Source organism: Triticum urartu, chromosome 3 (genome assembly GCF_003073215.2).
Source record: "Triticum urartu cultivar G1812 chromosome 3, Tu2.1, whole genome shotgun sequence".
NCBI lineage: Eukaryota > Viridiplantae > Streptophyta > Magnoliopsida > Poales > Poaceae > Triticum > Triticum urartu.
The window spans coordinates 252,267,078-252,339,166 of record NC_053024.1 but is presented as its reverse complement, the minus strand read 5'-3'; positions in this window follow the sequence as shown (position 1 = coordinate 252,339,166).

The following is a 72,089-nucleotide window of genomic DNA, read 5'->3' as shown; positions in this document are numbered from 1 at the left end:
ACAATGTGTCAAGTTGCAGGTGGAGCGGCTTTTACACCCGCAATGCACGACATGTATTAGGTGTATGCTTCCAGAGGCAGCGGAGATGATTACTTGGGCACTTCTGAGTATTGAGACCGGCGCTCTTCATGTTTCCCGGCATGCCTCGTGTTCACAGAGGCCCGCACTCCAGGGAAGACTATAGGAAAAGATCATGGAGGGCTGCCTGACCCAATACAAATTGGTTTGGTGCGTAGTCACATGGAAACCCTGGTGTGCGCCACCAGAAGCCCCAGAATAAAGTGCTAAAGGGTTTTTCCTAGTCCACAAAGGTGAACAGTTGCCTTCCAAGTTCTCAAGGTGGGTCCCGAAGAAATCCAGGAAAAAGAGTCCTCAAGAAGTTCGAGCCAAATGTCAAAGCAAGTCCATGAAGTCTGCGGCCAGTCAATCATGTGCGTGAGCAATCAAGACGAAATTCCAGAAGTCCAAGAAGAAAATTCAAGAAAAAATCCGAACAGTCCAAGAAGCAATCAAGCGGTCCCAAGCAGTAAGGAACCCACTGGAAGGAAGGCGGGAGGTAATTGTTCACCACCCCTCAATATGCATGAAGAAAAATCGCCAAGCCATTGTCCCAAAACCATTTACCCTAAACTTGTCACACACAAGTCCCTGGGTTCATGGGGCGTGTGCAGTGGGCATGTCGAGCTGTGGGGCTCTCAATATGATGATGGGCTAGAGTATGAATTTCTGTTGCCTCTCGGAAGCATCCCGAAACACGGCTTCTCCGTACACATACACTGAAGCTATTTAAGTTGTTGAGTTGCAATCGTCAAGGTCTTTCAACGGTTCCCAATGGCAAGTCCATCGGTAGCCTTCTCGGATTTCATGCCTATAGCTGGTGTATAACAGGAAAGCCAACATAAAAAACTTTTTTGCTTTGTTTTGTTTGGTGCTTCTTTTTGTGTCTCTCCAATATCTTTGCAGCCATGGTGAGACCCTTCATGATGTCGTGGGACACATCCCAGCGTCAAACATCTACATCAACCTACAACATTCATTTGGGGTGCAGCAATACCGATGCATCCATGACAACACCGGCGACACCCCGGCAACCAATCTTCTACACCGACATGCACAATGGGCGCTGGAAGGTGACATCTATGCACTCGTGAAGGTGGCGTCGATTTGTCTCCGCAGGTCCGTCTCCAATACCAATGAAGCATGGGGGCAACGTCAACCCCTCAATCATTCGTAAGGCTGATGGCATCCCAGCGCACCACCAGAATTGTCACACCATGGATGGTGTGGCAATTCGCTCAACAAACAGGAGCTATCGACGGTCTACCGATGCCTCGCCTACATCAAGATAAGGAGATCTTGGGAGCAGTGCAACGCGCCAGTGCGGCCAGCGTGAATCTGTGAAACCCTCCAATCAAGTCGGCTAGCGCCATAGCAGTTAGACGGTCGCGGTGAGATTGGTAAATTTTTTGTTTTTGTTTTCAGGACAAGGCATGATATTTCGCCATAGAACGAAGACGAGATAGGGTTGCCTTGTTGACCGGCATCGTGCAGGTTATATAATCCAACGAGCTCTCTAATGAACACGTGTGGATGAACATACCTACACTAAGACACATTGTTACCAATCAATCATCTTCGGAATGGCGCACACATTGTCACGTCCGAACTGGCTCTTCAAGCTGCATATGAATCATGCACCAAGAAGAGAGAAAACAAATTATTCACTTAGTCAAGTTCGACTTGCTCCACACTCAAACCTGACTCGGTGAGGGGTCATTTGTTCGATGAGTTTTTCTGCATTATTGCATAAAATAACTTTTACCTTTTTTTATGAGTTTTGATGCAGGCTATATCCATGCAAAGGGAAGTTAAAATACAAAGACAAGAAAAATTAGCATGGCAAGTTGCGCACGTACTTGCACATGCACATGCATAAGTTATGGTGCAACGCATATGTGTGCATGCATGTACTCAGCCACATACACGGTGCTAGCTTATATAGATACGTACTTATGTATTTGTATACCGGCAAGCTCGCGTATGTACACATACCCGAATACCCGATGTACCTAGCTAATCATGCGTAAATGTACGTGTTTTTCTTTTGATGTTTAAATAGACAGGTAGTTGGACTCGCTACTATGCCGGTACCTGGCACGTACAAGGTCAGCTGCGTTACAGTGCATACGTATAGGGTGGCTAGTAGGATTGCCCGCTTCGGATGGATTTGATTTCCATGCATATACCTGGAAGAAGCAAGAAGCTAGCGTACTCTTGCACGACACGACTTGTATCAAAAGGAAAGGTGACCGCAAAAGCAAATTTAAAGATGCCAACTCGCCGAGCAAGAGCCCACATACAGCTAATCGGATGAGATTGCCTCTGAGATATTTATACATGTTGCCTTGTATAATCAGCCAACCACCTATATAAAGGCACGAGGTCACGCCCTGAAGGGGAGGCTGAGGCACAAAGCATCAGGAGAAGAGAAGCCACATAGTGGATGCGCCTGCGGCAGCGGTGGCACGCAAGGCAGCAAAGATGCGGCGATGACGGCAACGACGACGCAGAGGCACACACTCGATGGCAGCGATAAGCGCGTCTGTAATGAATTGCCTCTGACTGGAGTCTGACTGCCCACAAGCAAACCGGCGCCTGCCGGGATGGAGAACAGGGAGCAGAGCAAGCCCCGCTAATTTATTGGACTTCTTGTCTTCCATCTAACAGGTGTAACAGCATTCCAAGGAGGCACCCATGCAACAAAGCCACACATCTCAGGCACCCAACAAATACCACGGCCAAGAGGAGACGCGCCGCAAGGGCAGCGTCCAGGAGACGGATGATAACCAGTCCGGAGGAGACACCTAGGCGGTGACGACGACACGTACGGGCAGGACGCACCCGTGGCCTAACCAAAGGACGTGAAGGTTTGGTGCGAGATGTTGTTGCCGCCCTCTCTCTCGCTTTGGCACTCGCCTTGCACTCGAGGAAGAAGAGGACTAGAGGAGGAAGAAGGACACACAGACACAAGGACTTTCCCAGCGCACGAACGCGTCTCGAGCACGTATTCGATTTTCTTTAAGCACAATACTCAACACCCGGCTACATGGCTTACAACACAACTCTCAGTTTCAACCATCACGCGATCTACGGGATTTATACCCGGGCTGGCGCATGCACACACTCAGCCCACCCCGCCCCACGCGCATGACCTGCATGCCCGGCCGCATGCACCCACGACGCGCTCACCACGGCCGCTTCCAACACATTGCTAACCACCTAGCTAGATCACATGGCTGTACCACTATGCCCCACACACACCCTCTGGCACGCACACACACACCCGAGCCCGCCACGGTCGGACCCGACGCGGCCACCACACGCAAGCACGCGCATCGCGCCTGACCCGTCCGAGCCGTGGCTTATTTGCCCAACACTTCACCTCCTAAGCCACGGCGTTGCCGCACGACCTGCCGATACGAGCCCTGCCTCGTCGGCGTCGTCTCGGCGCCATGGACTCCTCCGCTGCGTCTCCAGCACAAGCGCCTCCACGGTTGTCATGCCGAGCTGCCACGACCTCTGCGCCACCACGCAGGTCCTTCGCGACCTCCTCGTCTCCGCGACCGCCGTGCCCTTTGCGCGCACTCCCCACGTCCCTGCGCTCCCGGCCCGCGCTCCCGCCGCGCACGTACGCGATCTGCGCAATCAGGTCCAGCGCCTTGACGCAGTCCACTCCTGCGGTCCCGACGCGTCCAGTGCGCACCCATAACACACACCGGTCGCGCCTGGCTCGCCGCCGCGGCTTATTCGCCACGCTCCGCACGCCTCCAGCTCGCGCCATGATCGCGCTCCGACGCGATCAACGCGGCCGATCCGGCGTGTCCAGGAGCTCAGTCTTCTCTCCGCCGAGCCACGCCGCGCCACCGCAGCCTCTGTGCAACCATGCAGTACCTTCGCAATTTTCTCGCCGTGCCGCCGAGGCCTCCACGCTCGTCGCACATATGACGTCACAACGCGCCGCCTCAGTGTCCGCCACCGGCTCACCGCTTGCTGCCTCTGTGTCTGCCACGACGGCCGCAATGCCGCGCATCTCCTCAGGTCGACACACAGCCTAGAGCTCCATTGCGCAGCTGCCGGCGAACGCTGCCGTCACCGGCACGCCTCTGGCACGCCGAACCACGCCAAGACGAACTAGCTCTTGATACCAAATGTTGTTGCCGCCCTCTCTCTCGCCTTGGCACTCGCCTTGCACTCGAGGAAGAAGAGGACTAGAGGAGGAAGAAGGACACACAGACACAAGGACTTTCCCAGCGCATGAACGCCCCTTGAGCACGTACTCGATTTTCTTTGAGCACAAAACTCAACACCCGGCTATATGGCTTACAACACAACTCTCAGTTTCAACCATCACACGGTCTACGGGATTTATACCCGGGCTGGCGCATGCACACACTCAGCCCACCCCGCCCCACGGGCACGACCTGCATGCCCGGCCGCATGCACCCACGACGCGCTCACCGCGGCCACTTCCAACGCATTGCTAACCACCTAGCTAGATCACATGGTTGTACCACTACGCCACACACACACCCTCGGGCACGCACACACACACACACACACCCGAGCCCGCCACGGTCGGACCTGACGTGGCCACCACACGCAAGCACTTGCACCGCTCCTGACCCGTCCGAGCCGTGGCTTATTTGCCCAACACGAGACGCTCGCGGCAGCACCGTGCCGGAGGTGTCGCCGACCGCACCGGTATGCATGGAAGTTGAAATGCGCCCGTGACAGTAGTGACGCGGCCACCATGTTGGCGGTGGCGGCAGCACGTTGCCGATGATCCAACGTTTCCCACGACGAGCAAGTGCCCGACAAGACGAAGAACGAGGAGAAAGCGTCGCTGACTAGTTTCTTTTGCTACCCATATCCTTCATCTATCTTGTGTTACAGGAGGTAAGCAATAGAGGAGAGAAACGAGAGAAGACGAAGGCCAGCCGGGCGAGACGTGCCCACGGCGGCGACGTGTACGGCGACCAGGCATCCACCACATCCAGCCATCATGCACTCAACAAATACCACAGCGGAGGTAGAAGTGATGGAGAGCAAGCACCGGCTGGGTTGAAGACGAGGTCGCCATGTACCCGGTGGCAACGGACGGCGAGTCGAGACCTCATGTATGTACCAGAAGACGCGGCATGGCGGCAACGTCGAGAACAACATGAAGGTCGCGCCCACGGCGGCGGCACGCTCGCTAGGCAACAGCGGCAGTGCATGCGCCAAGAAGGATCCGCGGAGGCCCGATACATACATCTATATCTCTTTTGTGTATGCAGGGAGCAAGCACACATCTCACACAGCCGCCTGCAACACCCAGCAAGACTCACGGACGGAGAACCTCACGCAAGAACACAACTTGCGAGGGAGACAGAAGGCATGCAACGCACCAAGAAGAGCACCTCGCTTAGGCGACAAGAGAAGGATCCCGCGCCCCTGGTGGCAGCGTCGAGGAGATCAGAGGGCACGCCCATGCAGCGGCACGTGCGCCAAGGGAACACGGCGACGACACCCTCACACAGAAGCAGAGCAGTGGCGGGTAGATGAACACGCCCATGGGAGGATTTCCGGCGATGCAATAATCTTGTTCTTGTTCTATGTGTGTAGGTCATCACACACCTAGATGCAGCGGACGAAGTAGTGACCGATGTGGCGCTCTCACACATGGGCGCACACTCACCCGTGGACGCACATAGCAAGGAGGAGGCGTTGAGCCTGCTGGGAGGCCTACCGCGATCTACTTCGTCAAGCCGACGCCATGGAGGACGGAGGCGTGCAGCTCGCCTGGACGATGCCCTCGACTTCATCATGAAGCCGGCGCCATCGAGGATGGTGGCATGGAGCTCGTCAAGACGACGCCCATCACCAACATCATCAACCCGGTGCTGCGGAGGATCGTGGCGTGAAGCTCACGGGGATGCTGCCGTGTGCCGCGGAGGATGGCAACTCGAAGTTTGCTAGGACGACACTCGTTGTCTTCTTCATCAAACTAGTGTTATGGAGGACGGATGCCTGGAGCTAGCGAGGATGCCACCACCGTGCCATGATGGATGGCGACACCGAGTTCGCTAGGACAACGTCCATTGCCAGCATCATCAAGCTGGTGCCGCGATGGATGGAGGCGTGGAGGTCGCGGGACGACACCACCACGTCTACCTCATCAAGACGGAGCCCGTGACCTAGATCCCATGAAGATGACACGTGCCCCTGGTGCTGCCCACAACACGGAGCCCGCGATATGAAGTAGATGGTGTTACGCGATGACACATCTTCACCGACCCTTACCACGATCCCTGCGATGTGTTTTCTTTGTCTTGGCGGACCATCGAATATGGCGTCTAGCTGATACGAGGTGCACTCTTCATGGCGTACAGGTCTCGGCGTACAGACAGTGTGCTCCTTGTCTTAGCAGACCACCGAATACGACGTCTAGCTAGGACGGGGCATCAACCACGCCCTTCCATGATGTCATGTTTCTTCGGCACCGTGATGCTTTGCCCTTGTCTTGGTGGACCACCGAATACGGCATCCAGACGAGACGAGGTGCACCCTTCATTGCATCAGGTCTCGTTTGTCGTATGGGTGGTGTGATCCTTGTCTTAGCAGACCATCGAATATGGTGTCTAGCTGAGACGAGGCATCAACCACACCCCTCCATGATGTCACTTTTCTCCGGCCTTGTGGCATGATCCTTGTTTTGGCAGACCACCAAATACGGAGTCTAGCCAAGACGAGGCATGCACCATGTCCCTCTAAGACGTTACCTCTCACGGCCTCGTGAGGCGGAGTCTTTGTCTCCGCAGACTGCCGTAACCTCGGCGTCTAGTCGAGACGAGACGCCAATGTAACACCCCGGATGTAACTTTCCCAATTTGTACTCCAACTCTTGCCGTTTCCGGCGTTAAGTTAATTTATTTTCTCGGGTTCGGGTCCTTGTATCCGTGTGTTGTTGTCTTTGTCATGCATCTCATATCATGTCATCATGTGCATTGCATTTGCATACGTGTTCGTCTCATGCATTCAAGCATTTTCCCCGTTGTCCGTTTTGCATTCCGGCGCTTCGTTCTCCTCCGGTGGTCAATTATAGCTTTCTTTCGTGTGTGGGGATTAAACATTTCCGGATTGGACCGAGACTTGCCAAGCGGCCTTGGTTTACTACCGGTAGACCGCGTGTCAAGTTTCGTACCATTTGGACTTCGTTTGATACTCCAACGGTTAACCGAGGGACCGAAAAGGCCTCGTGTGTGTTGCAGCCCAACACCCCTCCAATTTGGCCCAAACCCCACCTAACTCTGCTCCATCATCTAGAGCGTTCGATCACGATCGCGTGGCCCAAAACCGCACCTCATTTGGACTCTCGTAGCTCCCTCTATGCCTATTTAAAGACCCCTCCATTTTCTTCTTCTTCTTCCCCCCGAAACCCTAGATCTCATCATCGCGCCCGCCGGACATTTTTCCCTGCCGACGGACGTGTCCGCCCCGCCGCCTCCAGCCACCCACGCCCCGCCACGTGGCACCCGGCCACCGCCGCCGCTGCGGCCCGCCCAGGCCCGAGGCGGGCCCTCTCCCGCGCCTCACCGGGCCGCCCCACGCGCCGCCGCCCTTCGCCTCGCCCGCCGCGTGCGCCGGCCGCCGCCGCCCCGCCCGCCGTCCGCCGCCGCCGCCCCGCCCGCCGTCCGCCACCGCCGCCTCGCCCGCGGGTCCCCGCCGCCGCCGGGCAGCGCGCCGCCCTGAGCCGGCCAGCTCCTCTGCCTCCTCCCGGCCTCGCCTCCCGTACGGATCCGGCCGCCCCCGGCCATCTTTTCCCTCTCTGACGAACTCCGGCGAAGACTCCGGCGAGGGAACCGGACGACCTCGTTTTGCATGCAGATCTGAGATCCGTGAACAGTAAACCCTAGAGGTTGATTTTTTGTCTAAGTCCCGAAATTGCAGATCCATGTGCCCTTTTTCCTAGCCCCGTAACTTTGCATCCGTAGCTCCGATTCATGCATATAGCATATCAAAATGTTCATCTTAGAGAGTTCATCATTTCATTCATATCATCATTTTCATTTGATTTCATCTTGATGCCCGAAATGCTGTTAGAAGAGGGCTACTTGAGTTAATTGTCAGATCTGCTACTCCATTTAGGTTTGTCATTTTTGCCATGATTAATGTGTGCATGATATGCCCTGATGCTCTACATGTGTTTTGTTAAGGGTTTTGTCATCTTTTCAGAGGTGCAACCCATGTATTTTTGTGATGTGTGTGGTGACTTGTGCAAGCTTGCAAAGTGGTGCACTTGCTAATTCTGTTTTCAAGGACTTAGTAATTTCACTAAGTCCTGGAGCTGTTTACCTCATGATGCCATATGTTCATGTTGTTTCCTAGTGATCCGTGCCTCTTTTGAGGATGATCAGTAAGGATGTTTTGTTAATATTGTAGTACTCTATGCATCCATATCTTTGTTTGCAATTATGGGGCACCCTAGCTTGAGTCAACCGAGCTCTACTTTTGCTACTTTGTGAATCTGGGCAGATTGTCAACTTGTTTGTGATTTTGCCGATGATGTTGTAGTTGATCCGTGCATGCTATTTATTGTTCTTGTCATGTCTAGCTTGCATTTTGTGCCTTCTTGATGGGTGTATGCTTGTCTTTCCATGACTTGCACCGTAGTGAGTGCATCGAGCTCGCAAACATGCCTACTTGAGTTATATTTCAGCATGTGCCAGTTTTCACTAAGTCTGAAAACTGATTATGTTTTTGCCATGTTCACATGCTTGCAATTGTATTTTCTGATCCCTTTTGGCTCAAGGTCACTAAGGGATTTTTGTTAAGCTCTTTGAGTAGCTCCATGCTATGCTTTACTTTGCCATGTTCAGGTCCTGTAGCATGTAGTTTTGGTGCTCCGAAGAGTGCTACCTGATCTGAAATTCCAGACAAGTGTTAATTTCACTAAGTCTGAAATATGTTTGTCATATGCATTTTTGCCATGCTTGTTTGAACCTGTTAATGGATGATTTGGCCGTAGCTCAGTGCTAGAATTTTGTTAAGCATCTTGTGTGCATCCCTGCCATGTATTTTGTTGTCATGTTTGAGTGCTGTAGCATGTTCATCTCATTGCATTTAGATGGCTACTTGCTATAAATCGCAGACCGGTGTCATTTTTGAATCGCTTGCCATTTCCAAACCGTAACTCCGATTCTGGTGTTCTTTATATCGTTTTCAAGCGTTTTCATCTCATCTTTCCAGTGTCACACTTGGATTTCCAAGTTGAGTCCAGGTTCATGCATTTCCTGTCATATCTTGCATTTCGCATCCCGCATCGCATCCCGCATAGCATACCATCTTTGCATTGCGTTGTTTGAGTTTGCACGTGGTTGATTGTATCCTTGTTGCTTGTTTGTCTTGTTTGGGTAGAGCCGGGGGACGAGTTCGCTAACGAGGAGCCCGTTGAGTTTGTTTTCGAGGATCCAGTCAACTCTGACAACTGTGCAGGCAAGATGATCATACTCTCGAAATCACTACTATCTTTGCTATGCTAGTTTGCTCGCTCTTTTGCTATGCCATTGCTACGATGCCTACCACTTGCTTTCAAGCCTCCCAAATTGCCATGTCAAACCTCTAACCCACCATGTCCTAGCAAACCGTTGATTGGCTATGTTACCGCTTTGCTCAGCCCCTCTTATAGCGTTGCTAGTTGCAGGTGAAGATTGGAGCCCGTTCCTTGTCGGAACATTTATTTACTTGTTGGGATATCGTTATATTGCTATGTTATCTTAATGCTTCTATACACTTGGTAAAGGGTGGAAGGCTCGGCCTCTCGCCTAGTGTTTTGTTCCACTCTTGCCGCCCTAGTTTCCGTCATATCGGTGTTATGTTCCCGGATTTTGCGTTCCTTACGCGGTTGGGTTATAATGGGAACCCCTTGATAGTTCGCCTTGATTAAAGCTTTTCCAGCAATGCCCAACATTGGTTTTACCATTTGCCACCTAGCCTTTTCTTTCCCTTGGGTTCTGCAGACTCAAGGGTCATCTTATTTTAACCCCCCTGGGCCAGTGCTCCTCTGAGTGTTGGTCCACCTGTCAGCTACCGGTGGCCACCAGGGGCAACTCTGGGCTGGCCTACCCGTACCTAGGATAATCTGAGTGTGCCCTGAGAAAGAGATATGTGCAGCTCCTATCAGGATTTGTCGGCACATTCGGGCGGTGTTGCTGGTCTTGTTTTAACCTGTCGAAGTGTCTTGAATTACCGAGACACCGAGTCTGACCGGAACGTCTTGGGAGGAGTTCTATTCCTTCATTGACCGTGAGAGCTTGTCATGGGCTAAGTTGGGACTCCCATGCAGGGATTTGAACTTTCGAGGCAGATGGGAATTTATTAATGTCCGGTTGTAGATAACTTGAACCTTAATTAATTAAAATGAATCAACTGAGTGTGTAACCGTGATGGCATCCTCTCGGCAGAGTCTGGGAAGTGGACACGGTGTTGGAGTAATGGTTGCACAGGTTGCTCTCTAGTTTCTCGCTCGCGCTTTGCCTCCTCTTCTCGCTCTCTTTTGTGAATAAGTTAGCCACCATACTTGCTAGTCGCTTGCTGCAGCTCCACATAATTACCTTGCCATACCTATAAGCTTAAATAGTCTTGATCGTGAGGGTGCGAGATTGTTGAGTCCCTGTGGCTCACAGTTTACTATTACACCAGATGCAGGGCCTGATGATTCCGCTCCAGGAGACGCGTATGAGCTCAAGTGGGTGTTCGACGAAGACTCTCAACGTTACTATGTTTCCTTTCCCGATGATCAGTAGTGGTGCCCAGTTGGGGGTGAACGGGACCGTTGTCGCATGTTAGGTTCTCTTTTATTTTGGCACCGTAGTCGGGCCATGAGTGTTTGGATGATGTAATGTTATTTATGTACTTGATTGACGTGGCGAGTGTAAGCCAACTATGTTATCTCCCCTTTATTATTCATATTACATGGGATGTTGTGAAGATTGCCTAACTTGCGACATATGCCTTCAATGCGATTATGCCTCTAAGTCGTGCCTCGACACGTGGGAGATATAGTCGCATCGAGGGTGTTACAGCCAACCACATCGGCCATGCCGATGCGAGTGTGCGTTAGTTTTACACTGACAACAGTCTCCACAGAAGAATACTCACGCGAGGCGAACCCCTTGCATACCTCGACCAAGCCTCTACATAGTCAAGAAGTCCGAGCCAAGCAGGATCCATGCTCCCCCAACACCGACTACATCAACGCTGTCAAGACCGACGAGGCGCGACGGCGAGGGCGGACGTGTCTAGCACAAAGCCATGTTTTAAGCGGCATGCGTACCGACGAGGACACGGGCTTTGCTGTTGCCCACACCTACACCCATCATCATCGTACGCATGGAGAATGTGAAGCAAAGACGATGAATACGACCACACAGCTTAATCGGAGGTATCTCGTGGAGCAACCCGCGGGATTAATTAATCAGGAGCCTTCCGAGGCCCCGAGAACCAGGGGACCACGCAACGCTAGTCAGGCAGGCCGCGCTAGTAGGCCACGGACCGCATATCGGGAATTGTATTTGTTATCCTTGAGATTAATAAAATACTGTTCCCATCTCTTTGTTTTCTTTGTGTACGATGGTACACTGGCACGCCCACATTTTCTTTTCCCTGGCGCATGAGAGAAATCAAACTCCTTATCTTCCCTTCTCACGGAGTGCGTTTAAGATTTTTCTTGTGTCAAACAATGTAATTATCTGTTAAATATATGATGATAATAACAATAATATATAATAACATATAAAATAATATAAATATATATAATATAGTTAGAAGGGAAACATAAGCTGGACTTGGCGTTCCTATTCTTATATAGAAATATAGAATAGACCTTTGCGTTTTCTTCAAAAATATACATAAGTTGGGCTGCGGATGTTTAAGAGAAAATAAAACCTAGGATGGGAGAGCCATAGGCCGGTCGATACATGACTGCCCTCAAATAAATTACAAACCGGCATGCCGTGGGTTGCGCATGTTAAAAGGGAAGCCTAGACTGGGCAGCCCACAACCCAGCTGATACTTGCTGGCCCATTGATAATAAATGATACCTGCCAGCTCCCAGATGACTAGTTTCGTTGTAAATTAATCTCCTTTAGTAACTACATTGACAAACCCATGAGCCCCAACGTCAGCATAGCATTAGGAGGAAGTATTTTTTTCAATGAGGCACTTGCTTGCGTATGGCCATGGACATGGTGGGTCCCGACTGTCCTCCTCTCCACATACAGTCCTCTTGAAATTCCTCTTGTTTCTTGAGTATGTCACAACGGCAGAAAACGGTGCCGCGGCAAGCGCACAAAGGCGGAGGATAACGTTCAGGCCCCGGATGAGAATGCACGGGAGACGGGAAAGACGTCCTACAGTAGTGGTAGATGTCGTGCCTAATTTCTAGTGATAGTTGCTACCTCTTGAGCACTGCGTTGGTTTTCCCTTGAAGAGGAAAGGGTGATGCAGTAAAGTAGCATAAGTATTTCTCTCAGTTTTTGAGAACCAAGGTATCAATCCAGTAAAAGATCACGCTCGAGTCCCACGCACCTACACAAACAAATAAGAACCTCGCAACCAACGCGATAAAGGGGTTGTCAATCCCTTCACGGTCACTTACGAGAGTGAGATCTGATAGATATGATAAGATAGTATTTTTGGTATTTTTATGATAAAGAGAAATAAAGATGCAAAGTAAAATAAATGGCAATAGAAATAGCTAACTGTTGGAAGATTAATATGATGGAAGATAGACCCGGGGGCCATAGGTTTCACTAGTGGCTTCTCTCAAGAGCATAAGTATTACGGTGGGTAAACAAATTACTGTCGAGCAATTGATAGAATCGAGCATAGTTATGAGAATATCTAGGTATAATCATGTATATAGGCATCACGTCCGTGACAAGTAGACTGAAACGATTCTGCATCTACTACTATTACTCCACACATCAACCGCTATCCAGCATGCATCTAGAGTATTAATTTCATAAGAGCAGAGTAATGTTTTAAGTAAGATGACATGATGTAGAGGGATAAACTCATGCAATATGATATAAACCCCATCTTTTTACCCTCGATGGCAACAATACAATACGTGTCGTTTCCCTTTCTTTCACTGGGATCGAGCGCCGCAAGATTGAACCCAAAGCTAAGCACTTCTCCCATTGCAAGAAAGATCAATCTAGTAGGCCAAACCAAACTGATAATTCGAAGAGACTTGCCAAGATAACCAATCATACATAAAAGATTTCAGAGAAGAATCAAATATTGTTCATAGATAATCTTGATCTTAAACCCACAATTTATTGGATCTCGACAAACACACCGCAAAAAGAGTTACATCAAATAGATCTCCAAGAAGATCAAGGAGAACATTGTATTGAGATCCAAAGAGAGAGAAGAAGCCATCTATCTAATAACTATGGACCCGAAGGTCTGTGGTAAACTACTCACACATCATCGCAGAGGCTATGGTGCTGATGTAGAAGCCCTCCGTGATCGATTCCCCCTTCGGCTGAGCTCGAAAAAGGCCCCAAGATGGGATCTCTTGGGTACAGAAGGTTGCGGCAGTGGAAATAGAGTTTTGTGGTGCTCCTGGATGTTTTCGGGGTATATGGACATATATAGGAGGAAGAAGTAGGTCGGCGGAGCCACGAGGGGCCCACGAGGGTGGGGGCGCGCCTCCCTACCTCGTGGCCTCCTTGTTGATTTCTTCACATCCACTCCAAGTCCTCTGGATCACGTTTGCTCCAAAAATAACTCTCCTGATGGTTTCATTCCGTTTGATTCCATTTGATATTCCTTTTCTGCGAAACACTAAAATAGGTAAAAACAACAATTTGCACTGGGCCTTGGGTTAGTAGGTTAGTCCCAAAAATAATATAAAAGTGTATAAATAAGCCCATTAACATCCAAAAAAGATAATAAAATAGCATGGAACAATAAAAAATTATAGATACGTTGGAGACGTATCAGCTTGCCTCCCCGCCTTGACCATTGGATCCCGCCATGGAGGATCCCACCATGGATAATCCCTTAGAGTATTCTAATAAATTTCCAATCATGGAGCAAAAACTATATGGCCAAAAGATATAAGTGAAGCACATAGAGTATTCTAATAAATTTCCAATCATGAGACTCTCTCTCAAAAGTTGTGTACAACAAGGATGATTGTGGTAAACTAAAAAGCAAAGACTCAAATCATACAAGACGCTCCAAGCAAAACACATATCATGTGGTGAATAAAAATATAGCTCCAAGTAAAGTTACCGATAGACGAAGACTAAAGAGGGGATGCCTTCCAGGGCATCCCACTTTTTGGTGTCCTTGAATTTTACCTTGGGGTTCCATGGGAATACCCAAGCTTAGGCTCTTGCCACTCCTTGTTCCATAATCCATCAAATCTTTACCTAAAACTTGAAAACTTCACAACACAAAACTTAAATAGAAAATCTCGTGAGCTCCATTAGCGAAAAAAAACAAAACACCACTCCAAGGTACTGTAATGAACTCATTCTTGATTTATATTGGTGTTAAAACTACTGTATTCCAACTTATCTATGGTTTATAAAATCTTCTACTAGCCATAGATTCATCAAAATAAGTAAACAACACACGAAAAAACAGAATCTGTCAAAAACACAACAGTCTGTAGTAATCTGTAGCTAAAGAAAAATTCTGGAACCCCAAAAATTCTAAAATAAATTGCTGGACGTGAGGAATTTATAGATTAATCATCTTCAAAAGGAATTAACTAAATATCACTTTCCAAATAAAAATGTCAGCAATTCTCGTGAGCGCTAAAGTTTCTGTTTTTTACAGCAAGATCAAAAAGACTTTCCCCAAGTCTTCCCAACGGTTCTACTTGTCACAAACACTAATTAACACAAAAACACAACCAAAACAGAGGCTAGATAAATTATTTATTACTAAACAGGAGAAAAAAGCAAGGAATAAAAATAAAATTGGGTTGCCTCCCAACAAGCGCTATCGTTTAACGCCCCTAGCTAGGCATAAAAGCGAAGATAGATCTAGGTATTGCCATCTTTGGTAGGCAATCCATAAGTGGCTTTTATAATAGATTCATATGGTAATTTAATTTTCTTTCTAGGAAAGTGTTCCATGCCTTTCCTTAACAGAAATTGGAATCTAATATTCCCTTCCTTCATATCAATAATTGCACCAATCGTTCTAAGGAAAGGTCTACCAAGAATAATAGGACATGAAGGATTGCAATCTATATCAATAACAATGAAATCTACGGGCACATAATTCCTATTTGCAACAATAATAACATCATTAATTCTTCCCATAGGTTTCTTAATAGTGTAATCCGCAAGGTGCAAGTTTAAATAACAATCATCAAATTCACGGAATCCTAGCAAATCACATAACGTTTTTGGAATCATGGAAACACTAGCACCCAAATCACACAAAGCGTAACACTCATGATCTTTAATTTTAATTTTAATTGTAGGTTCCCACTCATCATAAATGTTTCTAGGGATAGAAACTTGCAACTCAAGTTTTTCTTCATAAGATTGCATCAAAGCATCAAAGATATGTTCAGTAAAAGCTTTATTTTGACTATAGGAATGAGGAGAATTTAGCATGGATTGCAACAAGGAAATACAATCTATCAAAGAGAAATTATCATAATTAAATTCCTTTAAATCCAAAATAGTGGGTTCATTGATATCTAAAGTTTTGACCTCTTCAATCCCACTTTTACCAATTTTTGCATCAAGATCTAAAAACTCCGAATTTTTGGAACGCCTTCTAGGTAAAGGTGGCTCATCTTCAGTACCATCATTATCAAGATTCATATTGCAAAACAAAGATTTAATAGGGGACACATCAATCACTTTTAGATCTTCATCCTTATTATCATGAAAACTAGAAGAACACGCTTTCACAAAGCAATCTTTCTTAGCATGCATCCTAGCGGTTCTTTCTTTGCACTCATCAATGGAAATTCTCATGGCTTTGAGAGACTCATTGATATAATGCTTAGGTGTAATAGATCTAAGTTTTAAAGAATCAACATCAAGAGAAATTCTATCCACGTTCCTAGCCAATTCATCAATCTTAAGCAATTTTTCTTCAATCAAAGCATTGAAACTCTTTTGCAAAGTAATAAATTCTTTAATACTAGATTCAAAATCAGAGGGCATATTATTATAATTTCCATAAGAATTGTTGTAGGAGTTACGATAATTATTAGAGGAATTACTAGGAAATGGCCTAGAATTAAAATTACCTCTATACGCGTTGTTACCAAAATTGTTCCTACCAACAAAATTCACATCCATAGATTCATTATTATTCTCAATCAAAGTGGACAAAGGAATATCATTAGGATCAGTAGGAGCACTCTTATTAGCAAACAATTTCATAAGTTCATCCATCTTTCCACTCAAAACATCAATCTCTTCAATTGCATGCACCTTTTTACTAGTAGATCTTTCAGTGTGCCATTGAGAATAATTAACCATAATATTCTATAGGAGTTTGGTAGCTTCTCCTAAAGTGATTTCCATAAAAGTGCCTCCCGCGGCCGAATCTAAAAGATTTCTAGAAGCAAAGTTAAATCCGGCATAACATTTTTGTATAATCATCCAAAGATTCAAACCATGAGTAGGGTAATTACGTATCATTAATTTCATCCTCTCCCAAGCTTGTGCAACATGTTCATGATCAAGTTGCTGAAAATTCATAATATCGTTTCTAAGAGAGATTATCTTAGTGGGAGGAAAATACTTAGATATAAAAGCATCTTTGCACTTATTCCATGAATCAATACTATTTTAAGGCAAAGACGAAAACCAAGCTTTAGCACGATCCCTAAGCGAAAACGGAAATAGCTTAAGCTTAACAATATCATTATCCACATCTTTCTTCTTTTGCATATCACACAAATCAACAAAGTTTTTTAGATGGGTAGCAACATCTTCACTAGGAAGGCCGTCGAATGGATCTTTCATGACAAGATTCAACAAAGCAGCATTAATTTCACAAGATTCAGCATCGCTAAGAGGAGCAATCGGAGTGCGAAGAAAATCATTATTGTTGGTATTGGCAAAGTCACACAATTTAGTATTGTCTTGAGCCATCGTGACAAGCAAGCAATCGAACACATAAGCAAACAAGAAACATGCAAAAAGGCAAATAGAAAAAGAGAAGGGGAACGGAAAAAGAGGGCGAATAAAACGGCAAGGGTGAAGTGGGGGAGAGGAAAATGAGAGACAAATGGCAAATAATGTAATGCGAGGGATAAGAGTTTGTGATGGGTACTTGGTATGTCTTGTCTTGTGCGTAGACTCTCCGGCAACGGTGCCAGTAATGGCTCATTGTCGGGAGTTAAATCTTGACTTGACTTGGCGTGAATCTCCCCGGCAACGGCGCCAGAAATCCTTCTTGCTACCTCTTGAGCACTGTGTTGGTTTTCCCTTGAAGAGGAAAGGGTGATGCAGTAAAGTAGCGTAAGTATTTCCCTTGGTTTTTGAGAACCAAGGTATCAATCCAGTAGGAGATCACGCTCGAGTCCCACATACCTACACAAACAAATAAGAACCTCTCAACCAACACGATAATGGGGTTGTCAATCCCTTCGCGGTCACTTACGAGAGTGAGATCTGATAGATATGATAAGATAATATTTTTGGTATTTTTATGATAAAGAGAAATAAAGATGCAAAGTAAAATAAACGGCAATGGAAATAGCTAAGTGTTGGAAGATTAATATGATGGAAGATAGACCCGCCAGCCATAGGTTTCACTAGTGGCTTCTCTCAAGAGCATAAGTATTACGGTGGGTAAACGAATTACTGTCGAGCAATTGATAGAATTGAGCATAGTTATGAGAATATCTAGGTATGATCATGTATATAGGCATCACGTTCGTGACAAGTAGACCGAAACGATTCTGCATCTACTACTATTACTCCACACATCGACCGCTATCCAACATGCATCTAGAGTATTAAGTTCATAAGAACATAGTAATGCTTTAAGTAAGATGACATGATGTAGAGGGATAAACTCATGCAATATGATATAAACCCCATCTTTTTACCCTCGATGGCAACAATACAATACGTGTCATTTCACTTTTTGTCACTGGGATCGAGCACCGTAAGATTGAACCCAAAGCTAAGCACTTCTCCCATTGCAAGAAAGATCAATCTAGTAGGCCAAACCAAATTGATAATTCGAAGAGACTTGCAAAGATAAACCAATCATACATAAAATAATTCAGAGGAGATTCAAATATTGTTCATAGATAAACTTGATCATAAACCCACAATTCATCGGATCTCGACAAACACACTGCAAAATAAGATTACATCGAATATATCTCCAAGAAGATCGAGGAGAACTTTGTATTGAGATCCAAAGAAAGAGAAGAAGCCATCTAGCTAATAACTATGGACCCGAAGGTTTGAAGTAAACCTCTCACACATCACCGGAGAGGCCATGGAGTTGATGTAGAGGCCCTCCGTGATCAATGCCCCCCTCCGACGGAGCTCCAGAAAAGGCCCCAAGATGGGATCTCTCGGGTACAGAAGGTTGTGGCAGTGGAATTAGGTTTTCGTGGTGCTCCTGGATGTTTGGGTGGTACGTGGATATATATAAGAGGAAGAAGTACGTGAGTGGAGACAACGAGGGGCCACGAGGGTGGAGGGCACGCCTAGGGGGGTAGGCGCGCCCCCTGCCTCGTGGCCTCCTCGATTGTTTATTGACACTCCACTCAAGTCTCCTGGGATCACGTTTGTTGAGAAAATCACGTTCCCGAAGGTTCATTCCGTTGGACTTCCATTTGATATTCCTTTTCGACGAAATCTAAAATCGACAAAAAAACAGCAATTTGGGTTGGGCCTCCGGTTGTAGGTTTAGTCCCAAAAAATGATATAAAAGTGTAAAATAAAGCCCATTAACATCCAAAATAGATAATATAATAGCATGGAGCAATCAAAAATTATAGATACGTTGGAGACGTATCAAGCATCCCCAAGCTTTTCCTGCTCGTCCTCGAGTAGGTAAATGATACAAAAGAACAATTTTTGATGTGGAATGCTTTCTAACATATTTCTCAATGTAATTTTTCTTTATTGTGTCATGAATGTTCAGATCCATAAGATTCAAGACAAAAGTTTAATATTCACATAAAAATAATAATGCTTCAAGCATACTAACTAAGCAATTATGTCTTCTCAAAATAACATGGCCAAAGAAAGTTATCCCTACAAAATCATATAGTCTGGCTATGCTCTATCTTCACCACACAAAATATTTAAATCATGTACAACCCCGATGACAAGCCAAGCAATTGTTTCATACTTTTGATGTTCTCAAACTTTTTCAATCTTCACGCAATACATGAGCGTGAGCCATGGATATAGCACTATTTGTGGAATAGAATGGTGGTTGTGGAGAAGACAAAAAAGGAGAAGATAGTCTCACATCAACTAGGCGCATCAACGGGATATGGAGATGCGCATCAATAGATATCAATGTGAGTGAGTAGGGATTGCCATGCAACGGATGCACTAGAGCTATAAGTGTATGAAATCTCAACAAAAGAACTAAGTGGGTGTGCATCCAACTTGCTTGCTCATGAAGACCTAGGGCATTTTGAGGAAGCCCATCATTGGAATATACAAGCCAAGTTCTATAATGAAAAATTCCCACTAGTATATGAAAGTGATAGGAGACTCTCTATCATGAAGATCATGGTGCTACTTTGAAGCACAAGTGTGGAAAAAGGATAGTAACATTGTCCCTTCTCTCTTTTTCTCTCTTTTTTTTTCTTTGGGCCTTCGTTTTTTTGGCCTCTTTTCCCTTTTTTTTAATTTTTTTCCGGAGTCTCATCCCGACTTTTGGGAGAATCATAGTCTCCATCATCCTTTCCTCACTTGGGACAATGCTCTAATAATGATGATCATCACACTTTATTTACTTACAACTCAAAAATTACAACTCGATACTTAGAACAAAATATGACTCTATGTGAATGCCTCCTGCGGTGTACCGGGATGTGCAATGATGCATGAGTGACATGTATGAAGAATTATGAATGGTGGCTTTGCCACAAATACGATGTCAACTACATGATCATGCAAGCAATATGACAATGATGAAGCGTGTCATAATAACGAAACAATGGAAAGTTGCATGGCAATATATCTCGGAATGGCTATGGAAATACCATAATAGGTAGGTATGGTGGCTGTTTTGAGGAAGATATATGGTGGGTTTATGGTACCGGCGAAAGTTGCGCGATACTAGAGAGGCTAGCAATGGTGGAAGGGTGAGAGTGCATATAATCCATGGACTCAACATTAGTCATAAAGAACTCACATACTTATTGCAAAAATCTATTAGTTATCAAAACAAAGTATTACGCGCATGCTCCTAGGGGGATAGAATGGTAGGAAAAGACCATCGCTCATCCCCGACCGCCACTCATAAGGAAGACAATCAATAAATAAATCATGCTCCGACTTCATCACATAACGGTTCACCATACATGCATGCTACGGGAATCACAAACTTTAACACAAGTATTTCTCAAATTCACAACTACTCAACTAGCATGACTCTAATATCACCATCTCCATATCTCAAAACAATTATCAAGTATCAAACTTCTCATAGTATTCAATGCACTTCTATGAAAGTTTTTATATTATTCCTAAAAGCAAATTTCCATGTTGTTCTAAAGGATTCTCAAAATATTGTAAGTGAAGCATGAGAGATCAATTATTTCTATAAAATAAAACCACCGCCGTGCTCTAAAAGGTATAAGTGAAGCACTAGAGCAAAAACTATATGGCTCAAAAGATATAAGTGAAGCACATAGAGTATTCTAATAAATTTCCAATCATGAGACTCTCTCTCAAAAGTTGTGTACAACAAGGATGATTGTGGTAAACTAAAAAGCAAAGACTCAAATCATACAAGACGCTCCAAGCAAAACACATATCATGTGGTGAATAAAAATATAGCTCCAAGTAAAGTTACCGATAGACGAAGACTAAAGAGGGGATGCCTTCCAGGGCATCCCACTTTTTGGTGTCCTTGAATTTTACCTTGGGGTTCCATGGGAATACCCAAGCTTAGGCTCTTGCCACTCCTTGTTCCATAATCCATCAAATCTTTACCTAAAACTTGAAAACTTCACAACACAAAACTTAAATAGAAAATCTCGTGAGCTCCATTAGCGAAAAAAAACAAAACACCACTCCAAGGTACTGTAATGAACTCATTCTTGATTTATATTGGTGTTAAAACTACTGTATTCCAACTTATCTATGGTTTATAAAATCTTCTACTAGCCATAGATTCATCAAAATAAGTAAACAACACACGAAAAAACAGAATCTGTCAAAAACACAACAGTCTGTAGTAATCTGTAGCTAAAGAAAAATTCTGGAACCCCAAAAATTCTAAAATAAATTGCTGGACGTGAGGAATTTATAGATTAATCATCTTCAAAAGGAATTAACTAAATATCACTTTCCAAATAAAAATGTCAGCAATTCTCGTGAGCGCTAAAGTTTCTGTTTTTTACAGCAAGATCAAAAAGACTTTCCCCAAGTCTTCCCAACGGTTCTACTTGTCACAAACACTAATTAACACAAAAACACAACCAAAACAGAGGCTAGATAAATTATTTATTACTAAACAGGAGAAAAAAGCAAGGAATAAAAATAAAATTGGGTTGCCTCCCAACAAGCGCTATCGTTTAACGCCCCTAGCTAGGCATAAAAGCGAAGATAGATCTAGGTATTGCCATCTTTGGTAGGCAATCCATAAGTGGCTTTTATAATAGATTCATATGGTAATTTAATTTTCTTTCTAGGAAAGTGTTCCATGCCTTTCCTTAACAGAAATTGGAATCTAATATTCCCTTCCTTCATATCAATAATTGCACCAATCGTTCTAAGGAAAGGTCTACCAAGAATAATAGGACATGAAGGATTGCAATCTATATCAATAACAATGAAATCTACGGGCACATAATTCCTATTTGCAACAATAATAACATCATTAATTCTTCCCATAGGTTTCTTAATAGTGTAATCCGCAAGGTGCAAGTTTAAATAACAATCATCAAATTCACGGAATCCTAGCAAATCACATAACGTTTTTGGAATCATGGAAACACTAGCACCCAAATCACACAAAGCGTAACACTCATGATCTTTAATTTTAATTTTAATTGTAGGTTCCCACTCATCATAAATGTTTCTAGGGATAGAAACTTGCAACTCAAGTTTTTCTTCATAAGATTGCATCAAAGCATCAAAGATATGTTCAGTAAAAGCTTTATTTTGACTATAGGAATGAGGAGAATTTAGCATGGATTGCAACAAGGAAATACAATCTATCAAAGAGAAATTATCATAATTAAATTCCTTTAAATCCAAAATAGTGGGTTCATTGATATCTAAAGTTTTGACCTCTTCAATCCCACTTTTACCAATTTTTGCATCAAGATCTAAAAACTCCGAATTTTTGGAACGCCTTCTAGGTAAAGGTGGCTCATCTTCAGTACCATCATTATCAAGATTCATATTGCAAAACAAAGATTTAATAGGGGACACATCAATCACTTTTAGATCTTCATCCTTATTATCATGAAAACTAGAAGAACACGCTTTCACAAAGCAATCTTTCTTAGCATGCATCCTAGCGGTTCTTTCTTTGCACTCATCAATGGAAATTCTCATGGCTTTGAGAGACTCATTGATATAATGCTTAGGTGTAATAGATCTAAGTTTTAAAGAATCAACATCAAGAGAAATTCTATCCACGTTCCTAGCCAATTCATCAATCTTAAGCAATTTTTCTTCAATCAAAGCATTGAAACTCTTTTGCAAAGTAATAAATTCTTTAATACTAGATTCAAAATCAGAGGGCATATTATTATAATTTCCATAAGAATTGTTGTAGGAGTTACGATAATTATTAGAGGAATTACTAGGAAATGGCCTAGAATTAAAATTACCTCTATACGCGTTGTTACCAAAATTGTTCCTACCAACAAAATTCACATCCATAGATTCATTATTATTCTCAATCAAAGTGGACAAAGGAATATCATTAGGATCAGTAGGAGCACTCTTATTAGCAAACAATTTCATAAGTTCATCCATCTTTCCACTCAAAACATCAATCTCTTCAATTGCATGCACCTTTTTACTAGTAGATCTTTCAGTGTGCCATTGAGAATAATTAACCATAATATTCTATAGGAGTTTGGTAGCTTCTCCTAAAGTGATTTCCATAAAAGTGCCTCCCGCGGCCGAATCTAAAAGATTTCTAGAAGCAAAGTTAAATCCGGCATAACATTTTTGTATAATCATCCAAAGATTCAAACCATGAGTAGGGTAATTACGTATCATTAATTTCATCCTCTCCCAAGCTTGTGCAACATGTTCATGATCAAGTTGCTGAAAATTCATAATATCGTTTCTAAGAGAGATTATCTTAGTGGGAGGAAAATACTTAGATATAAAAGCATCTTTGCACTTATTCCATGAATCAATACTATTTTAAGGCAAAGACGAAAACCAAGCTTTAGCACGATCCCTAAGCGAAAACGGAAATAGCTTAAGCTTAACAATATCATTATCCACATCTTTCTTCTTTTGCATATCACACAAATCAACAAAGTTTTTTAGATGGGTAGCAACATCTTCACTAGGAAGGCCGTCGAATGGATCTTTCATGACAAGATTCAACAAAGCAGCATTAATTTCACAAGATTCAGCATCGCTAAGAGGAGCAATCGGAGTGCGAAGAAAATCATTATTGTTGGTATTGGCAAAGTCACACAATTTAGTATTGTCTTGAGCCATCGTGACAAGCAAGCAATCGAACACATAAGCAAACAAGAAACATGCAAAAAGGCAAATAGAAAAAGAGAAGGGGAACGGAAAAAGAGGGCGAATAAAACGGCAAGGGTGAAGTGGGGGAGAGGAAAATGAGAGACAAATGGCAAATAATGTAATGCGAGGGATAAGAGTTTGTGATGGGTACTTGGTATGTCTTGTCTTGTGCGTAGACTCTCCGGCAACGGTGCCAGTAATGGCTCATTGTCGGGAGTTAAATCTTGACTTGACTTGGCGTGAATCTCCCCGGCAACGGCGCCAGAAATCCTTCTTGCTACCTCTTGAGCACTGTGTTGGTTTTCCCTTGAAGAGGAAAGGGTGATGCAGTAAAGTAGCGTAAGTATTTCCCTTGGTTTTTGAGAACCAAGGTATCAATCCAGTAGGAGATCACGCTCGAGTCCCACATACCTACACAAACAAATAAGAACCTCTCAACCAACACGATAATGGGGTTGTCAATCCCTTCGCGGTCACTTACGAGAGTGAGATCTGATAGATATGATAAGATAATATTTTTGGTATTTTTATGATAAAGAGAAATAAAGATGCAAAGTAAAATAAACGGCAATGGAAATAGCTAAGTGTTGGAAGATTAATATGATGGAAGATAGACCCGCCAGCCATAGGTTTCACTAGTGGCTTCTCTCAAGAGCATAAGTATTACGGTGGGTAAACGAATTACTGTCGAGCAATTGATAGAATTGAGCATAGTTATGAGAATATCTAGGTATGATCATGTATATAGGCATCACGTTCGTGACAAGTAGACCGAAACGATTCTGCATCTACTACTATTACTCCACACATCGACCGCTATCCAGCATGCATCTAGAGTATTAAGTTCATAAGAACAGAGTAATGCTTTAAGTAAGATGACATGATGTAGAGGGATAAACTCATGCAATATGATATAAACCCCATCTTTTTACCCTCGATGGCAACAATACAATACGTGTCATTTCACTTTTTGTCACTGGGATCGAGCACCGTAAGATTGAACCCAAAGCTAAGCACTTCTCCCATTGCAAGAAAGATCAATCTAGTAGGCCAAACCAAATTGATAATTCGAAGAGACTTGCAAAGATAAACCAATCATACATAAAATAATTCAGAGGAGATTCAAATATTGTTCATAGATAAACTTGATCATAAACCCACAATTCATCGGATCTCGACAAACACACTGCAAAATAAGATTACATCGAATATATCTCCAAGAAGATCGAGGAGAACTTTGTATTGAGATCCAAAGAAAGAGAAGAAGCCATCTAGCTAATAACTATGGACCCGAAGGTTTGAAGTAAACCTCTCACACATCACCGGAGAGGCCATGGAGTTGATGTAGAGGCCCTCCGTGATCAATGCCCCCCTCCGACGGAGCTCCAGAAAAGGCCCCAAGATGGGATCTCTCGGGTACAGAAGGTTGTGGCAGTGGAATTAGGTTTTCGTGGTGCTCCTGGATGTTTGGGTGGTACGTGGATATATATAGGAGGAAGAAGTACGTGAGTGGAGCAACGAGGGGCCCACGAGGGTGGAGGGCCGCGCCGCTTGCTGTTGGTCCACCTGGCGCCGTTCCCCACACCGCTTGCCTGCTGCCGCACCGCCGCCGCGCCGCCCTCCGCCGCATCAGCTACTCGCCGCCTCTCCTCGCCGCTCCCTGCGCCTCGCCCTGCCTCGCCGGAGAGCCGCCGTCGCCGAACTGCCGGTCTCGAAACGCCGTTGCGGTTTTTTTCACAAACCGGTAAAACCCCGCCCGGTCCGATCCGGTTTTATATTAATCGGTTTAAACAAAACAAAAAAACCCTAGACTAGATCTGTTTTTTTAGGTTTATTAAACAGCGAACGTCCACTGTTTAGACCTTATAAGTGACGCGTTCGCCTTTTAGTCTTTTTCTTTTTTTTTATTTTCGGCCAGGGACCTATTGTGAATACTTTATTTACAGAATAGTCCCTGTTCTTCAAACAAGCACATCTTTTTACTCGTTAGTCCAAATTCAACGAAACCAACGCCACTTCTTCGTTATGATCTTCTCTATCCAGTAATCCAACCCATACATGTTTTTGAAAAGTTTAAAATTTGAATTGGATCAGATTTGAATTCAAACTTTGTTTGATCATAACTTGAGTTCCGTAGCTCCGTTTGAGTTGATTCTTTTTGCAAATCGAAGCTCTTGACCTAAACATTCTAATAAGGCCAAATTCACATAATTTTGGTACTGTTAGAAATTGTTTTATGTTGCAAGAGTTATTTTCTTGGTTGTGAATGTTTTCCGAATTGTCTTCTTCGTTCTTTCTGATCTTTTGAGTGATTGCTTATGTGTGGTTACTATTGCTTGCTTACGATAGATTGACCGGAGTGTGATGAGTAGATCTATCAAGAGTTTTGAGTGCGAATCATCTTCATCAACATTGCAGGCAAGTTCACACTTTGATCATATCCCCTTTCATACCCAGTTTTTATTGCATTAGATCAATCTTCACACATTGCATGATTAGGATCTAACTAAATTGTGGGATGGGATATAGATGAGGTAGTACCTATTACCTGTTTATTATCAAACCTTTGGGAGTTACTTCTATGTTTGCTTATTATGCCATGCTATGCTAGTAGACGTGGATTGGGTGAGTGAAATCCATGACAGATGTGAGATTGTTAATTAAGGGTTTATCTAAGGTGGCAACCTAACACACATCTGGGTGGATTGAGGCACCTGGGGTTTCCAGGACTTGCCTGTTTTCTTTTGGACCGCCACCCAGGCTCAAAGGGATCATGAGATTATTCATACTAGAAACTTCCGTGTGCAGCCACAAGCTATTATGGGCTCTAGCATAGTTGACTAAGTCGTGTGAGCTCTTACAGTGGTAGACTAGCAGATGTAGGGGTTGTAGGTGGTACGGTCTACCCATCGTAAGGTGCAAACGCTTCTTAAAGACTATGTCTCGGTCATCCGTTTCTCAAACACCATGTAGTGCGAGAAACCAAACGGAGCCGATCGAGTCTTGTGGGGAAAAGTGCGCAAACCTCTGCAGAGTGTATAAACTAATCATGATTAGCCGTGTCCCCGGTTATGGACATCTTGAGTATCTAGTTCTTGGATTATCCTGTTGATCTCATCACGTTACTTTAAATGAATATTGTTGGGTTTAATGATGTTACTTAATTGGGATTGAGAATGCTGTCAACCATTCTCAATGTTCAACAACCACCATGATAGTTAAATAAATTTATTCCTTTGCAGTAGGGAAAAATTGGCTTTACGCAAAAACCTTATAACCATAGAGCTTTTCCACCAGCCAAATATGCATGTAGTGATAGTCTTTATTCATCATTCTCTATGGTGTGAATTTGCCAGTACATTCAGTGTACTGACCCGTTTCGGGCTGCAACGTCTCATGTTGCAGGTTTCTTACGACGAGTAAGTGATACGTTAGGGTTACGATTTCTACACTCAACTTTGCCGTTGGTGTTGATGGGAACCCACAACCTTGTTGCTTCCGCTATATGGATTGAGGTAATAGTATTTACGTTACTCTATACATGTGATTTACCTCTGTTATAAATCCTTCGAGTACTGTGTGTGTCAGCATACCGATCCAGGGATGACACTTAAGCACAGAGACTTGATCCATTCGGGTCGGGTCGCTACAAGATGGTATCAGAGCACATGTTGACTGTAGGACGTGACCCTAGAAACTGGCAAGCCCATAGCAAAGACTTTTCTTTACAACTTTCCCTTTCAAAAAGATCTTTTACCTCTCTTCTCTTCTGAGCTTATTCAAAAAATTCTTTTTTTAGTGAGACCATACCCCTTTTCCCTTTTGACCATGAAGATTCGACTGATGAGACCACTCCAAGAAGTACAGATATCGTACAATTAAGACCAATCGGAGTGAAGATGATTTTACCATACATTATGATATTGGAAACTACAACGGTTGAAGACTCCGAAGACTAGGAGAATTGAAGGCTCTGAAGAATTCCCAGATTTGTATGACCTAGGAAGGCTACCCTTATGGAACTTGGCAGACTATGGAAGTTGTCAATACCAGAGATCAAGGTGTATCAGAGAAAGACCAAGCATGGAGAGTTAAAAACTTAAAGTTTTGTCAAGAAACCCTAAGGCAGGAGATATCAAATGTGGAGAGATAGCTCATGGAAATGCAAGAGCAGAAACACGGTTATCTGTGATGTCATCACCCGCTAATGCTATTGTCACCGTGCTGAGTTAAGGATGCATGTCTTCAGAATGGATTTGATGGAAGAAGGCTGATGGAGCACCTATCATACGATGAAGTTTTAACCTTAGCCGGTGTATCACCAGGATCTGGAGTAGTACATCAAGAAGTTTAAAATGGAGCTCCAGGAAGTCGTATTAGACAAGGAAGTATTTCATGAGGAACTCAGGATCCTGAAGATGAGAGTAGCCAAGCTGGAGGAGCTACAACCTCGAGATACCGAAGAATTGTCAGGAACTGAAGGACAGTATGACCATGGTTCATGTGAAGGATGTTGAAACCAAAAGTTTGAAATGCAACTCCGGAATATTAAAGGATGTCACGAGAGATTTCACGTCAACAGAGAGGATCTGGCAGAAGAAATTGAGAAGGACAAACATGATCGGAAGAAGCCATTGGAGGCATGAACAAGACTTGAAGAGTTTTGGCGATGTTGACCTTTAGAAGACCAAACCCCTGTTATATACCTACGTTAGATGCGATGTTTGTGAGTTGTCATTTGTTTGATGTTTTCGACAGCCACAATAAAACCTGTCTTTTCAAAACTTTTGTTTGTATTGTGTGCATCCCTCTCTATCTCTCTTATCTCACTCCAAACCCATGGACCCAATAGAGGATGAATGGAGATGAGCTTTTTGGACCGATGAGTCCGTTGGAGACAGACCGATGGATTCAGAACATGGAGGATCACATGGAGAATAGCCCTATAGTTGGACATGATATGACCCAGCATGCTCTTCTGTGCTTTGAAAGAGGTGTTGCTACTTGGTGGAGGATGTACCAAACCATGAATGGATGGCAAGGAGTAACCACTTGGAAAGAATTTAAGTTGACTTTGCCAAAGTCTCGGTTTGTGTCCCAGAAGTTGAAACCTTATGGAAAGTTTAGAAGAACCTGTGATGAAGGAAGATGTGGAGGACACACCCAAAGAAGAGCCAATTAAACCCTGCACCAAGTCATGCTATTCATGTGGAGAAGAAGGACACATCTCCCAGAATTGTTTGAATGGGGATTTAGTAGAATTCCCGACAGAGGAAGTAGAGTATGACCCACAGGAAATAGAAGCCCTGACTGGAATGGAAAAGTCCAGGAAGAGAAACCGATTGGATTTCCAGGAAGGACCTGAGTCATATCACCTGTTACAGGTGCAAGGAGTCAGGGCACTACCTCAACAATTTCCCAAAAAGGAAACCTAGAGACTTGTCAGAAGTAATATGTTTTAGTTGTAATGGAGCAGGGCACTTTGCCAGAGAATGCCCCAAGGAGAAGGAAACTTGTGCTAGATAGTTGAGTTTGCAACAAAAGAAATGGAGTAGTAGAAGTGAGAACATTTTTCTTTTATATTGAGGTGTTGAGTTGAGACATGTAATGGAGAAGCGAGAGATTGTAATCATTTGAGAATGAATGAAGTAGCATCGTTGGTACTGATATGGATTCTATGAGTTGTTACCCTATGAAGAAGAATTTTGACCATTTTTGAGGATATGAGAAATATGGTCTATGGAAGATTTGTGCATTTTAAGGGTGGTAGTACCTTGTAAGAACCCTTGACCCCTGGGAAAGAAAAGGCTACTCCACTAAGTGGATTTCGGACAAAATGAATACGAGTTTTGTCTCGATATGTGTGATACCCCAAGAGTATGTGGGATGGAGTTGGAGACCGTCAGTTGTTTGGACCAAATGTGATCAAGGAGTCAGATGAGAATGTTAAGTTGATTCGAGATAGACTGAAGGTAGCTCAGTCCAGGCAAAAGAGTTATGTAGACTCAAAAACTCAAGGAGGTAGTCTATGAAATTGGAGATAGAGCATGTCTTCGTGTGACCCCTCTGCGAGGAGTTAAACGAATTGGAGTTAAGGTAAAGTTAGCCCCGAGATTTGTAGGACCATACCGAGTTTTGGAGCGTATGAGAGAAGTGGCCTACAAGTTGGAATTACCCGAAGGACTATCAGGAGTTCAGGATGTGTTTCACGGTTCCCAGTTGAAGAAGTGCCATGCAGAGATGGCCAATACTCCCCTGTAAGGACGCTTGACCCTGGAAAGGATAATGATGTTCCACGAAGTGGAATATGGACTTCATAAGTATAAGTTTTTATCCCGGTATGAGGGATATCCCACGAGGATGAAGAGATAAATTACTATTGGATATAAAGGAGGTGTGATGTCGGAAATATGGATCAATGGAAACTCCATGATGAGTCTGAGTAATCATGTCCTAGTTTGGTGCCAATAGAAGGAAGGAAGACAATACAATTGGATGGATTTAAGAATACTAGGAAGTTGGAAGTTAGAATAATGATCAGTTGCCCGATGATAAGTTCAAGGACTACAAGTGATGAGATGGGCCATAACCCACATACCCCAGGACCTGCCAAGAAGCAAGCACATTCTTGCTGAAGGAAAAACCCTGGAAGTGGATATACCTTTGTCGACAGACGATTTTATAGGAGTTTACGCAAAAACCTAAGAGTTGTGAAGGAACGATAGATGTTTGTCTGGCTTGCAGAATCAATGGATATATCCGAACTTGGTTCGTCGACAAAAGAAATTCTGCAATGCTTGTGAGGATGACCGAGTGTTAGAATGCGAGATTCGCTAAACCATATACAAGGTAATGATTTGGGTGCGGGATGGATTGATCACCATACCGACTTACTCTTATTGTTCGCCTTGCTATATGGGATGGTAAATCTGAGTGACTTTACCTATAGTAGAGAGACGATGATATTAAACCTTGTTTAAACCTTAGAATGGTATAGCAATTTTTTCCCTTGTACAAGGCAGCTTTTTCCAACCGTAGGTTATACGGTGAGGATCAACCCAGACCCATTTCCTGCAGGAGAAACCATAAATTGTTGACCACCATGAGATATCGATAGTTGTTTAGTTTTGGCGCCCGACCCGTCAGCTAAGAAGATCCAATCTCGGAATAACCTTACCAAGAGGAAAGGACAGAAGAATTGAGGAAAAGGTTATGCCACTACCGGAAGAGCCAGAGAAGGAATTTTCCGAGGATCTGAGAAGACCGACCCTGTCAAGAATAAGGATGGAGTATATGAGTATTGATGGGACCGTAACGATGTTTCTAAGGGTGGTAGCACCACAGACCCCGGAGACGATTGATGGATTTTGAGAAGACCCCGAACCTAACCTATTTCTTTCTAGCCTCTCCGAATCTCGAGGACGAGATTCATTTTAAGGGTGGTAGGTTTGTAACATCCCAAAATTCTAAATTTTGGAATGTTATAATAAATAGATAGATTTGATTGATTGTTTGATTGATTGTCTGAAAGTGAGTGAATTCGAAACTTTTGAAAGTTAAATGAGAGGGAATAAAAGGACTTTCCCAAACTTTCATATTTGCTTTTTGATCTCCGTGAATTCAAATTCTTTTCAAATACAAAACCCTTGAGTGAAGATGATATGACTTCTTCCATTTAAAAGTGAAAAGGGTGTTTGAAAAATATTTGAATTCCATTGGGAAATATTTCTGAATCTGGAACTTTATGCAACTCAATGATTTTCATGAGAGAATATAAAATGACTTCTTCAAATTATATGAAATATGAGTTGGGAGTTTCAAAGAATTAAATTCAAAGTTCTTTTGAATTTATTTTCAATTTGGAGTTATTTGAGTTTCATTCAAATTATTTTTATCCAAAAATAAAATATATGGAAATTAGGGTAACATGATTCCCTACAACAGAAAATTGGAGAGAAATAAAATTTGAAATCATTTTGATATTTTTTTTAAAATGATTTTTGTTGGTTTTTAATAGACCAGTAGCACTCTTTGATTTATCTGAATTTGTGTGTATTTTATTTAATGCTAGGAAAATGTTCACCGTGTAGAAAATATTTTTCTGAAAATTTTGATATATTATATGCCTATATAATATTTTCTTTATTTTTTGTTTTTATGATTATGTTTATCTGGAAAATGATAAAAAAAATACTTCCCTCCGCCGAACTGGGCCGGCCCAGCACCAGGCCAAGGCCCAGCCCAGCCGCACCGCCTCCCTCCACCCAAGCGGGAGACCGCCGCCGCCACGACTGCCGCCGCCGACCTCGGCATCCGTGCCAAGGTCGGGCACCGTTGCCCCCTCGCCCAAGGCGCTCCGCCCCGCACCAATAAATAGGCCGCCGCCGCAGCCTCTCTCTCCATGCCCGCCCCGCGCCGCATCTCAGGCCGCCGCCACCGCATCACGCCGCCCGCGCCGCCGGAGCTCGCCGCTACTGCTGCCTCGCCTGCGTCGTTCCCCACCACCGCTCGCCTGCTTCGCCGCACCACCCCGCCGACCGCGCCGCCGCTCGCCGCTGCCCGCGCCGCCCTCCGCCGCATCAGCCGCTCGCCGCCTCCCCTCGCTGCTCCCTGCGCCTCGCCTTGCCTCGCCGGAGAGCCGCCATCGCCGAACTGCCGTTGCGGTTTTTTTTCACGAACCGGTAAAACCCCGCCCGGTCCGATCCGGTTTTATATTAAGATCGGTTTAAACAAAACAAAAAAACCCTAGACTAGATCTGTTTTTTAAGTTTTATTAAACAGCGAACGTCCACTGTTTAGACCTTATAAGCGAGCGTTCGCCTTTTAGTCTTTTTCTTTTTCTGTAATTTCGGCCAGGGACCTAGTTGTGAATACTTTGTTTACAGAATAGTCCCTGTACTTCAAATGACTATAACTTTTTACTCGTTAGTCCAAATCCAACGAAACCAACGCCCACGTCTTTGTTATGATCCCCTCTATCCATTAATCCAACTCAAACATGTTTTTGAAAAGTTTAAAATTTGAATTAGAGCAGATTTGAATTCAAACTTCGTTTGATCATAACTTGAGTTTCGTAGCTCCGTTTGAGTTGATTCTTTTTGCAAATCGAAGCGCTTGACCTAAACATTCTAATAAGGCCAAACTCATATAATTTTGGTACTGTTAGAAATTGTTTTTATGTTGCAAGAGTTATTTGCTTGGTTTCGATGTTTTCCGAATTGTCTTCTTCGTTCTTTCTGATCTTTTGAGTGATTGCTTATGTGTGGTTACTATTGCTTGCTTACGATAGATTGACAGGAGTGTGACGAGTAGATCTATCAAGAGTTTTGAGTGCGAATCATCTTCATCAACATTGCAGGCAAGTTCACACTTTGATCATATCCCCTTTCATACCCAGTTTTTATTGCATTAGATCAATCTTCACACATTGCATGATTAGGATCTAACTAAATTGTGGGATGGGATATAGATGAGGTAGTACCTATTACCTGTTTATTATCAAACCTTTGGGAGTTACTTCTATGTTTGCTTATTATGCCATGCTATGCTAGTAGACGTGGATTGGGTGAGTGAAATCCATGACAGATGTGAGATTGTTAATTAAGGGTTTATCTAAGGTGGCAACCTAACACACATCTGGGTGGATTGAGGCACCTGGGGTTTCCAGGACTTGCCTGTTTTCTTTTGGACCGCCACCCAGGCTCAAAGGGATCATGAGATTATTCATACTAGAAACTTCCGTGTGCAGCCACAAGCTATTATGGGCTCTAGCATAGTTGACTAAGTCGTGTGAGCTCTTACAGTGGTAGACTAGCAGATGTAGGGGTTGTAGGTGGTACGGTCTACCCATCGTAAGGTGCAAACGCTTCTTAAAGACTATGTCTCGGTCATCCGTTTCTCAAACACCATGTAGTGCGAGAAATCAAACGGAGGCGATCGAGTCTTGTGGGGAAAAGTGCGCAAACCTCTGCAGAGTGTATAAACTAATCATGATTAGCCGTGTCCCCGGTTATGGACATCTTGAGTATCTAGTTCTTGGATTATCCTGTTGATCTCATCACGTTACTTTAAATGAATATTGTTGGGTTTAATGATGTTACTTAATTGGGATTGAGAATGCTGTCAACCATTCTCAATGTTCAACAACCACCATGATAGTTAAATAAATTTATTCCTTTGTAGTAGGGAAAAATTGGCTTTACGCAAAAACCTTATAACCATAGAGCTTTTCCACCAGCCAAATATGCATGTAGTGATAGTTTTTATTCATCATTCTCTATGGTGTGGGACATCTTGAGTATCTAGTTCTTGGATTATCCTGTTGATCTCATCACGTTACTTTAAATGAATATTGTTGGGTTTAATGATGTTACTTAATTGGGATTGAGAATGCTGTCAACCATTCTCAATGTTCAACAACCACCATGATAGTTAAATAAATTTATTCCTTTGCAGTAGGGAAAAATTGGCTTTACGCAAAAACCTTATAACCATAGAGCTTTTCCACCAGCCAAATATGCATGTAGTGATAGTCTTTATTCATCATTCTCTATGGTGTGAATTTGCCAGTACATTCAGTGTACTGACCCGTTTCGGGCTGCAACGTCTCATGTTGCAGGTTTCTTACGACGAGTAAGTGATACGTTAGGGTTACGATTTCTACACTCAACTTTGCCGTTGGTGTTGATGGGAACCCACAACCTTGTTGCTTCCGCTATATGGATTGAGGTAATAGTATTTACGTTACTCTATACATGTGATTTACCTCTGTTATAAATCCTTCGAGTACTGTGTGTGTCAGCATACCGATCCAGGGATGACACTTAAGCACAGAGACTTGATCCATTCGGGTGGGTCACTACATCCCCCAAGCTTGGCAGTTGCCAAGGGGAGTGCCCATACCCATGTGATTATGTCTCCTTTGTTGGTGAAGAAGTTGATGATGATGATGGATAGTCGCACATCGAGCGTAGGAGGTCTTCTAACTTGCGGATAATGCCTTTGAGTGCAATGATATGCTCCTTCAACAAAATATTTTCACGTGTGAGATACTTATTTTGTATACGAGCTAACTCAATCATCTTGAAAGCTTCGATCTCAGTTGGGGTAAGAAGATTGTGATCAAGTTGAAGGATGTCTTCTGTTGCCGGAACTTGGTCCTCCATGGCCTTCTTGATCCCTTCATCCTTGTTGATCTCCATGGGTTCTTCTCTCTTCAGCTATATCTTCATTATCCAAGCATCGTTGCCCTCATGGTTGGAGGAGGAGGGAGACAACATAATGCCTGGCCTTGACAACCCTGACAGAAAACGGCTCGAAACAAAGACAGGAGATTTTTGCGTGATACGAGAGTCAAAACCTTCGGGAGATTATATAATGAAATTTTACCGACCAAAATACATAACGTGTAAGAAAACGGAGTCCGGAAAGCGCACGAGGTGCCCACGAGGTAGGGGGCGCGCCCAGTAGGGTAGGGCGCGCCCTCCACCCTCGTGGAGGCCTCGTGTCCTTCCCGATCTGCTTCTTATTTTTCTATTTTTCTAAATATTCCAAAACAGAGAAATATTGCCTTAAAAATTGTTTTGGAGTCGGTTTACTTACCGTACCACATACCTATTCCTTTTCGGAGTCTGAAACGTTCCGAAAAGTGTCTCTTATGTATTCCTCCGGGGTTACGGTTTCAATAACATTGGTTTCAACATTTATGGGATTACCTAAGATATAATGTTTGATTCTTTGACCGTTCACCACCTTCGGATTTGTGCCTTCGAAGTTGTTGATTTTTATGGCACCGGAACGATAGACTTCCTCGATAACGTAAGGACCTTCCCATTTAGAGAGAAGTTTTCCTGCAAAAAAACTTAAACGAGAGTGTATAGCAATACATAATCACCTACATTAAACTCACGCTTTTGTATTCTTTTGTCATGCCATCTTTTAAATTTTTCTTTAAATAATTTGGCACTTTCGTAGGCTTGGGTTCTCCATTCATCAAGTGAGCTAATATCAAATAACCTCTTCTCACCGGCAAGTTTAAAATCATAATTGAGCTCTTTAATAGCCCAGTATGCCTTGTGTTCTAGTTCGAGAGGTAAGTGACATGCTTTTCCATAAACCATTTTATACGGAGACATACCCATAGGATTTCTATATGCAGTTCTATAGGCCCATAATGCATCATCAAGTTTCTTGGACCAATTCTTTCTAGACCTATTAACAGTCTTTTGCAAAATTAATTTGAGTTCTCTATTACTCAATTCTACTTGACCACTAGACTGTGGGTGATAAGGAGATGCAATTCTATGATTAACATCATATTTAGCAAGCATTTTACGGAAAGCACCATGAATAAAATGTGAACCACCATTAGTCATTAAATATCTAGGGACTCCAAATCTTGGAAAAATAACTTCTTTAAGCATTTTAATAGAAGTGTTATGATCAGCACTACTAGTTGGAATAGCTTCTACCCACTTAGTAACGTAATCAACAGCAACTAAAATATGTGTATATCCATTAGAGGCAGGAAAAGGTCCCATGTAGTCAAAGCCCCAAACATCAAATTGTTCAATAACAAGTGAATAATTCATAGGCATTTCTTGACGTCTACTAATATTACCAATTCTTTGACATTCATCACAAGATAAGACAAACTTATGGGCATCCTTGAAGAGAGTAGGCCAATAAAAACCAGATTGCAATACCTTATGTGCAGTTCTATCTCCAGCATGGTGTCCTCCATAAGCTTCGGAGTGACACTTGCGTAGGATCTGTTCCTATTCATGATCAGGTACACAACGTCTAATAACACCATCTACTCCTTCTTTATAAAGATGTGGGTCATCCCAAAAGTAATGTCTCAAATCATAGAAGAACTTTTTCTTTTGTTGGTATGTGAAAGTAGGTGGTACGAATTTGGCAACAATATAATTAGCATAATCAACATACCATGGAGTCGTATGAGAAGCATTTATGACATTTAATTGCTCATAAGGAAAGCTATCATCAATAGGTAGTGGGTCATCAAGCACATTTTCTAACCTAGACAAGCTGTCTGCAACGGGGTTCTCAGCTCCCTTTCTGTCAACAATATGTAAGTCAAATTCTTGTAGCAAGAGAACCCATCTAATAAGTCTAGGTTTAGCATCTTTGTTTTCCATAAGATATTTAATAGCAGCATGATCAGTGTGAATAGTTATTTTAGAATCAACAATATAAGGTCTGAACTTATCACAAGCAAATACAACTGCTAAGAATTCTTTTTCAGTAGTAGCATAATTTATTTGAGCATTGTCTAGGGTTTTACTAGCATATTGAATAACGTTTAATTTCTTATCAACTCTTTGCCCTAGAACAGCACCTACAGCATAATCACTACCATCACACTTCAAAAGGTAAATTCCAATCAGGTGGCTAAACAATAGGTGTAGAGATCAATGCTTTCTTAAGTATTTCAAATGCTTCTACACAATCATCATCAAAGACAAATGGTATATCTTTTTATAATAAATTAGTCAGGGGCCGAGAAATTTTTGAGAAGTCCTTAATGAACCTCCTATAAAATCCGGCGTGACCAAGGAAACTTCTTATACCTTTGATGTCCTTGGGACATGGCATCTTTTCAATAGCATCAACCTTAGCTTTGTCAACTTCAATACCTCTTTCAGAAACTTTATGCCCCAAGACAATACCTTCATTAACCATAAAGTGGCACTTTTCCCAATTCAAGACAAGATTAGTTTCTTCACATCTCTGCAAAACTCGGTCAAGGTTGCTTAAGCAATCATCAAAAGAAGATCCATAGACGGAAAAGTCGTCCATGAAAACCTCACAAATCTTTTCACAAAAATCAGAGAATATAGCATTCATGCATATTTGAAAGGTAGCAGGTGCATTACATAAACCAAAAGGCATACATCTATAAGCAAAAGTACCAAAAGGGCAATTAAAAGTAGTCTTTGATTGATCCTTGGCTGACATAGGTATTTGAGAGAAACCAGAATAACCATCTAGAAAGCAAAAATGTGTATGTTTGGATAATCTTTCTAGCATTTGATCGATAAAAGGTAAGGGGTAATGATCCTTTTTAGTGGCCTTATTTAATTTACGGAAATCAATTACCATCATATAACCTGTAATAATTCTTTGAGGAATCAATTCATCTTTATCATTAGGAACGACAGTAATACCTCCCTTCTTAGGGACACAACGGATAGGACTTACCCACTGACTATCAGCAACGGGATAGATTATACCTGCCTCAAGGAGCTTTAGTATTTTCTTTCTTACCACTTCTTTCATTTTAGGATTCAGCCGTCGTTGATGATCACGAACTGGTTTAGCATCTTCTTCCAAATTTATTTTATGTTGACATAGAGTGGGACTAATGCCCTTAAGATCATCAAGAGTATACCCAATAGCAGCACGGTGCTTCTTCAGAGTTTTCAATAATCTCTCTTCCTCATGATCTGAAAGGTTAGCACTAATAATAACAGGATATATCTTTTTCTCATCAAGATAAGCATATTTAAGAGTATCAGGCAATGGTTTAAGCTCAAACACGGGATCACCCTTTGGTGGAGGAGGATCCCCTAGGATTTCAACAGGAAAATTGTGTTTCGGAATAGGTTCTTGTTTAAAGAATACTTCATCTATTTCCCTTCTTTCATTCATAAACATATCATTTTCATGGTCTAGCAAATATTGTTCTAAGGGATCACTAGGAGGTACGACAATAGAAGCAAGACCAATAATTTCATCCTTACTAGGTAATTCTTCTTCACGGTGTTGTCTACTAAATTTAGAGAAATTAAATTCATGAGACATATCATCTAAACCAATAGTAACAACATCCTTTTTGCAATCTATCTTAGCATTAACAGTGTTTAAGGGTCTACCAACTATAATGGGACAAAATCTATCTTGTGGGGAACCAAGAACAAGACAATCAGCAGGATATTTAGTTTTCCCACACAAGACTTCAACATCTCTAACAATTCCCATTGGTGATATAGTATCTCTATTGGCAAGTTTAATTGTGACATCAATATCTTCTAACTCAACAGGTGCAATATCATGCATAATTTCTCTATATAGGTCAATAGGTATTGCACTAGCACTGGCACCCATATCACATAAGCCATGATAACAATGATCTCCTATTTTAACAAAAATAATAGGCATGCCTACCACAGGTCTATGTTTATCTTTAGCACAAGGTTTAGCAATTCTAGTAGTTTCATTACAGAAATAAATAACATGCCCATCAATATTATCAGCCAAAAGATCTTTAACAATAGCAATATTAGGGTCAACTTTAACTTGCTCAGGAGGTGTATATGTTCTAATATTGCTTTTACGAACCACAGTTGAAGCTTTAGCATGATCCTTTATCCTAACAGGGAAAGGTGGTTTCTCATCATAAGAAGTAGGAACAATAGGATCATTATAAGTGATAGTCTTTTCTTCAAATTTAATAGGTGCAGCTATTTTTAATTCTATGGGAGGATGATATTTAAACCACTTCTCCTTGGGGAGATCAACATAAGTAGCAAAAGATTCACAGAAAGAAGCTACTATCTCAGAGTCAAGTCCATATTTAGTGCTAAATTTACGAAAAACATCGGTATCCATAAAAGATTTAACACAATCAAACTTAGGTGTCATACCTGGCTCCTTACCTTTGTCAAGGTCCCAATCTTCAGAGTTGCGTTTAATTCTTTCCAATAAATCCCATTTGAATTCAATAGTCTTCGTCATAAAAGAGCCAGCACAAGAAGTATCGAGCATGGTGCGATTGTTATCAGAAAGCCGAGCATATAAATTTTGAATAATCATTTCTCTTGAGAGCTCATGATTGGGGCATGAATATAACATTGATTTAAGCCTCCCCCAAGGTTGAGCGATGCTTTCTACTTCACGAGGCCAAAAATTATATATATAATTGCGATCATGATGAACAAGATGCATAGGATAAAACTTCTGATGAAATTCCAATTTCAATCGTTTGTAGTTCCATGACCCCGTATCATCACATAGCCTATACCATGTCAATGCATCTTCCTTCAAAGATAAAGGGAAGACCTTCTTCTTAACAACATCTCTGGGTACACCTTCAAGCTTAAATAATCCACAAACTTCATCAACATATATTAGGTGCTCATCAGGATGCATTGTTCCGTCTCCTGCAAAAGGATTAGCTACCAGTTTTTCTAACATACCCGAAGGAATTTCAAAGCAGACATTTTCATTTTCAGTAGGTTCAGTAGGTTGAGGAGCAACTCTTTGCTCTACTGGTCGGGGTGAAGATACCCCGAACAAGCCCCTCAGAGGATTACTTTCCATAGTAACAAGTGACAGTAAATTTCAGCACACAATATAAATTTTCCTTACCAAATTCCACCTACCAAAGGCGCTTCACTCCCCGGACGGTGCCAGAAAAGATTCTTGATGACCCACAAGTATAGGGGATCTATCGTAGTCCTTTCGATAAGTAAGAGTGTCGAACCCAACGAGGAGCAGAAGGAAATGATAAGCGGTTTCCAGCAAGGTATTTTCTGCAAGTACTGAAATAAGTGGTAACAGATAGTTTTGTGATAGGATAATTTGTAACGAGCAACAAGTAACAAAAGTAAATAAAGTGCAGCATGGTGGCCCAATCCTTTTTGTAAAAGGACAAGCCTGGACAAACTCTTATATAGAGAAAAGCGCTCCCGAGGACACATGGGAATATCATCAAGCTAGTTTTCATCACGTTCATATGATTCGCGTTTGGTACTTTGATAATCTGATATGTGGGTGGAATGGTGCTTGGGTACTGTCCTTACTTGGACAAGCATCCCACTTATGATTAACCTCTATTGCAAGCATCTGCAACTACAACAAAAGTATTAAGGTAAACCTAACCATAGCATGAAACATATGGATCCAAATCAGCCCCTTACGAAGCAACGCATAAACTAGGGTTTAAGCTTCTGTCACTCTAGCAACCCATCATCTACCTATTACTTCCCAATGCCTTCCTCTAGGCCCAAATGGTGGTGAAGTGTTATGTAGTCGACGTTCACATAACACCACTAGAGGAGAGACAACATACATCTCATCAAAATATCGAACGAATACCAAATTCACATGACTGCTAATAGCAAGACTTCTCCCATGTCCTCAGGAACAAACGTAACTACTCACAAAGCATATTCATGTTCATAATCAGAGGGGTATTAATATGCATATAGTATTTGAACATATGATCTTCCACCAATTAAACCAACTAGCATCAACTACAAGGAGTAATTAACACTACAAGCAACCCACAGGTACCAATCCTGGACTTGGAGACAAGAATTGGATACAAGAGATGAACTAGGGTTTTGAGAGGAGATGATGCTGGTGAAGATGTTGATGGAGATTGCCCTCTCCCGATGAGAGGAGCGTTGGTGATGGCGATGGCGATGATTTCCCCTTCTCGGAGGGAAGTTTCCCCGGCAGAACAGCTCTCCCAGAGCCCTAGATTGGTTCCGCCAAGGTTCCGCCTCGTGGCGGCGGAGTTTCGTCCGAGAAGATGGCTTATCATTTTTTCCTCATCGAAAGACTTCATATAGCAGAAGATGGACATCAGAGGGTGATACGTCTCCAACGTATCTATAATTTTTGATTGCTCCATGCTATATTATCTACTGTTTTGGACATTATTGGGCTTTATTATCCACTTTTATATTATTTTTGGGACTAACCTATTAACTGGAGGCCTAGCCCAGAATTGTTGTTTTTTGCATGTTTTAGGGTTTCGAAGAAAAGGAATATCAAACGGAGTCCAAACGGAATGAAACCTTCGGGAACGTGATTTTCTCAACGAATAAGACCCAGGAGACTTGGACCCTACGTCAAGAAAGGAAACATAAGGCCACGAGGTAGGGGGCGCGCCTGCCTACCCCAGGCGCGCCCTCCACCCTCGTGGGCCCCCTGTTGCTCCACCGACGTACTTCTTCCTCCTATATATATCCACGTACCCCCAAACGATCAAAGACGGAGCCAAAACCCTAATACCACCGCCGTAACTTTCTGTATCCACGAGATCCCATCTTGGGGCCTATTCCGGAGCTCCGCCAGAGGGGGCATCAATCACGGAGGGCTTCTACATCAACACCATAGCCTCTCCGATGAAGTGTGAGTAGTTTACCTCAGACCTACGGGTCCATAGTTAGTAGCTAGATGGCTTCTTCTCTCTTTTTGGATCTCAATACAATGTTCTCCCCCTCTCTTGTGGAGAACTATTCGATGTAATCTTCTTTTTGCGGTGTGTTTGTTGAGACCGATGAACTGTGGGTTTGTGATCAAGTCTATCTATGAATAATATTTGAATCTTCTCTGAATTCTTTTATGTATGATTGGTTATCTTTGCAAGTCTCTTCGAATTATCAGTTTGGTTTGGCCTACTAGATTGATCTTTCTTGCAATGGGAGAAGTGCTTAGCTTTGGGTTCAATCTTGTGGTGTCATTTCCTGGTGACAGTAAGGGCAGCAAGGCACGTATTGTATTGTTGCCATCGAGGATAACAAGATGGGGTTTTATTCATATTGCATGAGTCTATCCCTCTACATCATGTCATCTTGCTTAAGGCGTTACTCTGTTTTTAACTTAATACTCTAGATGCATGCTGGATAGCGGTCGATGAGTGGAGTAATAGTAGTAGATGCAGGCAGGAGTTGGTCTACTTGTCTCGGACGTGATGCCTATATACATGATCATACCTAGATATTCTCATAACTATGCTCAATTCTGTCAATTGCTCAACAGTAATTTGTTCACCCACCGTAGAATACTTATGCTCTCGAGAGAAGCCACTAGTGAAACCTATGGCCCCCGGGTCTATCTTTATCATATTGATCTCCTACTACTTAGTTATTTCCTTTGCTATTTACTTTGCCTTTATTTTAATTTGCATCTTTATCATAAAAATACCAAAAATATTATCTTTATCATATCTATCAGATCTCACTCTCGTAAGTGGCCCTATAGGGATTGACAACCCCTATTTGCATTGGTTGCGAGGATTTATTTGTTTTGTGCAGGTACGAGGGACTCGCGTGTAGCCTCCTACTGGATTGATACCTTGGTTCTCAAAAACTGATGGAAATACTTACGCTACTTTGCTGCATCATCCCTTCCTCTTCGGGGAAAACCAACGAAGTGCTCAAGAGGTAGCAAGAAGGATTTCTGGCGCCGTTGCCGGGGAAGTCTTCGCAAAAGTCAACATACCAAGTACCCATCACATACCCTTATCTCCTGCATTACATTATTTGCCATTTGCCTCTCGTTTTTCTCTCCCCCACTTCACCCTTTCCGTTTTATTTGCCCTCTCTCTCTCTATCATCCCTCTCTTTCTCTATTTGCCTCTTTTTGCCCGCTTGCTTTTTGTTTGCTTGTGTGTTAGTTTGTTTGCTTGTCGTTATGGCTAGTCCCTTGTCTTCTCCGTTGTCTCCCGAGAATGAAATTCTAAATTTTAAGCAAAGGGAGGGAGAAAATCTAAAAGATGCTTGGTATAGAATTTTCAATGCTCAAAATAAATCTACTAGGAAGCAATCTACTTCCGTTCTTCTTCACAATTTTTATGTAGGCATTACTCCTTGGCACCGTTATGTTCTTGATACTATTACCGGAGGGAATTTTTTGGGGTAGCCATACTTTTGATTCTTATAATGCTATGTTAGATTTATTTGGCTCACCTCCTCTCTGGATTAATGGAACTATATTAACTTTGGGGCATGTAATGCAAAAGCTTGAAATTATTGAAAATAAGGTTGCTACCATAGAATTAATTGAAAATTTGGATAAAAAGATCCATAGCCGAATCTCTTAATATGGATCTAAAGTAGGAGTTACTTTGAAAGATATTAAATAAAAGGAACCCATAGTTAATGAGAAATTAATCACGATTCCGTTATGATCGATAAACTTGAGAATACTGTTACCAACTTGGGAACCGATTTTTCTTCCATTAAGAATACTCCAAGTTCTTCCACTAAAGTTGCCAAGCTTATGTATGTTCCTAAAAATAAGGGTGAATCCTCTAGTAAGGATGCGGATGTAACGCCCTCGATGCGGCTATATCTCCCACGTGTCGAGGCACGACTTAGAGGCATAACCGCATTGAAAGCAAGGTCGCAAGTCAGGAAATCATCACACATCCCATGTACATAAATAATATAAAGGGGAGGTACATAGTTGGCTTACACTCGCCACGTCACATCAAAGTACATAAATAACATCCATCATACAAATCACTCATGGCCCGACTACGGTGCCAAAATAGAAAAAAAAACCCCAACATGCGACAAGGCCCTGAATCGATAACCCCAACTAGGCACCACTACTGATCGTCGGGAAAGGAAACATAATAACGCTGAGAGTCCTCGTCGAACTCCCACTTGAGCTCGTACTCGTCACCTGGAGCGGAATCACCTGGACCTGCATCTAGAATTATAGTATCTGTGAGCCACAGGGACTCAGCAATCTCGCACCCTCGCGATCAAAACTATTTAAGCTTATTGGAAGGATAAGGCAAGTATGTGGAGCTGCAGCAAGCGACTAGCATATGTGGTGGCTAACTTATACGCAAAAGAGAGCGAGAAGAGGGGGCAAGGCGCGAGCGAGAATCTAGAGGAACAACCTGCGCAAGCATTACTCCAACACCGTGTCCACTTCCCGGACTCCGCCGAGAAGAGGCCATCACGGAAACACACTCAGTTGATTCATTTTAATTAATTAAGATTCAAGTTATCTACAACCGGACATTAACAAATTCCCATCTGCCCATAACCGCGGGCACGGCTTTCGAAAGTTCAATCCCTGCAGGGGAGTCCCAACTTAGCCCATGACAAGCTCTCACGGTCAACGAAGGAAAAGACCTCCTCCCAAGACGTTCCGATCAGACTCGGTATCTCGGTAACTCAAGACACTTCGACAGGTTAAAACAAGACCAGCAACACCGCCCGAATGTGCCGACAAATCCCGATAGGAGCTGCACATATCTCTTTCTCAGGGCACACTCAGATTGTCCTAGGTACGGGTAGGCCAGCCCAGAGTTGCCCCTGGTGGCCTCCGGTAGCTGACAGGTGGACCAACACTCAGAGGAGCACTGGCCCGGGGGGGTTAAAATAAGATGACCCTTGAGTCTGCAGAACCCAAGGGAAAGAAAAGGGTAGGCGGCAAAAGGTAAAACCAAGGTTGGGCATTGCTGGAAAAGCTTTAATCAAGGCGAAATATCAAGGGGTTCCCATTATAACCCAACCGCGTAAGGAACGCAAAATCCGGGAGCATAACACCGATATGACGGAAACTAGGGCGGCAAGAGTGGAACAAAACACTAGGCGAGAGGCCGAGCCTTCCACCCTTTACCAAGTATATAGATGCTTTAAGATAACATAGCAATATAATGATATCCCAACAAGTAAATAAATGTTCCAACAAGGAACGGCGCCAATCTTCACCTGCAACTATCAACGCTATAAGAGGGGCTGAGCAAAGCGGTAACATAGCCAATCAACGGTTTGCTAGGACAATGGTAGGTTAGAGGTTCAATCATGCAATTGGGAGGCTGACAAGCAAATGGTAGGCATCGTAGCATTGGCAAAGCAAAAGAGCGAGCAAACTAGCATAGCAAAGATAGTAGTGATTTCGAGGGTATGATCATCTTGCCTGCACACTTGTCAAAGCTGACTGGATCCTCACAAGCAAACTCAACGGGCTCCTCGGTAGCGAACTCGTCTCCCGGCTCTACCCAAACAAGACAAACAAGCAACAAGGATACAATCAACCACGTGCAAGACCAAGCAATGAGATGAAATGATGACATGCTATGCGGGATGCGATGCGGGATGCAAAATGCAAGATATGACAGGAAATGCATGAACCTGGCCTCAACTTGGAATTCCAAGGGTGCCACTGGATAGAGGGGACGAAATCGCTTGAAAACGATATAAAGATCATTGGAATCGGAGCTACGGTTTGGAAATGGCAAGCGTTTTAAGATGACACCGGTCTACGATTTACAGCAAGTAGGCATCTAAATGCAATGAAATGAACATGCTACAGCCACCAAACATGAAAACAAAATACATGGCAGTGATGTACACAAGATGCTTAACAAATAACTAGCACTGAGCCATAGGCAAATTCATCCATTAAGGGGTTCAAACAAGCATGGCAAAAATGAATATGCAAAACAGATTCCAGACTTAGTGAAATTAACACTAGCCTGAAATTTCAGATCATGAAGCCCTCTTCGGAGCAGCAAAACAACATGATAGAAAACCTGAACATGACAAGTAAGAACATGGCATGGAGCTACTCAACAAGCTTAACAAAAGACCCAAAGTGACCTGGGGTCAAAAGGGTTCACAAAATACTCTACCGAGCTCACGAACATAGCTCGAACACAATCAGTTTTCAGACTTAGTGAAAACTGAGGCATGCTGAAATTATAACTCACGAAGGCATGTAAACGAGCTCGATGCACTCACTACGGTGTAAGTCATCGCAAGGCAAGCATATAACCAGCAAGAAGGCACAATATGCTAGCTACACATGGCAAGAACAAAGGCATAGCATGCATGGAACACTAACGGTAGCATCGGCAAAATCGCAAACAAGTTGACGATCTGCCCAGATTAACAATGAAGCAAAAGTTGAGCTCGATTGAGTCAACCTAGAGCACTCCACATATGCAAACAAAGACATGGATGGATAGAGAATAACACAAATATCAAAACACCCTTACTGATCATCCTCAAAAGAGGCATGGATCACTAGGAAACAAGCTGGACATATAGCATCGTGAACTAAAATATCCCAGACTTAGTGAAAATCACTAAGTCCCTGAAATCAGCAATCTCAGGTACCTCTCTTCGCAAGCTTGCACAAGACAACACACACATCCTAAAAATGCATGGGTGGCACCTCTGGAAAGAAGACAAAATGCTTAACAATTCATCCCAAAGGGGCACAGGCATATCATGCACGGATTAAACATGGCAAAAATGACAAAAGTGCATGATGAACTAACGGATCTGCAATTTAACTCACGAAGCCTCCTTCTAACAGCATTTTGGGCAACAAGATGACCTCAAATGCAAATGATGCAATGGAATGAAATGATGTACATGTCGAGGCGAAGATTTTGATATATCATATGCCCAAAACGGAGCTACGGTTGCGGAGATACGAGCAGTCAAACATCGCATAAAAAAACTAGGGTTAGGAGATAAAAGTCAACCGGGGGATCCCCAGATCCAGATCCAGATCGGGTCCGGCGGCACTGTAGCAGTCCGAGCTCGGGCTCGCCGGAAATGGGGCTCACGGCGGCCGGAGACGGAGCGGGACGCCGGGAAGGAGGGGCCGGCCGGCGGGGAAGCTCGCCGGGGCGGCGGCGGACGGCGATGGGAGCAGCGGCGCCGGACCGGTCGAGGCGGCAGCGGGACAGCGGCCGCCGGCGTCGAGGTGGTGACCCTCGCCGGAGTCGTGCGGTGGCGGCGGAGCGCACGCCGGCGAGGAGGCGGACGGGCGGCGTCGGGCGCGGGGACGCGACCCGGCCGATGGGCTTGGGGGGCCGGGGACGGGCCCGAGCGGACCTGCGGCGGCGGGCGGCGATCTGGTCCCGCGGGGGACACGTGGCGGCGGCGGGTTGGATGGCGGCGGCGGGCGGACGCGTCCGGCTCCGTCCGGACGTGTCCGGTAGCGGCGGAGGCGATTTGATCTAGGGTTAGGGGGGAGGGACTCCGCGAATTTGGAGTGGGGGGTGTATATATAGGCATAGAGGGAGCTAGGAGAGTCCAAATGAGGTGCGGTTTTCGCCCACGCGATCGTGATCGAACGCTCTAGGACATGGAGCAGAGTTTGGTGGGTTTTGGGACAAATTTGGGGGGTGTTGGGCTGCAACACACACGAGGCCTTTTCGGTCCCTCGGTTAACCGTTGGAGTATCAAACGAAGTCCAAATGATACGAAACTTGACAGGCGGTCTACCGGTAGTAAACCAAGGCCGCATGGCAAGTCTCGGTCCAATCCGGAAATGTTTAATCCCCACACACGAAAGAACGCTAGAAAAGGCCACCGGAGGAGAACGAAGCGCCGGAATGCAAAACGGACAACGGGGAAAATGCTCGAATGCATGAGATGAACATGTATGCAAATGCAATGCACGTGATGACATGATAAGAGATGCACGGAAAAGAAAAACAACACACGGAGACAAAGACCCGAACCCGAGAAATAAATATAACTTAATGCCGGAAACGGCAAGAGTTGGATACAAATATGGAAAGTATATCTGGGGCGTTACAGCGGATCTCAAATCTATAAGTATTCATCCCAATCTTTTTGCTATCATTAAGGAACCATTTGTTACAAATGAGTTTTTAGATCTTGTGCCTAAAAGTTTGATAATCAATAAAAAGAAAGAAATTCCTAAAGATGGTAGATGCCTAATTGAAGAATTGCCTACCAAAGATGGCAATACCTAGATCTATTCTTCCTTGTTATGCCTAGCTAGGGGCGTTAAACGATAGCGCTTGTTGGGTGGCAGCCCAATTTTATTTTTATTCATTGCTTTTTGCTCCTGTTTAGTAATAAATAAATTATCTAGCCTCTGTTTTGGTTGTGTTTTTTGTGTTTAATTAGTGTTTGTGCCAAGTAGAACCGTTGGGAAGACTTGGGGAAAGTCTTGTTGAACTTGCTGTAAAAAACAGAAACTTTAGCGCTCACGAGAACTGCTGTAATTTTTATTGGAAAAGTGCTATTTAGTTAATTATTTTTTAAGATGATTAATAGATAAATTCCTCACGTCCAGAAATTTATTTTAGAATTTTTGGGGTTCCAGATCTTGCGCTAGCTACAGATTACTACAGACTGTTCTGTTTTTGACAGATTCTGTTTTTCGTGTGTTGTTTGCTTATTTTGATGAATCTATGGCTAGTAAAATAGTTTATAAACCATAGAGAAGTTGGAATACAGTAGGTATAACACCAATATAAATAAATAATGAGTTCATTACAGTACCTTGAAGTGGTCTTTTGTTTTCTTTCGCTAACGGAGCTAAAGAGATTTTCTACTTTAAGTTTTGTGTTGTGAAGTTTTCAAGTTTTGGGTAAAGATTTGATGGATTATGGAACAAGGAGTGGCAAGAGCCTAAGCTTGGGGATGCCCATGGCACCCCCAAGATAATCTAAGGACACCTAAAAGCCAAATCTTGGGGATGCCCCGGAAGGCATCCCCTCTTTCGTCTACTTCTATCGGTAACTTTACTTGGAGCTATATTTTTATTCGCCACATGATATGTGTTTTGCTTGGAGCATCTTGTATTATTTGAGTCTTTATTTGTTAGTTTAACACAATCATCCTTTATGTACACACCTTTTTAGAGATCCATACATGATTTGGAATTTGTTAGAGTACTCTATGTGCTTCGTTTATATCTTTTGAGTCATATAACTTTGCTCTAGTGCTTCACTTATATCTTTTAGAGCACAGTGGTGGATTTGTTTTATAGAAACTATTGATATCTCATGCTTCACTTGGATTATTTTGAGAGTCTTTAATAGCATGGTAATTTTCTTAAAATCCTAATATGCTTGGTATACAAGATTAATAATAAAACTTTCTTGCGAGTGTGTTGAATACTATGATAAGTTTGATGCTTGATAATTGTTTTGAGATATGAAGATGGTGATATTAAAGTGGTGCTAGTTGAGTAGTTGTGAATTTGAGAAAAACTTGTGTTGAAGTTTGTGATTCCCGTAGCATGCACGTATGGTGAACCGTTATGTGATGAAGTCGGAGCATGATTTACTTTTTGATTGTCTTCCTTATGAGTGGCGGTCAGGGACGAGCGATGGTCTTTTCCTACCAATCTATCCCCCTAAGAGCATGCGCGTAATACTTTGCTTTGATAACTTGTAGATTTTTGCAGTAAGTATATGAGTTCTTTATGACTAATGTTGAGTCCATGGATTATACGCACTGTCACCCTTCCACCTTTTCTAGCCTCTCTAATACCGCGCACCTTTCAGCGGTATCATACACCTACCATATACCTTCCTCAAAACAGCCACCATACCTACCTATTATGGCATTTCCATAACCATTCCGAGATATATTGCCATATAACTTTCCACCGTTCTGTTTATTATGACACACTCCATCATTGTCATATTGCTTAGCATGATCATGTAGTTGACATCGTATTTGTGGCAAAGCCACCATTCATAATCCTTTCATACATGTCACTCATGAGTCATTGCATATCCCGGTACACCGCCGGAGGCATTCAAATAGAGTCATATTTTGTTCTAAGTATCGAGTTGTAATTGTTGTGTTGTAAGAAAAATAAAAGTGTGATGATCATCATTATTAGAGCATTGTCCCAGTGAGGAAAGGATGATGGAGACTATGATTCCCCCACAAGTCGGGATGAGACTTCGGATGAAAAATAAATAAATAAAAAAGAGGCCATAAAAAAGAGAAAAGGCCCAAATAAAAAAATGAGAGAAAAAGAGAGAAGGGACAATGTTACTATCCTTTTACCACACTTGTGCTTCAAAGTAGCACCATGATCTTCATAGTAGAGAGTCTCTCATGTTATCACTTTCATATACTAGTGGGAATTTTTCATTATAGAACTTGGCTTGTATATTCCAATGATGGGCTTCCTCAAAATGACCTAGGTCTTCATGAGCAAGCAAGTTGGATGCACACCCACTTAGTTTCTTTTGTTGAGCTTTCATATACTTATAGCTCTAGTGCATCCGTTGCATGGCAATCCCTACTCACTCACATTGATATCTATTGATGGGCATCTCCATAGCCCGTTGACACGCCTAGTTGATGTGAGACTATCTTCTCCCTTTTTGTCTTCTCCACAACCACCACTCTATTCCACCTATAGTGTTATGTCCATGGCTCACGCTCATGTATTGCGTGAAAATTGAAAAAGTTTTGAGAATGTCAAAAGTATGAAACAATTGCTTGGCTTGTCATCGGGGTTGTGCATGATTTAAATATTTTGTGTGGTGAAGATGGAGCATAGCCAGACTATATGATTTTGTAGGGAAAACTTTCTTTAGCCATGTTATTTTGAGAAGACATAATTGCTTAGTTAGTATGCTTGAAGTATTATTATTTTTATGTCAATATGAACTTTTGTCTTGAATCTTTCAGATCTGAATATTCATACCACAATTAAGAAGAATTACATTAAAATTATGCCAAGTAGCACTCCGCATCAAAAATTCTGTTTTTATCATTTACCTACTCGAGGACGAGCAGGAATTAAGCTTGGCGATGCTTGGTACGTCTCCAACGTATCAATAATTTTTGATTGCTCCATGCTATATTATCTACTGTTTTGGACATTATTGGGCTTTATTATCCACTTTTATATTATTTTTGGGACTAACCTATTAACCGGAGGCCTAGCCCAGAATTGTTGTGTTTGCCTGTTTTAGGGTTTCGAAGAAAAGGAATATCAAACGAGTCCAAACGGAATGAAACCTTCGGGAACGTGATTTTCTCAACGAATAAGACCCAGGAGACTTGGACCCTACGTCAAGAAAGGAAACAGGAGGCCACGAGGTAGGGGGCGCACCTACCTACCCCAGGCGCGCCCTCCACCCTCGTGGGCCCCCTGTTGGTCCACCGACATACTTCTTCCTCCTATATATATCCACGTACCCCCAAACGATCAGAGACGGAGCCAAAACCCTAATACCACTGTCGTAAATTTCTGTATCCACGAGATCCCATCTTGGGGCCTGTTCCGAAGCTCCGCCGGAGGGGGCATCGATCACGGAGGGTTTCTACATCAACACCATAGCCTCTCCGATGAAGTGTGAGTAGTTTACCTCAGACCTACGGGTCCATAGTTAGTAGCTAGATGGATTCTTCTCTCTTTTTGGATCTCAATACAATGTTCTCCCCCTCTCTTGTGGAGAACTATTCGATGTAATCTTCTTTTTGCGGTGTGTTTGTTGAGACCGATGAATTGTGGGTTTATGATCAAGTCTATCTATGAATAATATTTGAATCTTCTCTGAATTCTTTTATGTATGATTGGTTATCTTTGCAAGTCTCTTCGAATTATCAGTTTGGTTTGGCCTACTAGATTGATCTTTCTTGCAATGGGAGAAGTGCTTAGCTTTGGGTTCAATCTTGCGGTGTCCTTTCCCGGTGACAGTAAGGGCAGCAAGGCACATATTGTATTGTTGCCATCAAGAATAACAAGATGGGGTTTTCTTCATATTGCATGAGTCTATCCCTCTACATCATGTCATCTTGCTTAAGGCGTTACTCTATTTTTAACTTAATACTCTAGATGCATGCTGGATAGCGGTCGATGAGTGGAGTAATAGTAGTAGATGCAGGCAGGAGTCGGTCTACTTGTCTCGGACGTGATGCATATATACATGATCATACCTAGATACTCTCATAACTATGCTCAATTCTGTCAATTGCTCAACAGTAATTTGTTCACCCACCGTAGAATACTTATGCTCTCGAGAGAAGCCACTAGTGAAACCTATGGCCCCTGGGTCTATCTTTATCATATTGATCTCCTACTACTTAGTTATTTCCTTTGCTATTTACTTTGCCTTTATTTTACTTTGCATCTTTATCATAAAAATACCAAAAATATTATCTTTATCATATCTATCAGATCTCACTCTCGTAAGTGGCCCTATAGGGATTGACAACCCCTATTTGCGTTGGTTGCGAGGATTTATTTGTTTTGTGCAGGTACGAGGGACTCACGCGTAGCCTCCTACTGGATTGATACCTTGGTTCTCAAAAACTGAGGGAAATACTTACGCTACTTTGCTGCATCATCCCTTCCTCTTCGAGGAAAACCAACGCAGTGCTCAAGAGGTAGTAGGGGGCCACTAGGGGGACCATGAGGTAGGGGGCGCGCCTAGGGGGTAGGGTGCGCCCCCACCCTCCTACGCAGGGTGTGGCCCCCCTGGTGAACTTCTTGCGCTCGGTATTTTTTATATATTCTGAAAACGTCTTCTGTGAAGTTTCAGGACTTTTGGAGCTGTGCAGAATAGGTCTCTAATATTTGCTCCTTTTCCAGCCCAGAATCCCAGCTGCCAGCATTCTCCCTCTTTATGTAAACCTTGTAAAATAAGAGAGAATAGGCATAAGTATTGTGACAAAATGTGTAATAACAGCCCATAATGCAATAAATGTCGATATAAAAGCATGATGCAAAATGGACGTATCAGAGCATGGATCCTGCTTGGCTCAGACTTCTTGACGATGTAGCGGCTTGGTCGAGGTATGCAAGGGGTTCGCCTCGCGGGAGTATTTTTCTATGGAGACTGTCGTCAGTGTAAAACCAACACACACACACTCGCATTGGCTTGGCCGATGTGGTTGGTGTCTCGTCTCGACTAGACGCCGAGGTTACGGCAGTCTACGGATACAGAGACTCTGCCTCACGAGGCCGTGAGAGGTAACGTCTTAGAGGGGCGTGGTGGATGCCTCGTCTTGGCTAGATGCCGTATTCGGTGGTCTTCCAAAACAAGGATCACACCACAAGTGTTGGGGATATTACTACTGGGCGTAAACCGGCCTATCTGGGCCGGATTAACTTCGTCAGTAGTTAAGTAAGTTAAAGCCCAAGAAGATAGAGGAGGGCTCAAGGCCCATGGTCGGCTCAAGGCCTGCAGCCGTAAACCGGCGTTAGTAGTTAACCTGTATTGTAAGTTAGGAATAAGAAGAGACCAAACCGGACACATCTATAAGACGGTATTGGGACTCCGTAAGCCGACGAGAGTCACCCGTGTATATAAGGGGACGACCCGGCGGCGGTTCAAGGACAACAGACAACAACTCGAGACATAGGCGAAGCTTGTTTGCTCCCTAGTCATCGAAACCCCATCAATTCCATCACAACTAGACGTAGGCTTTTACCTTCATCGAAGGGGCCGAACTAGTATAAACTCTCTTGTGTCCTTGTGTCTGCTTTAACCCCTTCAAGCTAACCTGTCGCGATGGCTCCACGACTAAGTCCTTTCTCTAGGACATCTGCCGTGACAAAACCACGACAGTTGGCGCCCACCGTGGGGCTATCGCACGATGGTTTCCGGTTCTTGGAGGGCCGCTTTGAAGGACTCGAGGGCTACGTTGTAGGCCGGATGACTAAGAGTCGTCGCGGCAAGCTCTACATCGACGACGCAGGCTGGGGCCCCGAGGCCGGCTCAATTGAGTACGGGTACCGGGTCCCCTTTGGTAGCATTCATGTTTTCATTGGCAAGATCGGTGAACCGGGCCCTGAGCCGGACATCTACACCGACCCCGTCGAGACGGCTCAGCGTGCGCAATCCGCCCGGGTTAAACCGGCCATGAAGCGTGCCTTCGTGGGAGTCATCCATGGAGGAAGTTATGAGGACGGATCGGAGTTTCGCGGGGCGACTGTCGTTTGTTCCGGTGACGAATCTTCGACCGGAGAAACCGAATCTCTTTATCAGCTACAAGATGGCCGGATTGGGAGCTGTTCCGATGGCGACAGTATTCCGGACCCCTCTGATCTGCCCAACCGGGTTGGAATATTCATGACCGGAACACAAGCAGCGCTTCATTCTTCGACAGCCGCGGCAACGATCTCCGGTTCAGCAGCGGCGACGGCTGCCGGGGCAGGAGGCCCTGTGCGCCCGCCGGCTCAGGTTCTATCAGAACTATTTGATGCGTTGGCTGTGCTTATGACGGAAGTTAATCCGCCAGATCAGGACGTTCACAACATGGAGATTGCAAAGGTAAAGGAACAGATCACCAAGGCCAAGGCGGATCTGGCGGCTGAGGACACCAGGATGGCCGCAGAGCGGGCCGCTTTAGACGCACAGGCCTACAGGCTTATGTTGGACCAGAGCGCGTCACATAAAGTCATGAGGAGGAAGCACCGATCCCGCTTACCTCTGGTTTTCGAGGCCAGAGACCTTTTCAACACTCCAGGACCAAGAGCCGGCAATCCGCTGGAGGGGAATCGGGCAGAAGCCCCTGGGACCGGTGCACTGGTTCAGCCTCGTCAGATGGGCCCGCCTCGTCAAAACACCATTATACCTCAGGATGCTTTAACACCTCCGGGTCACTACTCCAACCCAATGGACAATCTTGTTGCCGTTGCTGCACGGCTGGAAGCCATTCCAATTGAAGGTGACTCGCCGCAGGCAGTAGAGACGCGACGGGTCAAGGAACTTCTGAGGACAGCTTTGGCCCAACAGGAAGCGTACTCGTACAGCCGCGACCGGATCCACTCGACCCCCCGTCCAAGCCGGAGCTATAGCATACATATGGATGAACGAGCAGTGTCGAGTAATGAACGACGTGGAGCACCCCATGGCAACAACCCGACGGGTGGTGCTGATGACGCTCAGGAAGTGGTGAACCGGGCCCGAGCGCGCAGGGAGGCCGAGTTAGCCGCACAGCATCAGGCTCGGCAGCTCACGCCGGTTCGTCCAACCATCTCGATCGAACCTGGTGTTACTTCTAGTTCTTTGGGGGTGCCTTGCCTTATCCCCGCTTTACGCAACGTACGCCTGCCCAAGGATTTCAAAGGCCCGCGCAAGGTACCAAATTACACGGCGGATCAACCTCCAGAGACATGGGTGGAGAGCTATGAGATGGCCATGGAGATGCTTGATGTGGATGACACGGCGTGTGCGGAATACTTCACCATGATGCTTGAAGGAACGGCCCGTACTTGGTTAAAAAGCTTACCAGCTAATTCTATCAGTTCGTGGGCCCAATTACGAGCCCGGTTTATCAGCAATTTCAAGGATACCTGTAAACAGCCTATGTCGATAGTGGACTTAGCTGCATGCGTCCAGGAGGAAGGAGAATCAACGACTCATTGGGTGCGCCGGGTTTCACAAGTGTTGCACTCCTCAGACCGCATCAACGCTGACACCGCAGTATTAACCCTAGAAGGCAACTGCCGGTTTGGGCCCCTGAAGTTGAAATTGGGACGGATGAAGCGCCATTGCACCGACATGGGGACCCTCAAGGCCGCTTTGGTGAAATATGCTGATTCTGATAGTACCAAGGATCCCGAATCTGATGATGACAAGATAGGGAAAGGGAAGAAGAACAGCAGCTCCAAAGGTCAGCAGCATCACTGGGTAGGCAATGGCGGAGGAGGCAAGCGTAAAGCGGATGGTAACATGGACTTTGTGGCTAATACCAACGCACAGGACAATGGCCAGCGACGCAAGGGTAGGCCGAAAAATCGTAATGGAGCACCCAACCCTAACCCAAACCGCCTAAACTATCTGCTAAGCCAGCCCTGTCCAAGACATGGGATGAAGGAGGAGCCAGCAAACCACCTTTGGAAGGATTGCTTTATTATGCAGGAGTTCAAGAATTCTAATAATTTCCGGTATGATCACGAATCTGGCGGTGGCTCAGGGTCTGGGCCGGGTTACGGTGGAGGAAGTTCCGGTTCAGGATTTAATGGTAATCCGGGCGGACATAATGGTCAAAATAGTCAGAACAACCAGGGTGGTTACAACCAACAGCAGCAACAGTCAGGTTACCAGAGCAACCCAAAGCAGTTGAGTAGTGGGCAGTACCATGTCTTTACCACTAGGTTAGACAAGCGAGACCGGAAGGTTCAGAGGCGGACAGTCAACTCTGTTGAACCGGCCATACCCCGTTATCTACGTTGGTCTGAACAGCCAATCATATGGAGCAGAGAGGATCACCCACCCCAGGTCGATAATCCGGGTCAGTTGGCTCTGGTGGTGGCGCCTCAGGTGGGAGGTTATAAGTTCACCAAGGTGCTCATGGATGGAGGGAGCAGCATTAACATCCTGTACTATGAGACCTTCCGTCGTATGGGACTAACAGATAAGAATCTCAAACCGTCTAATACAGTATTCCACGGTGTAGTGCCTGGCAGATCAGCATATCCCGTTGGTAAGATAGCTCTCGAAGTGGCCTTTGGGGATGATCATGATTCCAGGTTGGAGACATTGACGTTTGAAGTGGTGAAAATCCAAAGTCCATATCATGCCCTGTTTGGGCGACCAGCATACGCCAAGTTTATGGCTCGACCCTGTTATGTGTATTTGCAGCTCAAGATGCCGGGTCACAAGGGGACAATAACGGTTCACGGAAGCCGCAAAATCGCTTTGGAATGCGAGGAAGGAGATGCGGCTTATGCAGAGTCGGTTTGTGCCACCGAGGAGTTGAAGTACTATAAAGACAATGTTGATCCGGCGGACATGACTCCGTTGAAGAAGCCAACTACGGAGCATGATCCGGCCCTGAAGTTCAAATCGGCAGCAGAAACTAAGCTTGTTGACTTCGTACCTGGCGATTCGTCCAAGCAGTTCAGCATCAGTGCCAACTTGGATCCGAAATAGGAAAGCGCGCTCATCGAGTTCATCCGTGAGAATCGGGACATTTTTGCATGGAAGCCCTCCGACATGCCAGGTGTACCGAGGCAACTCGCTGAGCACACACTTAATGTGGATCCTAAATATAAACCGGTGAAACAGTTCCTCCGCTGGTTTAACGAAGAAAGACGCAAGGCGATTGGAGAAGAGGTAGCCAGGCTCTTAGCAGCTGGCTTTATTGTTGAAGTTTTTCACCTCGAGTGGCTTGCCAATCCGGTGCTGGTCCTCAAGAAAAACGGCACCTGGCGCATGTGTGTGGATTACACAGATCTTAATAAAGCTTGTCCAGCGGATCCTTTTGCCCTCCCCCGTATTGATCAAATTATTGATGCTACGGCGGGTTGTGAGCGTTTAAGTTTTTTGGATGCGTATTCTGGCTATCATCAGATCAAAATGGTAGTTAAGGACCAGGAGAAGACAGCATTTATAACTCCCTTTGGAGCCTTCTGCTATGTGTCTATGCCCTTCGGGCTCAAGAGTGCCCAGGCAACTTACCAACGGTGTGTACAAAATTGTCTTCACAAGCAGATTGGCCATAACGTACATGCTTACGTGGATGATATCGTGGTTAAATCCAGGGAGAAGGAGACTCTGATTGATGATTTGAAGGAAACCTTTGATAACCTGAGAACATACAAGATGATGCTTAATCCGGACAAGTGTGTCTTTGGTGTACCGGCGGGCAAGCTATTGGGTTTTCTAGTGTCCAATAGGGGAATTGAGGCTAATCTGGAGAAGATCACGGCTATCACCTCCCTGGCTAAACCGAAGTGTATCAACGATGTTCAACGCCTGGCAGGCCGGATTGCTGCGCTAAGCCGGTTTATCAGTCGCCTGGGTGAGAAGGCAATCCCTTTGTATCAGATGTTGAAAAAGACGGATCAGTTTGTCTGGAGTTCTGCTGCTGATGAAGCATTTGAGGACTTAAAGCGGCAATTGGCCAATCCGCCTATGCTCGCCGCTCCCGTTGACAAGGAGTCGTTACTGCTATATGTTGCTGCTAATGTTCGGGCGGTCAGCGTAGCTATTGTGGTGGAGCGAAAGGAGGCAGGTAAGGAGCATCCGGTTCAACGTCCGGTCTATTATATCGGCGAGGTGCTCATTGAGTCCAAGCAAAGGTATCCGCATTGGCAGAAGCTGGTGTATGGAGTTTTTATGGCAAGCCGGAAGCTTAAACAATATTTCCAAGGGCACTCAATTACGGTGGTCAGTTCTGCTCCTTTGGGAGATATCATCCAGAACCGGGAAGCAACTGGCCGGATTACAAAGTGGGCCATAGAGCTGGGGCCGTACGGTTTGAAGTATGTGCCTCGGACAGCGGTTAAGTCTCAAGCACTTGTTGATTTCATCAATGATTGGACGGAAATGCAAGCACCTGAAGAAAAGTCGGATCATACGTATTGGACCATCCATTTTGACGGATCCAGGCAGTTGGAAGGCTCGGGGGCTGGAGTCGTATTAACTTCCCCACGAGGTGATAAGATTTGTTATGTTCTCCGTTTAATGTTCCCTTGTACTAACAATGCAGCTGAGTATGAAGCCTTGCTCCATGGTCTCCGGATGGCTAAGGAGATGAATCTAAGTCGGGTTAAGTGCTTCGGTGACTCGGACCTTGTGGCTCAGCAAGTGTCTGGCACTTGGGACTCCAAGGACCCACTCATGGCAGCATATCGTCATGAGGTGGATACTGTCGCGGGTTATTTCAAAGGCTATCAGGTGGACCACGTGGACTGGCGGAAAAATGAAGCGGCAGATGCTTTAAGCCGGCTGGGCTCTCAGCGCAAACCGGTCCCACCCAATGTTTTTCTGGATGTGCTGCACAACCCATCGGTCAAGATCCCTGGTGAAGAGGATTTGGCTATTCCTGATCCGGAGGCTCAATTGGTGGCGGCTCTTCATGTTATTCCAGATTGGACGCTTCCTTACCTGGCATACAAGAACCGGGGTGAGTTGCCAGAGGATGAGATTCTAGCCCGACAGATAATCCGGCGATCCAAATCCATGGCTATCATCAACAGCGAGTTGCATCATTGCAGTATATCAGGAGCTTTTCAACGCTGTGTGTCTCCTAAAGAAGGTCGTGAAATTTTGCGTGAGATCCACGAAGGAGATTGTGGTCACCACGCCGGTTCAAAGTCTCTGGTGGCCAAAGCGTTTCGCCATGGTTTTTATTGGTTAACTGCTCATGCGGATGCGGAGGATCTGGTCAGACGATGTGATGGTTGCCAAAGGTTTTCAAGGCGTGCTCATGTACCAGCTCAAGAATTGAGAATGATTCCAATTACTTGGTCGTTTGTGACTTGAGGGATGGATATGGTTGGGCCTTTCAAAAGGTCCAAAGATAAGAAGACCCACCTCCTGGTGGCGGTTGACAAGTTTACAAAGTGGGTGGAGGCAGAACCTGTTAGCAAGTGTGATGCGGCCACGGCGGTTCAGTTCATCAAAAAGGTGATTTTCCGGTTTGGCTTTCCGCACAGTGTTATCAGAGATAATGGTACCAATTTGTCCAAAGGTGCTATGAAGGAGTTCTGCAAACGGGAGCACATCCGGCTCGACGTTTCATCAGTGGCACATCCACAGTCCAATGGTCAAGCAGAAAGAGCTAATCAAGAGATCTTGAGAGGCATCAAGCCCCGGCTCATGGTTCCTTTGCAGAGAACGCTGGGTTGTTGGATAGAAGAATTACCATCTGTGTTATGGAGCATCAATACAACACCCAACAGATCAACAGGATACACACCGTTCTTCATGGTTTATGGAGTGGAGGCGGTTCTCCCCAGCAATATCCGTCATGACTCACCTCGTGTCACGGCTTATGTTGAAGTGGACAACGAGACAGCACGACAAGATGCTTTGGACCGGTTGGATGAAGAGCGTGACATCATAGCCGCTCGGTCGGCGATTTACCAGCAGGATCTTCGTCGTTATCACAGTCGCCGAGTCAGAACCAGAGCCTTCGAGGAAGGAGATTTGGTGCTTCGGCTCATCCAAGATCAGACTGATATGCATAAGCTATCCCCACCTTGGGAGGGGCCTTTCATGGTCAGCAAGAATCTGCACAACGGGTCGTACTATATGATCGATATTCGAGAGCATAAGGACTCACGTACATCAGAGGAGGAGACTATCAGGCCGTGGAATATAGCTCATCTTCGGTCTTACTATACCTGAGCCATTGGCTATACTTATGTACATATTACGACAATGTATATATTATGATTAAATATAATAAACCGGAACCTCAGCTAAAGCGGGGTATCTGTTCTTTTACATCATGTGAGGTTACACGGAGTTGCTCTAAAGCGGCCTCTGGTTTACCCCTTGAGTTCGCTTTGCTAAAAGCATCGTGTTATATCACTTGGAGGATTGGTCGTGTCCGAACCAATACCATGCCTCTTGATAGGCGAGAGCCACCAGATCACTTGGGGACTTGGTCATGTCTGAACCAGTCATGCCTCTTGATCAGCCTAAGGCCACAGAATCACTTGGGGGCTTGGTCGAACCCGAACCATGACCATGCCATTTGGTCGGCATAAATGCCACGGTTTCATTTGGGGACCTGGCTGACTAGAACCATAGTTACACCTAACAGGAGCTTGGTCGTGTTTGGCCATGGTAACGCCATTTGATCAGCTTAAATAAACCTTTTTTGGCAAACGGTTTTGTCGTTGCTTTTGCTTCACACTTTTCTTTGAAGGGGTTTTTTTGCTTTTCATAGTCTTTTTTAAACCAACAAAGTTTTTTAACCAATCAATTGACGGAACACAGTTCACGTCAATCCGGAGACTATTTGTCCGGTTTGATCCTTGTTGTTAACATCCTCTTATGGAGTAACACGGTGTTTATTATAACCCGGCACGGTTTACATGGTAAACCAGCGTCATATATATATATATATATATATATATATATATATATATATATACAGGAGCTGTTATCTCCTCCAACAGTGTGGGTTTGCAAAACTCCGCTTCAAGATTGGCCAAGCCAACTTCACACTCAACGATGACAGGTATTGTGTATCTCAAAATTTTGATCATATACTTAAAATTTTGTTTTGGATGTTTTGATTTCATATATACAGACATCATATTCTGCCTGACGGTACAACCGCGGTGGCACTTGATGAATTTCTTATTTCAGAAAGTGTTTTGGAAAGTTCATTACCACAGGAAGAACAAGTTATGCACGAAGGCATACCAACATCAAAGGTATCAGCTAGCCTATTACCAGGCAACATGGTGCCCATAATAATATAATTGTTTTTCACAAAGGAGAGGCAGTTTTAAAACCGGCTTCCGGTTCAAGCTTGGCCACCAGCCTGGCCTGATGGTTGTGGGTCATCCTGCGCCGCTTCAGCTTCTGTTTCTCTACCCAGTGGCTGGAAATCCACAATTGTCCAGTCGATTCCCATTAATGCTTGAAAAATAGCTTCATCATGGATCAGCAATGACGGGTCAATATCGGGAGCGTAAGTATGCTTACGGATTGGAGGGATCAGATTTTCCGATTCATGGATTGGTGCAGCTATTCGCTTGTTCTGACTGTCATATTGGGCTTGATAATGAGACAAGTCTGCTTCCTCAGCCAGTTGACAAGCTAGCGGACGTATCTCCCGGTTTATTGCTCGCAGATCCGCTTCGCCAAATTCTGACCCATCTTCCTTCAAGCTGGGATAGCCCTGAGCCGCTTCAATGGGATCAAAATCCGGCACCTAGGCTTTTGCCCGGATTAAGGCATTGATTGCACCGGTTCGAGTAGCAGATTTCTTCAGCTCTTCAACCCGGGCAGGAAGCGCCGACAGTTTCATCAGAGTATCTTGAATCAAAGTGGGTGCCGGTTTGTTATGAGATGCGGTACAGATGATCCGCTGGGCACCAGTATACAATTGTTCAACCAATGTATAGGCGGCTTTTAGTTTCTTCCGCACATCTGACCCCAAGTGATCAATGCGTGTCCCTGAAATACCATAAAGGGTTAATAAACCGGCGACTCTGTCAGAAGGCAGAGCCAATTCAGAAGGCAAACTAGCTTACCAAAGATAGCAGTAGTCATGGCATGCACGTGCCGCTTTATGCTGGTCAGTTCATCCGCCACTGGTTTTAGTGCAGCCTCGGCATCCACTGCTCGTTTGATCAAAGCGGACTTTTCAGTGGCCCAATCCGCTTGCTTCTTCTTGAAGCTCTCCTTAGGTTGTTCCATGGCGCTTAAAGCGCTGGCCAATTCCTCTTTTGCTTTGGAGGTTTCAGCCTGTTGGGTTTTCAGGTTTTCTTGGAGATCGGTGACTTGGTTTTCTTTCGTCTTCAGCTCCGCCTGCATGCATACAGATATATGCTTCAACAAATTGGTATAAGGATTCAAGTACCAGTCACATAACAAGTTATGCACTTAGCACTTGGGGGCTAATGCATATTCGGTCTTCATCTTTCAATTGCTTACAAAGTCCCAAGATCAATACAAGTATTCAACTTGGCACTTGGGGGCTAATGGCTATTTGCTCGTATATATTCTGATGCAGCAATTTCAATTACTTAAAGTACCGGTTTAACTACGTTAAGTTGAACCGGCCCTTGGGGGCTACATCAGCAAACTTCAAAGCATCAAGATTTATATTGGTAAGTCCCAGTTTGAAAGAATATAACAAACCGGCCCTTGGGGGCTAGGAGAGTCAGCAAGAATGGAAGCATACAAGCAGGAAGGAGCATATGGAAGTTACCTCATATTTCTCTTTCATCATATTAACCAGACCGGCTTCATAGTCGCAACTGGTATACAACCGGTTCAGATAGCCGGAATGGATATCTTGGGCGTTCAGAGCAGCATAAGTCGTCAGATCAGCGTTCCACTTGCCTTTGCCAAAGGCAGCAAATTCTTCCTTGGTAGAATGTTTGGATAAAGCGATAGGATTGCTTGGATCAGTATGGCCAGTGCTAGTAATGACAACCTCATCATCCTGGGTACCACCGGTTTGCACTGGGGCTGTTGGCTTGTTAGTAGGTTTTGCTGGACCGGTGGAACTTTCAATCCGGATGGAACCTGTGGGCTGATTGACAGGACCTAAGGCGTCAGTAGGTCTCTCATCAGCAATAAGATCATCGTCCTGCTGCGGTGGATCGTTGAGTATATCCTCAGGAATAGCCGCTTCAAGATTGGGTGTCTTGCCTGGTTAAAGAATGACATCTTCTTCGACCGCTTTGTCCAGGCGGGCCTTCTTGCTTGGCCTAGGTTTGGCCCTGAGAAGAATAACAAAATCAAATACAGCATATGTTCTAAGGCAATGTACTGCAAACATCATAATAAGTATAGCTTACCCAAGCACCGTTTTGAGCAGTGGGAGCTGAGTAGCCGATGACTCGCCAGAAGATGAGTGGGAAGTAACCTGGTAATCAGAGTCAGACGGATTAAGAGGTTGACGAAAGCAGCCCGCTTTAGGACAAGCACTGACAAGCAAATTATAGACCTCGGAATGGCGTTTCCGAACCGGACTGTTCGGTAAACCGGCGGAGGTAACTACCTGGCCGCTGTGCCGGGTGGTGCGGCGAGCTTCGTGTTGTTGGGTCTTCATAAGAAGTTTAGAATCCAAATAAGCAAGAGGATGAGAAAATTTAACTTTCCAGTTTGCCTGACGGATTTTTTGTGAAGGCAAAGTTTCTGAATCGGAAGAGAGAATAATTACCTCTGCAACATCCGCGTGGCTAGCTTCGGCATCATCCTGACAAATATCATCATCAATAAGACACATGAAAAATAAACCAAGTGATTCAAGCTCTACCTCAAAGTCCGGATTATCCACCTCATCATCAGGGGCCGGATTAGAAGATGCAGTGGTTCTTTTCCTGTGGGCAGTCTTCTTCACAGCTTTAGTCTTTTGCCGGGTTGCTCTTTCCGGTTTGTCTGGTTTTTCTGGTTTCTCCTGCGGTAGTTTTTTGCTCCAAAACGGATCATCGCCCTGATTATGCAGACACTGATATTAAAAACAATGACCAGACATATCAATAACAGATTCAGCAAAGAGAAAAATCAAAGTCTTACAGCTGGCGGTTTGTTGGTGGCACAGAAGGGAAGCAGGCCGGTTCTAGCGCAGACGTGTTCCGGTTCATTCAGTATCTTATGCACAGCCTCTGTGATTTCTTCACCGGAGAGCTGGAGTTTTGAATGTCGCAGTGGGTCATCAACACTGTCAGTATACTCGCACATCAAACCGGAGCGCTGACTAAGGGGCAGTATGCTCCATGATATCCAACAGCGAGCGAGATCAACCCCTGTTAAACCGTTGGCCATAAAGGCTCTGAGCTTTGACAGCTGGGGAGCATATTTGCTTCTCTCCTGGGCAGTCAATCTTTAAGGAAAAGGGTGTGTATTGCTGAGCCGCTCCGGACGAAAGTTAGGCAAGGGATTCTCACCAGCAGGGGAGGTGTCTTTGCAGTAGAACCATGTCTGATTCCACTTCTTGGGGTGACTGTGCAGCTTGGCGTGAGGGTATGTGACCTCTTTCCTTTTCTGAATCGCCATGCCACCCAACTCCGTATTAGAGCCATCAGTAAACTCAGTACGGCGGTTTAGATGGAAAAGATCTCTGAACAATTCCACTGTGGGCTCCTCTTGAAAGAACACCTCACTGAGCACTTGGAAGTGGCACATATTTGTAACAGAGTTGGGGCCAGTGTCTTGCGGATGGAGTTGGAAATCGGCTAAAACATCCCGGTAAAATTTAGAACCGGGCGGCTTAAAGCCCCGGGCTAAGTGATCTACGAAAACAACAACCTCTCCTTCTCGAGGTGTGGGAGGGCATTCTTTGCCAGGAGCCCTCCAATGGATGGTATCTTTGCTGCCTAAAGCGCCAATCAGGACTAAATCGTCCAGTTGATCCTCTGTGACGCGAGAAGGAACCCAATTGCACTCATATACTTGCTTGGCCATGATGGAATCTACAAAGTAGAAGATCCCGGTTCAAAAATGCATTTGATCAAGGTACGTTGGTATGGGCACTATTAAACCGGAGACAGAACTATCTGAACCGGAGTTTCATGAAGCAACCAACATCTAGCGGTTCAACAAGGGGACTAATGGCATATACCAGTTTGGGAAATTTTCTATAAGGTTAAACCGCCTGATCTAAGCATTGAAAAGCTGAGATTGCGGATGGACAAGTACGCACAAACAGGTTTCACAAGATTTCTTTACAGCATTGGATCTGAAGCAAGTTCAGAGAAGAGATAAATATTTAGAGGTTCAAAGGAGCAGTACCGAACCAATGAGCAAAACGTTCATATAGACCCATGGTTTGAGATGCATAAGTAAAGGCGAAGGTCAAACAACTATCATTGCATAGAATAAAGATTTGTGAATTCATCTAAAGATCTATTGTATGAGCAAGAGGCGGACGATGAACACTGAAGAACTGCGAAACCCTAGGCCAGATCCGCGGGGGAAAAGATAAAAGATTTACCGGAACTGAGGAAGATGCGAAAGGTTGCCGCGATGTTCTGGTGCGCTCAGGTTGATGCAGCGGCCAAGGATGAGGCAGAGGTCGACGGCGGCGGCGGAGCTCCGAGCCTGGCGACGCGAGGAAGATGAAGAAGGCACGGAAGGAGAAAAGAAATGACCCTTCGGTCCTATTTATGAGGCGAAAGAACATGAGTCAGGCGCGACAATCAAGGGGCCACAAAACGGAGTTGTCGCCTCGATTTCCGCCGATCTATTAAACAAAGAAGCATAATGGGTAGCTTCGTTATGACAGGTGACATCACTCCGGTTTACAGCAATCAGAGAAGATGACATCATGGCGGTTTACCAATTTATAAGAAGATATTGAAGATGAAGCTGTTATTAAAGGATTGACATGAACCCGTTCAAATCAATCTGGGGCCTAATGTTGGGGATATTACTACTGGGCGTAAACCGGCCTATCTGGGCCGGATTAACTTCGTCAGTAGTTAAGTAAGTTAAAGCCCAAGAAGACAGAGGAGGGCTCAAGGCCCATGGTCGGCTCAAGGCCTGCGGCCGTAAACCGGCGTTAGTAGTTAACCTGTATTGTAAGTTAGGAATAAGAAGAGACCAAACCGGACACATCTATAAGCCGGTATTGGGACTCTATAAGCCGACGAGAGTCACCCGTGTATATAAGGGGATGACCCGGCGGCGGTTCAAGGACAACAGACAACAACTCGAGACATAGGCGAAGCTTGTTTGCTCCCTAGTCATCGAAACCCCATCAATTCCATCACAACTAGACGTAGGCTTTTACCTTCATCGAAGGGGCCGAACTAGTATAAACTCTCTTGCGTCCTTGTGTCCGCTTTAACCCCTTCAAGCTAACCCGTCGCGATGGCTCCACAACTAAGTCCTTTCTCTAGGACATCTGCCGTGACAAAACCACGACAACAAGGCCGAAGAAAAGTGGCATCATGGAGGGGCGTGGTTGATGCCTCGTCTCAGTTAGACACCGTATTCGGTGGTCTGCTAAGACAAGGATCACGCCACCCGTACGACAAACGAGACCTGATGCAATGAAGGGTGCACCTCGTCTCATCTGGACGCTGCATTCGGTGGTCCACCAAGTCAAGGGAAAAGCATCACGGTGTCGAAGAAACGTGACATCATGGAAGGGAGTGGTTGATGCCCCATCCTAGCTAGACGCCATATTCAGTGGTCTGCTAAGACAAGGAGCACGCTACCTGTACGCCGAGACCTATACGCCATGAAGAGTGCACCTCGTCTTGGCTGGACGCCGTATTCGGTGGTCTGCTAAGACAAAGGAAACACATCGCGGGGATCATGGTAAGGGTCGGTGAAGACGTGTCATCGCATAACACCATCTTCTTCGTATCGCGGGCTCCGTGTTGCGGGCAGCACCGGGGGCGTGTGTCATCTTCATGGGCTCCAGGTCGCGGGCTCCGTCTTGATGAGGTAGACATCGGTGGTGTCGTCCCGCGAGCTCCACGCCTCCGTCCATCGCGGCACCAGCTTGATGATGCTGGCAATGGATGTCGTCCTAGCGAGCTCGGTGTCACCATCCATCACCGCACGGCGGCGGCATCCTCGCTAGCTCCAGGCCTTCGTCCTCCATAGCACGAGTTTGATGAAGAAGACAACGAGCGTCGTCCTAGCAAACTTCGAGTCGCCATCCTCCGCGGCACATAGCAGCATCCCCGTGAGCTTCATGCCACGATCCTCCGCGGCATTGGGTTGTTGATGTTGGCGATGGGAGTCGTCTTGGCGAGCTCCACGCCACCATCCTCGATGGCGCCGGCTTGATGACGAAGTCGAGGGCGTTGTCTGGGCAAGCTGCACGCCTCCGTCCTCCATGGCGCCGGCTTGACGAAGTAGATGGTGGTCGGCCTCCCAGCAGGCTTGATGCCTCCTCCTTGTTGTGTGCGTCCATGGGTGAGTGTGCGCCCATGTGTGAGAGCGCCACATCGGTCGCCACTTCGTCCGCTGCATCTAGGTGCGTGATGACCTACACACATAGAACAACAATAAGATTATTGCATCACCAGAAATCCTCCTATGGGCATGTTCATCTGCTCACCGCTGCTCTGCTTCCGTGTGAGGGTGTCGTCGTCGTGTTCCCTTGGCGCATGCGTCGCTGCATGGGCGCGCCCTCCGATCTCCTCAACGCTGCCACCAGAGGCGCGGGGTCCTTCTCTTGTTGCCTACGTGAGGTGCTCTTCTTGGTGTATTGCATGCCTTCTGTCTTCCTCGCAAGTTGTGTTCTTGCGTGAGGCTCTCCGTATGTGAGTCTTGCTGGGTGTTGCGGGCGGCTGCGTGAGATGTGTGCTTGCTACCTGCATACACAAAAGAGATATAGATGTACGTATCGGGCCTCCACGGATCCTTCTTGGTGCATGCACTGCCGCCGTTGCCTGACGAGCGTGCCGCCGCCGTGGGTGCGACCTTCATGTTGTTATCGACGCTGCCGCCACGCCGCGTCTTCTGCGTCCCCTCTCTCCTCTGGTACATACATGAGGTCTCGGCTCGCCGTCCGTTGCCACCGGGTAGATGGCAACCTCGTCTTTACCCAACCATGCTTGCTTTGAAGGAAATATGCCCTAGAGGCAATAATAAATTTGTTATTTATATTTCCTTATATCATGATAAATGTTTATTATTCATGCTAGAATTGTATTAACCGGAAACTTAGTACATATGTGAATACATAGACAAACAAAGTGTCACCGGTATGCCTCTACTTGACTAGCTCGTTGAATCAAAGATGGTTAAGTTTCCTAGCCATAGACATGAGTTGTCATTTGATTAACGGGATCACGTCATTAGAAAATGATGTGATTGACTTGACCCATTCCGTTAGCTTGGCATTTGATCGTTTAGTATTTTGCTATTGCTTTCTTCATGACTTATACATGTTCCTAGACTATGAGATTATGCAACTCCCGAATACCGGAGGAACACTTTGTGTGCTACCAAACGTCACAACGTAACTGGGTGATTATAAAGGTGCTCTACAGGTGTCTCCGATGGTACTTGTTGAGTTTGCATAGATCGAGATTAGGATTTGTCACTCTGATTGTCAGAGAGGTATCTCTGGGCCCTCTCGGTAGTGCACATCACTATAAGCCTTGCAAGCAATGTAAATAATGAATTAGTTGCGGGATGATGCATTACGGAACGAGTAAAGAAACTTGCTGGTAACGAGATTGAACATGGTATTGAGATACCGACGATCGAATCTCGGGCAAGTAACATACCGATGACAAAGGGAACAACGTATGTTGTTATGCGCTTTGACCGATAAAGATCTTCGTAGAATATGTAGGAACTAATATGAGCATCCAGGTTCCGCTATTGGTTATTGATCGGAGACGTGTCTCGGTCATGTCTACATAGTTCTCGAACCCGTAGGGTCCGCACGCTTAACGTTCGGTGACGATCGGCATTATAAGTTTATGTGTTTTGATGTACCGAAGGTAGTTCGGAGTCCCGGATGTGATCACGGACATGACGAGGAGTCTCAAAATGGCCGAGACATAAAGATTGATATATTGGACGGCTACATTCGGACACGGGAAGGGTTTCGGGTGATCTCGGAGAAAACCGGAGTGCCGGAGGGGTTACCGGAACCCCCAAGGGACTAATGGGCCTTGATGGGCCCTAGTGGAGAGAGAGGGGCCGGCCAGGGCAGGCCGCGTGCCCCCTCCCCTTGAGTCCGAATAGGACAAGGAAGGGGGCGCCCCCTTGCCTTTCCCCTCTCCTACTCCTTCCTTCCCTCTCCTAGTGGGACTAGGAAAGGGGAGTCCTACTCCCACTAGGAGGACTCCTCCTCTTGGCGCGCCCTCCTAGGGCCGGCCGGCCTCCCACCTTGCTCCTTTATATACGGGGGCAGGGGCACCCCATGGACACACAAGTTGATCATTGATCTTTTAGCCGTGTGCGGTGCCCCCCTCCACCATAATCCACCTCGGTCATATCGTAGCGGTGCTTAAGTGAAGTCCTGCATCGGTATCTTCATCAACACCGTCATCACGCCGTCGTGCTGACGAAACTCTCCCTTAAAGCTCTACTGGATCGTGAGTTCGTGGGACGTAACCGAGCTGAATGTGTGCAGATCGCGGAGGTGCCGTACGTTAGGTACTAGGATCGGTCGATCGTGAAGACGTACGAATACATAAATCGTGTTGTCATAACGCTTCCGCTTACGGTCTATGAGGGTACGTGGACAACACTCTCCCCTCTCGTTGCTATGCATCACCATGATCTTGCGTGTGCATAGGAATTTTTTTGAAATTACCGCGTTCCCCAACATGCTCTCCATCACTGCTACCTCCGTTGTGGTATTTGTTGAGTGCATGATGGCTGGATGTGGTGGATGCATGGTCGCCGTACACGCCGCCGCCGTGGGCGCGTCTCGCCCGGTTGGCCTTCGTCTTCTCTTGTCTCTCTCCTCTGTTGCTTACCTCCTGTAACACAAGATAGATGAAGGATATGGGTAGCAAAAGAAAATAGTGAGCGGCGCTTTCTCCACATTCTTTGTCTTGTCGGGCACTTGCTCGCCATGGGCAATGTTGGATCATCGGCAATGTGCTGCCGGCACCGCCATCGTGGTGCCCGCATCACTACTGTCACGGTTGCGTTTCAACTTCCATGCATACCGGTCCGGTCGGCGACACCTCTGGCACGGCGCTGCCGCGAGCGTCTCGCACCAAACCTGGATGACACTCTCCTCTCTCGTTGATATGCATCACCATGATCTTGCGTGTGCGTAGGATTTTTAAATTATTGCGTTCCCCAACAGTGGCATCCAAGCCAGGTTTATGCATAGATGTTATATGCATGAGTAGAACACAAAGGAGTTGTGGGCGTGGGTATATACATATTGCTTGCCGTCACTAGTTGATTCTTGATTCTGCGGCATTGTTGGATGAAGCGGCCCAGACCGACATTACGCGTATGCTGACGCGAGACTGGTTCTACCGACGTGCTTCGCACACAGGTGGCTAGTGGGTGTCTGTTTCTCTAGCTTTAGTTGAATCGAATTCAATGAATAGGGTTCTTTCTGAAGATCAAAAAGTAATCACTATACCGCATTGTGGTTTTTGATGCGTAGGTAAGAACGGTTCTTGCTCAGCCCATAGCAGCCACGTAAAACTTGCAACAACAAAGTAGAGGGCATCTAACTTGTTTTTGCAGGGCATGTTGTGATGTGTATGGTCAAGACATGATGATAAATTTTATTGTATGAGATGATCATGTTTTGTAACACAGTTATTGGCAACTGGCAGGAGCCATATGGTTGTCACTTTATTGTATGAAATGCAATCGCCATGTAATTGCTTTACTTTATCACTAAGCGGTAACAATAGTCATAGAAGCAATAGTTGGCGAGACGACAACGATGCTACGATGGAGATCAAGGTGTCGTGCCGGTGACGATGGTGATCATGACGGTGCTTTGGAGATGGAGATCAAAGGCACAAGATGATGATGGCCATATCATATCACTTATATTGATTGCATGTGATGTTTATCTTTTATGCATCTTATTTTGCTTAGATCGACGGTAGCATTATAAGATGATCTCTCACCAAATTTCAAGGTATAAGTGTTCTCCCTGAGTATGCGCCGTTGCGAAAGTTCGTCGTGCCGAGAAACCACATGATGATCAGGTGTGATAAGCTCTATGTTCACATACAACGGGTGCAAGCCAGTTTTGCACACGCAGAATACTCGGGTTAAACTTGACGAGCCTAGCATATGCAGATATGGCCTCGGAACACTAAGACCGAAAGGTCGAGCGTGAATCATATAGTAGATATGATCAACATAGTGATGTTTACCATTGAAAACTACTCCATCTCACGTGATGATCAGACATGGTTTAGTTGATATGGATCACGTGATCACTTAGATGATTAGAGGGGTGTCTGTCTAAGTGGGAGTTCTTAAATAATTTGATTAATTGAACTTTAATTTATCATGGACTTAGTACCTGATAGTATTTCGCATGTCTATGTTTGTTGTAGATAGATGGCCCGTGTTGTTGTTCCATTGAATTTTAATGCGTTCCTTGAGAAAGCTAAGTTGAAAGATGATGGTAGCAACTACACGGACTGGGTCCATAACTTGAGGATTATCCTCATTGCTGCACAGAAGAATTACGTCCTGGAAGCACCGCTAGGTGCCAAACCCGCTGTAGGAGCAACGCCAGATGCTATGAA